Raw genomic sequence first — 72,089 nt, 5'->3', positions numbered from 1 at the left:
CGCAAAGATGGCTGCCTCCGCACCCCTTACATCTAGGTAAGAGAACTGCCTTGTAATCATTCTCTTTTTGCTGGCTTCTATGGTTTTGCATGCTCAGTTGTTGTTGGAGCTTGTTGACTTCGGGTTCTTCATCTCCTGATGATTCTTCAGCATGTTTGGCGACCTCGGAATGAACTGAATCTTCAACCCTTGGGTTTTTGGTTGGCTGTACGGTCTGCACAGCTCCTCTAGCAGCTTCAGCGGCCATGATCTCATCCTGAGCTTCTGAGAAAGTGAGGTTGGGTCTTGCAAACAATCTTTGCTGTAATGTTCTGTCTCTGAGACCGCAGACAAGCCGGTCTCTCAGGTGTTCCTATAAGTTCGAAAACCTGCAGAGGCGTGCAGCCTGCCTTAGGCCCGCAATAAATTCTGATGCTGTCTTTCTGGGTAGCTGTACTCTCTGATCAAACTTAAAACACCATGCCATCTCCGACGTTTGTGGCTGAAAATGTCCGGTCAACTTCCTTTTGAGATCTGCAAATGATACAGCTTCGATGGGCATTTGCGCGAAGAGATTTTCAGCTAGGTCGAACGTTGCTGGTCCGCAAATGCACAGCAACGTGGCAGCTTTGAGGCCTTCCTCTGCAATCTGGTTAGTGCGTAAATAGTTTTCTACCTGCGAGAGGTAAGACGGCCAATCTTCTGGGTACTTGATGTCGAACTCTCTGAGGTTGCCGACCTTCGGCATCTTTCTTGATTCCGGTGCTCACAGATCCTGCTTTGAGGGCTCAGGAATGCTTTCACTGAGCATGCGGCCGCTAGTGTAGCATTACTAGCTGACCTGGAGGGGGGGAAATGCCTCTTCCCACCAGCGGGTCTTGCCGACCTCTCGCTGACTTAAGCTCTTTACAGGCAGTGAAGCAGGAACCCACCTTCGTCGCCACTGTTATGTCGTGAGCTCTGGTGAGCTGGAATTAGTACACACAGTTGTTCAGAAAGTAACACATCCTTTATTAGTTATGACAGAGCTTAACCCGGGCTGTGCCCAGCCACTATATATATATATATATATACGGTATATATATATATAGGTATATATATATATATATATATATATATATATATATACAGTCCAACCCTCTAGCAGCAGCCAATAGAATGTAACCCATGCTTCCCACCAAGGTAGACCAATTGCAAGGCTGGAGATGGTCTGTCTAGGTTTCAAAGAAGCCGTTGGCTCAGGTAGTGTGGTACCACAAGCTCAGTACATAACACCAGGGATAAACAACATGGCAACTGCTTTAGAAAGAAGGTTGCAGTTTATTGAAGAGGAGAGCCAGACAGAAAGATGGCTCTGGAAGAAAGAGATAGAGCACATGTAGGGAATGGGTTTTTATACCCTTTGGAGCCTTTTGTTTGGAGTTGTTTCCTGTTCCTGTTTGAGGCTTTGTATTTCCTGTGTCAAGTATTCTGACCTGAGTCTGGGTGTGCCCTTTGGTATCTGTGAGTTAACCCTATTATGTCCTGACTTAGACTTTGGGTGAAGTATGTAGATTTTAGGTGTCTTTGTCTTCTTAATCTTCTAGCTTCAACTTTCCTGAATAGTTTACATCTGCATTTCTATAGAGCTGGTTTCTGCTTGGGGGAGGGAGAGTTGAGGCTATTAAGAAAACTGGGCATGCTTTTCTGCCTCTTTAAGATCCTTTGAGAAATATATTTTCCTGCCCTTTTAATATTTCCTTCTCTGGGGAACTGACTTCCCACAATGAAATATATATGTGTGTGAATGTGTGTAATTGAGAATACTCTTAAGCAGCTTCAAAAATTAAGTCACATTCCACTGTGGGCCCATTGCCATTATGGAGATGAAGAAGTGGCAGTATGAACAGAAATTTAGCCTTGGCTTTCAAGTGTAACTGGATCCCAAAACAGCAACAAATTCCAAGCTAGTGGAATTCATAAATTATTAAGTAGCAGTGACTGCTTTATTTCTGAATCTAACCATATTTATAAATTCTGGAATCTCAACATCTCAAATATAGGGATAAACAAGCAATTACAGCACTGAAGGGGAAAAATGCCTATTGTTTTTGTTTTTTTGGTACTTACACAATACTGTATACCTTTCATTTAGGAGCCAGACAATATAATTTTTCCCCCCTCAGGATTGATATTATTTCTGTTGTGCACTTTGATGGAAACACAACCATTTTCTCAGTCTTATCTATGTGAGCAGAGAGTCTGGTAAGCAATCTATAACCTCTGTAGTTATGACTCTTAAGAATAATATTCTCAAGCGGGATCTTGAAACCTACTAGCAGTAAAATGTGTCAACTTTACTGTCTTGTATATTATGTGATCATGTTCTTTATAGTACATGAAAGAATTCTGCAACATATTCTGTGCATTACATAAAGTAAAATTGTTCAAATATTGGGGTACTGTTGATATTCAATAAAGATAATGTCATGTTATCTCCATTGTTAGCATGAAACTTACATTCATTTTATGTTATCTTTATAAAAAGATTGAGGTTCTCAATGAAATTTGATAGCCCAGTACCATTATTCTGTTGAGTAGAATGTTTACTGCAGCCATAATACTGTTTTATTTGCAGTGACTTGCAAATGAGTATGAAACAACAATCTCTGCTGTCAAGTGGACAATTTAAAAATCAATAATAACATAATAGAAAAAAAATCAGAAGGGAAAAGGAAATACCACTGACATTCTACCTGCATGTTAACTTGAAAATAAACAATAAAAATGTTTCAGTAAAATGTAACTGTCCCTATGTTAATTTTTAGAATATATTAACTTCTGTTTGGTTTTGGGGGAGGAGTACCTTCAGTTTTCATTTCCCTAATGTGATATATACAGAAACAATCCATATGCTTTTCACTTGGTTTAGTTCCAGTAATTTTATTCTGTATTTCTGTATGCGCCTGACAAAATAAAGTGTGTGTGTGTTTACACACACACACATACTGTATAGGCACACTGAAACACAATGCAGTAACCAGCAAAATTAAGCAAGCAAAGTATTAAACAGAGAATAATGTGGCCAGTAAATTTAAAGAAGCAATTCAAGATAGTATAGTTAACAATTAAGATAAATTTACCTTGAAAATAGATCAGACTCTTTCTTTTCTTTGTGAGATTTGAGACTGCAGGAAATCTATTACACTGGGTAAATTACTCTTTAGTTAATTTTGGGTGGTTTATATAGAATAGACAAGTTAAAACAATCCACCCCAGGTGACTGATGGATTTTTAGTTGCTTCTAGAATAGGGTATTTTTCTGCCTTTTTTGTTAACCAAAGCCCATCACAGTCATGGTCAATCTAAATTACTGAAACAGAACCAGATCCTATTTAAATCTACATTCTTGAGCATAAACTGTGATGAAGTATCCTGAATCTGAATTGTAATGTAAGATGCAGCAAATCTGTTTTATGTTTTATTGCATTTTTTTTTCCTTTCAGTGAAGAGAAAACTATCTTTACTAGTACTATTGTTTTGATCTCCCTTTCTCTTATTTGTAGCATTTTATCAAGTGCTGAAATATATATATATATATATATATATATATATATATATATATATATATATATGTGTGTGTGTGTGTGTGTGTGTGTGTGTGTGTGTGTGTGTGTGTGTGTGTGTGTGTGTGTGTGTGTGTGTGTGTTTAGTTAAAGACCATATGTGCTGTTACTATTCTATTGCTTTTCAGCTAAGGATTCTTTCACATGCCGGGGAAATAATAGTTTATATTAATCTGGAATGTTTCAGTTTCACCATGTTTCAGTTGTGAAGCCAGTCTTTCAATTTCTCTGTACTCTGTCATGGGTTTGTATGTGTACTGTACAACATCTCCCTCTCTCCCTCTCTCCCTCCCTCTCTCTCTCTCTCTCTCTCTCTCTTTCTCATCAAAAAAATTGGTGAAATGGAAAACTGGAATAGAATACAGCTATGTTCTAATACACATGTTATTCCAGGAATCAAGAATTGGGTCAACTTACTAAAAAAACAAGATTTTTTTTTAAAAAATGCCCCCTTTCCTAACTTCTTTTGAACAAACAGCTTATATCCTATTCTCGTGTCATACAAAAATGTATTCCTATAGTCCGGTGTGTCAGACTCCTTGCAATCTGTCATGCTGCAGATTGAGGTTAAACAAGAAAAGTAATTTTGGAGCTGTAACACACTAAAGGGAGAAATTGCTCCATTCAAACCATGTAGTTGCTTGCTTTAATAATTTAGAGTCTGTAGGTTCTTAGTGAATATCATGTGTCAGGCAATATATTAAGAATAGCAAGTATTATGATTGCTTTCTGAAAGTAAACTATTAGCTATATTATTTATTTCCTCCCTCCCTCCCTCCCTCCCTCCCTCCCTCCCTTCCTTCTTCCATCAAGTCACTCTTGACTCCTGGTGATTGTCTGAACAAGCCTCTGCAGTTTTCTTGGCATATTTTTAGAAGTGGTTTGCTTTTGCCTGCTTCCCAGCACTGAGATAGACTGGCCCCAAATCACCCAGCTGGCTATGTGCCTAAAGAAGCAGTAGAGCTCACAGTTTCCTGTTTTCTAGACTAGCGTCTTAACCACTATACCAAACTAGTTTTCCAAGCATACTTTAGACTAAATGGCATGGCAGGTGGATCTTTCGTAATGAAAAAGAAACAAAGCAGCAGAAACAATTTACATACATGTGGGAAAGAGAGACAGTGTGTGTGTGAGAGAGAGAGACTGAGATTCAACTGGTGTTTACTGAAATATTGAGGTTAAAAAAATAGCTATAGCACTCAGACCAGGGGTGTCAAACTTGTAATGTCACATGACTTGTCACGACGTATTGTGACTTTTTTTTACCATAGCCGGCAATGGGGTGGACACAGTTTTGCTATGATGCACCTGGCCCGTGGGCCGGCAGTTTGACATCCCTGACTTAGACTTACATATCACTTCATAGTTCTTTACAGCCCTCTCTAAATGGTTTACAGAGTCAGCAGGTTACCCCCAACAATCTGGACCTCAGTTTACCAACTTTGGAAGGATGGAAGGCTGAGTCAACCTTGAGCCGATCAGGACTAAACTCCAGGCAGTGAAATGCAGATACTACAATACTGCATTCTAACTACTGCACCACCATGGCTCTTGTATTCAATGGTATTCAAGTGTTAAAAATATTTATAAATGTGCACACTTTGTACTGATTTTCTAGTAAGCAGTAAAAAATAAAGATAAAAAGATTATCTCTGAATCAAGTCTAATAGTTATTTTGTAACTTAGTCTTCTTGTTGCTAGCCTGTCATCTTCCAAGTGCAAGGGCATCATCAGAGGGGGCATAGGGGAGCAACTGACAAAACATGTCCCATGATGTCATCACACAAATGCCACACTTTATGCCCTTGCATTAGCCATTGGGATACATCTTGGCTTTTTCATAATGCTATCATTGCATGGGGTCATCTTTGGGGCATCACCTCAGTTGGCTGCAGATGATGATGTTTCCAAGAAAGCTATATTGACTACTATTATTACTGATTACTATTGTATTAATAAAGAAGTAATTGTGATTTTAGCAGACTTGTCAGTGGAAAAAGTTTAAATACTTGTTTTTCAAAAATCAGCATGGGAAAAGTTTTAGTTACTTGCAATTTTATAAATGTTGATCAGTAGATTGTCAAGTAAGAGCATGTGAGAGGTCATTGATAAGGCAGTCATCATGTCTAATATCAGCTCAATAATTTTAGATAATTCACTTCAGGGAATTATGAGTATCAAGTCACTGACATTTGGAATATATTTTTCAAACCTGTGTCCATAGCAGAAGACCAGGAAGTTCAAATTACATGTGAGTGTTCTAGCTGACTAGGGCACTTTGGGAAAAGGTCCCTGACAAATTGATTTTAATAGGACAGTTAAATGGAATAAAGGAATATTCAGACATTAGGAATAATATTTAATTGTCATAATGTATAAATAATTATTAATATAATATCTTTAAATAAGTCCCTTGTCTGTTTAATTCATACAAATAGATTAGAACAGGGTTGTCAAACTTGCAACCTCACATGACGTGTCATGACATATCGTAACTTTTTTTCCATTGCCAGCAATGGTTTTGGCATGATCTGTCCGGCCTGCCAGCCTGCAGTTTCAAACCTCTGGACTAGAACCACACTTAAATTATTGACTGTAGCAAAATAATAAGACTTCAGTGTGGTTAAAAGTGAGAAATACATGTAATCCTTGAGTTACAACCATTTGTTTAATGACAGTTGAAAGTTACAACAGCCTTGGAAAAAGCAACTTAGGATCTGTACTTGCAACTGTAACACCACCCAGCAGTCATGTGGGATGTTCTGTTCAAATGCTTGGCAACTGGCTTGTATTTAGAAGCAGGTGCAGCATCCTGCAGTCATATAATTGTGATTTGCAACTTTTTTTGCTGAGTTCTGTTAAAAAAAAATGCCTATTGGGGAAAGCTGAATTTGTTGAACAATTGCATGATTCACCTGAGGAACATGTGATTTGATTAAGGGCCATCATAAAAGTTGTCATAAAATTGGGTCAGACCTGTTTTGTAATTGCGACAACCTATGATGGAAATTGTGATCCCAGTTATGGTTGTAAGTTGAGAATTGCATGTAAGAATATCATATTTACATAGCCATTCTCAAAAACAAAATCTTTATTTTTCTTTCCGTATAATGATGTCTTTGTGACAGCCCAAATGATTCTAGAAAACCAGCCATTTATTTTTTTCCCTTTTTTCCTGATCAGTCATCATGTGAATGGGACTGATCTTGATGCAGTCTAAAGGAGTACTGGAATGGTGAAAGGGATTAAGTCTGCCAAGATTGTTTTCTTCCTTGCCAGCAGATATAGAGAAACAGAAATCAAGGACATAATAATAGCAGAAGGAAACATACAAATCCTGTATCTGCACAAGGTATGTGGCATATGAATGAATAAATAATTCTTGACTTGAACAGATACAGTATACAGTGTGAATTTTGATTTGTGTGCTTTCAAACTGATTTAGATTAAGAAGGGTTTAGTCCCATGCTTATACAAGATCCAAAGTATTTCTTTTAAACAATTTCCAAAGCATCCACAGCTTCACTATACTGATACTGAATTATACATTATGCCTTCGTTATGGATGTATTAATTGTATTCTGTATTTGTATATTTGTATTTGTAACTATTTCAGTCTGATGAATGCAACTGACAAATATTTGTCACTTTATGGTAATCTTAAACACTGAGTATAATGGAAGCTAAATAAATATTACAATAAAGTCTAAGTCTATAATATCTATAGTTATTAGCTCTCAAACATCATAGTGTATGTGTACAATTTAAAAGGTAGGGGGTGGAATAAAGATTTGATGTTGAATGCATTATAAGGAATTATTAATATCAACACAAAAATATAAGGAGTTGCTTTAATTGTAGACTACTATATTTTACTAAAGAAAAAAAGCATAATCACCATCATTTTAGAACAAAATTGTTCTTGTTGTAGCAGCCAGAATATTGCTCCTAGTTCATAGTAAAACTAAAAATTCAAGAAATGTTATTATATTTATCCCAAACAATAGTTGATAGGAGAGATTTCTCAGACCAGGACAAAAATGACTGGTGAGGGTGGGTTATAACCCTTCTTTTGTCATTAAAGAAGAACAAAAATTGATTTTGTATAAATTTATACATTGGCAAAAGACCTATCAATTTGTTATTGCTTGTTGCTTACTTTCCCAACTGAAAAGCCAAAAAGTAATGGCTTTAAAAAGAATTTTATAAATTCTGGAGATATACTTAAGCATACCAACACATACAGTAGCTACACATTTTTTCTGCCTCTGACAAATATCTGTTGATACATATCAAACTGACTGTGTAGCAGCTATTTTGGGTTCTAGATAAAAATCATTGCCATCACCTGCTTTGAGATCCTTTTGAGTAAATATGCCTCAAACATGAAACCTTTTGCATTCAAAGTATTGATCTATATTCAAATGATAATCCTTCTACCTTTAAGATCAATACTGAATACAAATAGCAAGTCTTGTTTCAGGTTTGAGTGAGACATTTTAGTCATATTCACTTTAAAAATTAACATGGAACTCACCTGACCTTGATTTAATTCAAGATTTTTCTTATATTCTCTAAGTGTTCTCTCTTCTACTGTCAAAGGCAGACAGTGTATCTGTCTTTCTATTATAAAAAATGGCACAGCTGTCCAGTTCCATAGCAAGCACAGAAATAAAAGCAACATCATTCCAAACACACATCCAAGGGACCACCTCCTAGCCAGGGGTCTTCAAACGTGGCCCTTTTATCACTTGTAGACTTCAACTCCCAGAATTGTTCATCCAGGCCTAACCTAACCTGAGGCCCAGGTTTTAGGGACTTGTTTAAACAGGCTAGCTACAAGCAATACAGATTTCAGGGAATATGTTGTGGCAGAGGGTCCCATGAGATGATGCTGTTTAATCTATGGGCTCTGGAGAAAGACAAACTTCCTTCCTTCCTTCCTTCCTTCCTTCCTTCCTTCCTTCCTTCCTTCCTTCCTTCCTTCCTTCCTTCCTTCCTTCCTTCCTCTTTCTTCCTTCCTTCCTTCCTTCCTTCCTTCCTTCCTTCCTTCCTTCCTTTCTTTCTTTCTTTCTTTCTTTCTTTCTTCTCTCTCTCTCTCCTTCCTTCATTTCAGCTTCTAAGTTGAATTAAAAAAATGAAATAAAATTATTTCAGACTGAACAGGCAGGGCAGATAGCAATGCTGGGACCCTATAACCAGATCATTACTTTGCAGCTTTGCATACAGAAGTATATATTGTAGCAGCAATACATATTGACACACACACACACACACACACGTACAATGAAATAAATTAAATAATTAAAAATAAATACTGGGATGGCAATATAATGAGTGGAAAAATGTAGCATATTAGTCAGGGTAACTACAAATTGTATAGAAGCTACAATGTATTTCAAGTTGAAATGATTTAAATAAACAACCAAATAAATATAAGCAATAGTGAATATTTTTACAAACCACATACTTGTGAAGTGATGAGTGGAATGGAAGGGAAGGGGAAAATCTAGTATCAAAGTTCCTTCTTATAATGTTGTTTGTATTTTAATTTTTTTTAAAAAAAAACCCTCATAATTCTTTGCATCCTTAATTTATATTCTTTATTAAGTTGAAGAATGTAAAATGAGTATATGTTTGTAACGGTATCATATTTTTTAAAAAAAGGAAAATATATCCATCTTATTGTGGAAAAGCTCTACATTGAAGCTTTCTTAATCTTTAATTTAGTACTTTTAGATTCTCTTGAAAACTTGGTACCAGCTTCTTCAACACAGTCTTCAATGTTACATTTTATTCATGTAAGCATTAAATATTTTGCAAAAAAATCTATTTTTTTTAACACAGTGCATAATAACATGATGATTTTAAGGAATTCTGGCATTCAACATCAGTCATTTTAAGACACTTTAATAATTCTTTTTGTGAGTGAGAAAATTTGCCAGCTTATTAATATCTTGGAGATCTGACATTTTATGTCAAATAATTCTTCCAAAATGCCTATTCTTCTGTTTCACTTTCAAAGTCAGTTACAGATAAAACCATAAGGCGATTTTTTTTATGTGGTAGCTGCTTTGCAGAGAACTATTCTTTTAAGGTTTTAAAAACTGTTTTAGAAATTATTTGATAAGAACTCTTCTTGTTATATTCTTATGCTGTCATCCACACATTCAGGATAAACATAAAACTCGTAGCACAGTAGGAAAAAAGAACAAAACATTTTTATCTAAGAGTGAAAGGTAACATTAGAACGTGAATTACCTTTTGTAATATGGATGTGGTCTAAGGAAAACCTGATGCTCAATAAATCTGGTAGTATTTGTCATTCAGGCCACCTAATTTTGTGAAAATGTGTTATCTATTGAAATAATTTTAGTAGATATACCTATTTTGAATGCAGTTCGCAATATCAGAGAATACAGAATGAAATCAAAATCTTGTAAGATTTTGAGTCTAGAATATAGTTGAATGAGTCGATGAGGTAAAACTAAAATGGGTTTTCATGGATAAATGGCTGTTTAGTCTGGAATTCCACCAAATGCTGATGGGATGCCTATAATCAGGACACCAGATCATAAGTATTCGCAGCAACTGGCAAGGTGAGGCATCTTTTTATTCAGGAGGTAATCATGCATATCCATATCTTCCATTTATCAAATCACCTTTTAAATAAGGAAGGGTCAAAGACTATAGTCACTTTCATAATTTAGGAATTGCTTCTTTTTGTGTGTACTTTCCAAACTCTAACAATACTCCAGGTATGGTTGCTCTCTAGATTTATTTTTAAAAGTTGCGGTATTAAAATATCATTTTCTCTATATTACATAATGGATGTACAATATATGTATCTAACATTCAATCTATTTATAGCATCTATTCAAGGGTTAATATTTTTAGTGAGTCTGTCATGCCTCCATATCCCATTTCCTAATCAATTATTGCTATCCAAAACTCCACAAATCTATATAAGAAATTAGGATTTATCTTCACCCAATATGCATCAGTTTATAAATCCAGTGAAACTATTAGTCTCTGTCTATCTATCTATCTATCATCTATCTATCTATCTATCTATCTATCTATCTATCTATCTATCTATCTATCTATCTATCTATCTATCTATCTATCTATCTGGCTCAGAAAATATGCAATCTTATTCTCAATAGTACAGTAATATTCATTCACTTGTCACCTTTCTTAGTCTACAGAAAATGTAGTATTGGCCAGGTATGGATCTTTTTTTTTTAAATAGCATTCAGCATTAGGTAACATTTAAGAAACCTTTGCTTCCTGAAACGAATAGCTTTTAGCCTACTTAGCAACAGCTAGTGGTATACTGTAAATCCTCTAGGATGATCTCCAAAAACAGTTGGAGCTTAGCCTTAGATTTGCTATGGGGTGCACTGGAGGCACAGCATTTATCATGCCACAGGCTGTAGTTAGACTTTCAATAGTGGATTGGATCCCCACTCAGAGGGAGATGGACCTATGATGTATGCTACATAAGATTTCAATTTAATTAAAATAAATTAATCAAATTAGATAGAATTATTTAATCAGTTAATATTACACTGGGGGTGGGGGGCAAATATAGCTTTGGAGTTTAAGGTGATATGCCATTGGAATAATATGCCATTAGTGTTCTAAAGATTGACTTTAGGGACCATTTCTTGGAGAATGTATCTTCTAGATTAATCCCATTAAAATATAGCTTGTTACATCTAACTAGAAATTACTTGCATTTCTGAAACCCATTTTGACAGAAACATATGAATTGGGCAGAAAGAATAACCCTGGAAAACATGAGGAAGAGCTACAACCAGTGGCGGGATTCAGCCAGTTCTCACCACTTCAGCAGAACTGGTAGCTAATTTTTTGTTGCCCATGCCCAGAATGGACTTCCGGAAGTGGCATCCACACAGAAAACCTGTTGTTCACATATTTGAATCCCACCACTGGCTACAATCAAGACAATGGTCAGATAAAAGAAGTCTGAGTCTGGGGCAGAACTGTAACCCAAGTATCTCAGTCAAGACCCTATTTAGTTCTCATGAAAATAAAGAGAGGGAGGGATCTCATTTGGGACACTGAGTTATTCAGACCTGCAAGATTCACTTCTTGTAGCGTTGTAATGAAAGTTGCATTCAAATGCAAAGCTTTTGTTTTCTAGTCCTGTCTACCTGGAAGGGTTTACAATCTGACATTGTTAGAAATTATATGATATATGCATATTTATAGGAATAAGCTATGGAAAAATATGAATTTCTGAGCACTTTCCTTCCTCCACAATTTAAGTAAAATGCTATCAAATTTATCAAAATCTATTCCACATTTTATACAAAGATGTATCCAATAGGGAAAAGGGAGATCTTGGAGAAATGCTTATGGAGACTGTTTATATTGTACTGATTCCTATGCTTCAACAGAACCTAATCGTAATTTAAGTCTTTTGATCTGATCACAGTTTATTAAGCTGTGGAACTATTAGTTGTGCCTGAAGAATTACACTCTATATTATAAATGGATAAGTTTCCAGGCGCATCAAAATAATCTTAACCTGGGAATTAACTACATAATATATTAACCCCAATGATGTAGCTTTAGCTTGTTTTCCCTGGAGATATATATATATATATATATATATATATATATATATATATATATATATATATATATATATATATATGTATATGTATATGTATATGTATATGTATATGTATATGTATATGTATATGTATATGTATATGTATATGTATATGTATATGTATATGTGTATATATGTGTATATATGTGTATGTATGTGTATATATATGTATATGTATGTGTATATATATATATATATATATATATATATATATATATATATATATATATATACTATATTTAATAGTTATAATTATAAAAGAAGACTATCATAAAATAAGCAGTAGTCACACTTTTCTGTTTAACTAGACATTTTGATGAATCGTAAATTGATTTTATGGATTTTAATTATTATTTTATTACTGTATTCTGATTAGGATGATTAGTTATACATAGAAAGAGAGTAAGACAAAGATGTAGGGGGGGAAAACACTTTCAGGCAGAATTATATGAACTGCTCAGTAAATGGTAATCTGAGCCAGGCTGCTTTCCCCATTTTAGAATGTAATTATTATAAGCATTTATAAAATTTGCATTCCAGATCTCTAGAATGTACATATTAGGGCAATTTTATTTTACCTTCCTCGTAATAAACCTTCAACGGAACAATAATAATTTGCTGAAGACTTCCCAAAGAACTCAGCAATTTAATAAGGATCTGAATCTAATTCCACTTTGCAATTTCACCACCACACTTGTGTTGGTCACTTGTTGTTCTTTTTAAAAAAAAATATAAAAAAAATTCTGTCATCTACAGTTGCTATAAGAAAAATAGAATTTGGCTTTATTTGTATGGGGCTGAGACACAGAGTCCATAAAATACTTAATCAAGTGAACAACAACAGCAAAAGCATTAAAAGTGATGCTGAAAGTTAATTGAGTTCTGTAACTGGATAGGCATATCTCCCGTTAATATGAATCAAAAGCCTATAATTATCCACTAAAAGGTCAACCCAAGCAACACGCAGTCCACCAACTGAAAATATCAAATTTTAAGAGATACAGGTCAATAAGCCTGTATGGCAGAATGTGGAATATCACAGTCATTTATTTACTTCCCATACTCTTGTGAAGAAGGTTAGTAACTATGTTCCTGGAAACCTTGGAAAACTTATTAAGCTGATCTCAGCAATGGTGTAGGAGAATTGAAGACTGACGTCCTGAGAGGTTATAATGTATATGCTATAATCCATTTAATGGGATCAGCCAGGAATTTCAAGATTACTGTGGTAGCCTTGGGGCTTCTATAAATTATAATTGTCCTGATATATGTGACAGGTCCCCAACTGGGCTCCAGTCGCAAGTGCTGAAATACATAAGCTTAATAAATAGCTAAAGCCTGGAAAAAGCTCCAGGCAATAGCTTTATTATGCCGAAAATATTATAAAATAATATGGATTAGTGGATCCCTGCTCTTGTTTCCCTGTTCACCTTTATTGATTCCACTATGCAAATTCCAGAGGACTGGGACTTAACTACTATAACTGTTATGTACTGGGCTCTTGTGAAACACCACGTGGGTTGCTGGAGCAGCTAACGGCTCTTCAGCAACCCAGACTACAAGTCTCCTGTGCTGCAATTGGCTATCTCCAGGTGGCAATGGTTGATTCAAACCTATTGGCTGCTGCCTAGGGGCTAGACTATATATTGTGGCTAGTTGCAGACATTTCCCCAGTACAGTTCCAGCACGAAATAAACAATAAGTTATCCTGTACTCTGTTCCGTGTCTTCATTCCTGCACCAAAGAACCCACTATTTAACAGTGGCAATGAAGGTGGGATCCTGCTTCACCGAATAAAGAACTGAAGTCTATGAGGGAAAGGCAGCACCCGCCGGAGGGAAGAGGCATTTCCCCCACCTCAAGGTTGGCTAGCAAGCTATGCTAGCGACCTTGTGTTCAGTGGACTCATTCCCTGAGCCTGAAGCAGGATCCAGACAACACAGGAACCAGCAAGAAGAATGCCGAAGGTTGGCAAATTGTGAGAATTCAACGTGAAACACCTGGAGGAATGGACATCATATTTATCACAAGTAGAAAACTACTTCAGAGCCAACCAGATTGCAGAAGAAGGACTGAAGGCTGCAACGCTACTCTGCATGTGTGGCCCAGCTACCTTTGATTTAGCCAAGAACCTTTTCATGCCGACACCAATCGGTCTCCTACACAGATCTCAAAAAGAAGCTAACCGGGCACTTCCAGCCCAAGATGTCTGAAATGGCTTGGCGGTTCAAGTTTGACCAAAGAGTACAGCTTCCCAGGGAGTCAGCATCAGAGTTCATAGCGGGCCTAAGGCAGGCCGCACGCCTATGCAAGTTTTTAAATTCAGAAGAGCGACTACGACACCAGCTCGTCTGCGGCCTACAGGACAGAATGCTTCAGCAGAGACTATTTGCTAGGCCAAATTTAACATTTTATGAAGCACAAGATGAGGTGATGGCCGACGAAGCTGCTGGGAGCGCTGTTCAAACTGTACAACCCACCAAACTGACAAAGTTCGAAGAAACGGTCCACTGTGAGGACGCCAAACACACTGAAGAACTCTCTGAGGAAGAAGAAACTGAAATCAACCTACTCCAAAAGCAACCCAATGCACAATGGCCAGCCCTTGGAACATACACAGGCCCACCTATCTCATTTAAGCTTGATCCCAACGTAGTTCCACTCAGGGTTAAGCCTCGTAGGGTCCTGTTGTGGCCCTGACTCCTGAGCTTGTCCTACCCAAGGAGAAGGACTCTGAGGATGATGGGAAGGAACTGGCAAGGCCTCCCTCTCCGGGACCCTCCCCTTTGGCAAGGCTTCCGTCTCCATCTGAAGGCCGACAGGAGCAGCCTGTGATTAGCCAGGCTGGGAGTGAGCCAGAGCAGCTGCAGCAGATGAAGTGTAGCGGACATGAATCATGGCTAGATCCCCAAGAATGGCGCAGAGCCAAGAGTTTACAGCAGCATAGGAAGAGTAGGAGGGTCAGGGATTAGTTGAGTCGCTGAGCCATACACCACAAGGTACAAAAGGGGGTGTGGCTGCTCTCAGGACTTTGTGACGAACAATAATTTAATCCACTTCTGGTCACATCTTCAGAATTCTGTCGGATTTACTACCTGTTTGAAACCCTGGCCTGAATTCTTGACAACGCTTCCGGACTTTTGTTTCTGGACTGTTTGCTTGTTTGCTTGGACTCATTTTGAGTAATTGTTTGGAAGTTATCTCATTCCAGCGGACGCTTGAGGTAACAAGCCTATTTTGGCTGACTGTTTGTATTTTGCTGCCAAGGCCTTATCAGAAGGCAATTACTAAAGCCTGAGGAATTAACCCTTGCTAGTCATGCCTGCTTGTCTGTCTGTTTGTGCCCTGGGAGGGGGGGGAACAGAACAGGTCCCCTTTGCCTTAAAACATAAAATTGATTCCAAAATTGATAAGCTGGTAGAACAGGGCATGTTATAGCCTGTTGATGGTGGGGAGTGGGAAACTCCTATAGTCACCCCACTTAAAGCCAACGGGGAAGTTCACATTTGTGCTGACTATAAATGCACACTAAATAAAGCTCTCAAGCAACACGCTTACCCGGTCCCAGTGGTCAACCATATTTTAGCCTCCTTGCAAAGAGGTACTATTTTTGCTAAACTTGATTTAGCACAGGCCTATCAGCAATTGCCAGTTGATGAGGCCACAGCCATGGCTCAAACGATCGTGACTCACAGGGGCGCTTTCAAAGTTAAATGTTTACAGTTTGGAGTCAGTGTTGCACCGGCTATTTTTCAGGGAATCATTCCTGCACCAAAGAACCCAGTATTTCACAATAATCATTTGTAAAATGGATATTGGAAATCTGTCTTTTAAGCATGTTAAGCAACCTCTACTCCATATACCATACAGTAGTGGCCAAAATTGTGGAAACCTTTTGGGAAAAGGGTATTTTTGAGGATTGATGGGTAATAACTCCGCTTTTTTTGGAGTAATACCATAAATTATCAATGGAAAGATAATTTAATCAAGAATGTAATGCAACAAAGTTTGTTCAATTATCTGTTCTGTATTCTATGAAAAGTTATAGCCAAATAACCAGAAAAAGGAAGCACAACTTGCTTAGGTTGATATCAGGTAGCTTTCCTTCATCTGATTAAAGCCAATGAGCATGAGTGTTTAGAGAGCAAATCAGGTGTCATCTTGTTTTGGCAATGAGCCAATCAGATCACAGTAGGATTCAGTTATTGATGTCATGTATTGAAGCTGAGAGGAGGACATTTGTCAGTGTATTATGTGATAGCAATCAGGTTGGTTGGGGTTATTTGTGTTCTTTCATTTAGTGAGCTTGTAAAACATAATAAAATTAAATAAATGGTGCAAAGAGTTGACTGGTTGCCCAGAAAGCAATGTAAAATAGTATTATTAAGTGAACAAGGCTACAGTTATGAAGAAATTAGAAGAAAAATTGGTGGAAACTTAACCAAAGGTGGCATTTCTACTGTACACTTTTTCCAAAAGATTTCCACAATTTTGGCCACTACTTTATAATAAATTAGTTGACTGGATTGATTCAGAGCAATGTTGGCTTGTAGGTAAGTGGTTTTTCAATCTGGACATTCTACCTATGAGCATGCCCTTATATTCCAACATCTGATTGAAAAAATATATATACATCTAAATCAAGCTCCAGATTATAGACCACATTATAGACCAAATGTATCAATTTTAGGTCTCTATTTGATCTACTTCCCAGAGCAAGGCTTTGGACTAAGCTTCTCCACACTCTGTTGATAGATGGTTACTACTGCTGATGCATAAGCTTTAAAAGAACAATAGATTCAAATTTTGCTGCAGTATGCAAGGCCACCATACAACAAGATTCCAATTTACAGAGGAGTGAGGCAGGGATATATTTTAGCACTTCTGTTGCTTAATTTGTAAAGAAACCACTTGTGGCCAAAATGAATCAATAAGAATATCACCCTTCAAAATTAGCAAACAGACATGTTGCAACTTTGTTGGATACATACAACACAATACTTTCATCACAAACTTTTTTTGTCTTTTAACAATCCTGTAATCCCTTGCATCGGGATGGAGTCAAGGTGACTGGAGCTGAGTGCTTACTGGCTGGATGCCCTTCCTGACACCTATGCAGCACTCACAGTAGAGATTTTCTCTTTGCGCCCAGAGAGAGAAATATCTGCCCGCTACCTGGTATCAGACTCACAGCATCCTGATTGTGAGGCAAGAGCTCTACCTTTAGGCCACTCTACTTTTGTCACTAGCATTAATCAGAGTCAAATGAGCCCTTAATGCCCTGGCCAGCTAAACATCATGCCTAAAGGATAACTCGGCAGAATATTGAACAAGTAAAATCTTTAAATATTTAGGCAAAATTGTCCACAGTTTCACCAAATGCAGTCCATATCAAAATTACACAAAATACTCCAAAATCAGTGGCTGCAATCCAATCCTTCTATTTCTCAAGAGGAGCACAGTATCCTCTGGATATCTTAAAGCTTATGTCAAGCAATAACATTCGGGATGGGGCCCTGCAGGGGAAGCTGTTGGCTGGAAGTGGCTAAAATAATAACAAAGAAGCCACCACTTCGTAGCTCCGAATCCATGTTTTTTTAGTTTGTTTTAATCTATGTAATTTTAATGTTTTTATATTTATAATTGTTTTTATATCTATATGTTTTATTACATTGTAAGCTGCTCAGACTCACGTCAAGCAATGAACTGAGCAGCATATAAATATCACCATCATCATCACCATCATCATCCCCCAGTGAGGCACTACTACTGAATAATAATAATAATAATAATAATAATAATAATAATAATAATAATAATAATAATAATAACAACAACAACAACAACAACAACAACAACAACAATAACAATAATAATAATATAAGGGCTCAATCCATGGGAATGACTCAATATGTATACAAAAATCCAGTCAGGATATCTGGCTGACTGTGCAAGAAACAGTTCAACAGGTTTAACCTAAATTTCTAAAGCTTTCTTTCAGGTTGTCCCCTGCATTCCAAAAATTGTACTGTGGAGAGATTCAAGTCTGTCTAAGGTCAAAACAGGTACATGGACTTGTATTATAGTATACTGGCTGAACTTACTTTCTTTTCCACAGGTCTGAGCCATCCCCTTATAAAGGATAATTAAAAAAAAACAACATGGGACTATTTCAGAAAAACTCCAACATCTTGGCCTCTCCAAGGAGACGTTTCTAATGGTGGGCTTGGAGCATGCACTTAGTTTATTTAAACAACAAATTAAAGATCAGGCAGTGCAACAGGATCTGTCTGCTTTACCTAAGAATGCTTTCTTGAGCAATTAGGCTCCCTTTCACAAGCCAGCAAGATACTTAAATAACTGTCTCTAAATTTAGGAAGACATTAACTCTAGCAAGCTGTAGTGTTTTCCCTGCAATTCTATAAGGCTGATAGAAAAAAGTCCCATATGAGCTGTGATTGTGCCCCCATGGACAAGGGACCATTGAAACCACAGCTCATGCCATGTTATATTGCACCCTCTATGAAGATTCATGGGTTCATTTTGTATTTATTTATTTATTTATTTATTATTTATTTAAATTTATATACCGCCCTATTCCTGTAGGACTCAGGGCAGTTTACAGGGAAAATTAAAATACATAGCATACAAAATTACCTGATGAAATATCTGGGAAATTCTGATCTCTCTTTTGTACAACTGTTACTATCAGATCAGTATGATATAGTTTCTTCAAATGTGCCTAAATTCTACTATACTGTCTGTAAAATTAAGCCCATCAATGATTTCACCACTTAGTGTAATATACTATTTTGTCTTGTTCTGTTCTATTTTATTTGTTTTGCTATTATTTTATTTATGTTTTAATTTTTGATTATGGTCTGTGACCATAATAATTCAACTGAATATGTGAGCAGGAGGCCCTGCTCACCATTCCCCATACCTTTGTAAACTTGTGTAATAAATAGTGGGTAATAAATAGTGCCACCTATGTGGCATATGTAGCAACACTACTACGTGAGCTAAAAGGGCTGGTGGATCGGTGGCTTAATGATGCTGGAGATGATCTCTGTTCCAGCGGTTTGAGCCCTAGCACTGCATGGCAGGGTGAGCTCCCATTACTCAGCTCAGCTTCTATTTACCTAGCAGTTCAAAAGCATGTTCTATGCAAGGAGATAAATAGGTACCACTTTGATAGGAAGACAACCCAGTGATTGGTGCAGATGGTTAGAATCCTGCTGGCTCTGAACCTTCCTGGTTGCAGCGCCTGTTTGTGAGACCACTCTAGGGAAAAGAGAGGGTCTTGGATGATGCTGCAGGAAGAGCCACTGGTCTTTCTTTCTGGTGTGAAGCCAGATCGCCCTCCTGTAGCACACCTTGGGAAGTGCACAAGCATGTCCCACAACAGAGCTGGTAAATTGGCAGACATACTACTACTCTGCAATTACATTGTGATCTCCTGGTTAATGTAACAATGCCATACAAATAACAACAACAACAACAAAAACAACAACAACTGTGCTGTTTGCCAGTGTGTTTCCAGTGCAATTTAAAATACTGGTTGTCACCTTTAAAGCCCTACGTGGTCTTGTCCTTGATTACCTGAGAGATCATCTTTTCCTTAGAGTTTCTACCCTTTTGATCAAATCCAACAGATTGGGCATGCTGCAGATCTCATCAGTGAAAGAGTGTCAACTGGCAGCAACTAGAAGACAGGTTTTCTCTGCTGTAGCCCTGGCCTTATGGAATATTCTCCCATCAGAAATTAAAATGGCCCCAACCCTGTTGGCCTTTCACAAGGCTTTAAAAACTTGGCTATGCACCTGGGCCTGGGGCTCGGAACATGTTAAGGGCTTTATTCTTATGTTACTTGACTTTATTCTTAGTTGAATAATCAAGCTGTCCAGAGTCACTTGGTTGAGTTGGGTGGCTATAGAAATTGAATTGAATTGAATAAAGTCTCTGAAACCTGAGGATATAAGTCACTTGTACTCATTTGACCTCCCTTGGAAGAAGGGAATTGAAGAAATTGGTTAAAGATATGGTAATACTTCATTTATATGTGTGTGCCTATCATTTAGTCCTTCTTAAAGAATCTGGAGCTATTTAAAAATTGTTTTTTTAAAAGATACCTCTTTAGGGCAAGTGCAAGGGCATTTGGTTTATTAAACAGACTGATAGAATTATTTGATTAGAATTATTGAAGAAAATATGAAAATTGAAATTAATAGCTATTGATTATCAGCTCAAGAACCTTAATCAATATGAACACAGTCAATCAGTAATTTGGATAACATTCATTCTTGGTGAAATCAGATTAGAAGATCTTGTAGTGAAAGGTGACAATACTTTATCCGTTTTTATATCTACTTACAATATATCTGAAATTATAATGCATTTTTTTTTCATCCAGCCAAAGTCTAGGAAGTTTAATAAGACTGAAAAAAATAGTGAGTAGGAGAAAAAATAATAGAAGATGAGAAACTAATAAAACAATTCAGAGGTAAATTATATATGATAATACCTCTTCAAATAACCTCTTTTGAGATTGATTATATTTCCAAGGTTCACATAACAATAGGATTCTACCAAACCAGCCATTTAATCTAAAAAGGAATTAAATTCTACAGTAACATTTTATATACCAACTGGCAATAGCAACAGGAGCTGAAATATATATTTTAAAAATGCATTAAACTTTGTGTAGGCAATGTAGTGAGGTGAAAAGAAGAACTTTTATTATTTGCACTTAAAACTTTGATGTGTATTTTATGTTAGGTTTAGAAAGTCACTGAAATAAAGAGAAGAATGAGGCCTGAAGATGTCATCTATATGTACCAATATTATCCACACAGTAGCCTATTTAGTAAACTATTACAATCTATAGTTTGCTGCTAATACTGATCTTCCATTTATTTGAACAGCTTAAATCAATGAGCAATATATGTTGACAGAAAAAGGGGAAATACTGCTTTCAGTTCTTTCTCCCTATTTGAATCCTTTATGTTTTCTGAAAATGTGGTGGTGGCTCAGTGGCTAGAATGTAGTATTGCAGGATAACTATGCCCACAATCAGGAGTGCAATCCTAATCGTCTTAAGGTTGACTCAGCCTTCCATCCTTCCAAGGTCAGTAAAATGAGAGTAGGGCGCAATATGTTGACATTGTAAGCCACTCAGAAGAGAGTGCTGCAAAGAACTCTGGAGTGGTATAATAAATCTAAGGGCTATTGGTATTGCTATTTACTCACAACAGTTCAAAGACACATGGAACTTCATGAGGTACTGGAGTACCATACTATGACTATTGGAATTGTGCTGTTGATATAGAGTGGTTTATACTTCCCTACTTTGAATCAGAGGCAGCTCAGAAGATCATGGTCACTAGAATAATCATGAGCTCATGACAATTTCACTGATCCAACCTGCCTTGCTGATCATACATTAAGGTTAGATTTTTACTTCAAAGGCCATGAAATATGATCTGGTGGTGAGGGGGCAACTCCAACAGTTCTTTGCAAAGGACAGATCACTTTGTTATGACAATGGGATTAACTGGAATTTGCAGCGTGGTGTATGTTTCTGTTGGGATCTTGTAATCACTGGAAAAGGGCTTCATTTCATAGGGGAATAAAATGGATGAAGAGACTCATACTGCTCTGAGAGAATAATCCTGGGAAACAAGAGAAGGCATAGCCTAAGCCCGTGGTGGCGAACCTATGGCACGCGTGCCACAGGTGGCACGCAAAGCCCTCTCTGTGGGCACGCACACCATTGCCCCAGTCCTAGGCCTACAGCAGGGTTTTATAAAAGCTTTTCACTTTAGGCTTCCGCCGCCGTGTGCAAAAAAAAAAAGTTCAATCAATTTCAACTTCTCGCAGGAAAAAAAGATCTCGAAAATTTGGAATTGATTGATTGGACTTTTTAGTCCCACCCAGTCTGCCGTTACTACTGCAGCCATGCCCACCCAATTGGCCACACCCACCCAATGGGCCATGCCCACCCAGCACCCGATGATACATAAGTGGATTTTGGGTTGCAGTTTGGGCACTCGGTCTCTAAAAGGTTCACCATCACTGGCCTAAGCAGTGGTCAAACAAGAGATATTTCAGCTCATGAAAGAAATGAAAATGTGCTGAATGATTCAGAAAGCCCAACATCTTCCAGTTCTCTGGAATGTTAAGGTAAGGAATGGAAGAAGTGCTTTCAAATTTGCAAGATTCTGTTAGTGTAACCTTATAATAAAGGTCATGTTAGTACTCATGGTTTTGGTTTATTGTCTGGACTGCTACCTTACCGAATTTACATCTGCTGCCCCTAGAGGTGAGAGCTCTATGGGGCAGGCCATACCCAGTGTGGTTGCTCCAGACTTCCATCCCCCCCTAGAACTGGCTCTGTGGCCGTAGTGAGAGGACGGTGGCAGGCCTGCCCGGGGGGTTTATCCAGCTGAGTGGCAGCGGCTGGACGGAGGCCTGGGACTCCCTCTCTGAATAGATCCTCCTTATGGACTATTATCTATGGACTGCCTGCGATCCGGACTGCTATTTATGCCTTCCTTTAAATATTCTTCCACGGACTTATGCGCCCTCAGGGGTGCTCCCCTCTCCTGGGTGCGACCCGCCTTGCCAGCCGATTATAACCTCGAGGAAGGGCCCATTTATTGGGACCCTGAGAGTTGGCTGGGCACGGGTAGGGGCCTTCGACGTAGACCTAATAAGAGGCCCCTGATTATTTTTCTTTCAAAATTTTTTAGGGGGTTAGGGAGGCGGGAGGGTTCTTTTGGTTGTTTGGATAAGGGGGGCTATCCAACTACCGCTGTTCTGGCTAGGGCCGATGGAGATCGCAGGGGGGAGGAGCGGGGGTCGGTCACCTCCGGGGCTCCAGGGCTGGTCGTGGGGCTACCTATTCCCACGACATCAGGGAATGGCAGCAGATGTAGGAGCAGAGGGCCGTATCGATCTCAGGGAAGGCCTCTCCGCTGCTTACAAGCGGTGAGGCACTCCGACCCTCTGGCTCTACCCCAAGGTCCCGGGAGTGAGGGTGTGCAGCCCCCTGAGCTCCGGCTGGTGTATTTGAATGCCAGGTCCGTCTCTAATAAGGCTCCTCTCGTTCGTGATCTGGTCGAGGGTGAGCAGGCGGACCTGGCTTGCATCACGGAGACTTGGTTGGGCCCAGAGGGCGGGATTCCTCTGGTTGACCTTTGCCCACCAGATTTCCGGGTGCTGCACTGGCCTCGGGCTCAGGGTAGGGGTGGGGGTGTGGCTGTTGTTATGAGGGAGACCTTGTGTCCGCGGGAGGCCACTGTTCCTCAGATAGTCGGGTGTGAGTCTCTCTTTTTGAGATGCGGCCCTGGTGCGCAGTTGGGCTTGCTGCTGGTGTACCTTTCGCCTAGTCACGCAGCAGCAGCCCTGCCTGAGCTGCTCGATGTCCTCTCTGGGTTGGTGGTTGAGTTCCCGAAACTTATAGTTTTGGGGGACTTCAATCTACCATCGCTGGGAGGATCATCTGAGTTGGCTCGGGAGTTCATGGCTTCCATGATGGCCATGGACCTGACGCAAGTAATTTCGGGACCGACTCATGAGGGAGGCCACACCCTTGACCTAGTTTTTTTATCTGGACGGTGGTTAGATGATCTTGGTGGGGGCTCCCCAATTATTATGCCCCTGTCATGGACCGATCATCATCTCCTGCGGCTGGTCTTCCGTTTTGCCACCCCCCGCCGTGGGTGCTTGGAACCAATTAAATGGTACCGCCCCAGACGCTTAATGGATCCCCAGAGGTTCCAGGCAGCGCTGGGGTCCCCACCTGCCTCCCTTGCTCACAGCTCGGCAGATGCCTTAGTGGAAGCCTGGGAAAGGATGGCCACTGAGGCTCTTGACCGAGTTGTACCCCTGCGGCCCCTGACCCAGTGCAGATCCCGTCGAGCTCCATGGTTCTCTGCGGAGCTTCGGGAGATGAAGCGTCGGAGACGGGGCCTAGAGAGCGGTTGGAGGTCCAGCCGATCCGAATCCGACCGATTGCGACTAAGAGCCTACATTAGGTCTTATCTCGCTGCGATAAGGGAGGCGAGGTCTAACCACTTCGCCACCCTTATCGCGTCCGCAGATAATCGCCCGGCCGCCCTGTTTAGGGTGACTCGCTCCCTCCTAAATCAGGAGGTGAGGGAGGATCCCTTGCAGGGTCGTGCCGAGGAGTTTAACCAACATCTGTCGGACAAAATCGCTCGGATTCGGACCGGTCTGGACTCTGACTGGGCAGAGTCTGACGATCAGGACACTGGCGGTCTTGTCGATATCATCTGGGAGGAGTTTGATTCTGTGACTCCGGAGGAAGTGGACAGGATCATGGGGAGGCTGAGCACCACCACGTGTTTATTGGACCCGTGCCCTTCCTGGCTGGTCTATGCAGCCCGGGAGAGGACACGCAGCTGGTTCCAGGCAGTTATATCGGCTTCTCTGAGTGAGGATTGCTTCCCCGCCGTCTTGAAAGAGGCGGTGGTGAGGCCTCTCCTCAAGAAGCCTGCCTTGGACCCAGCTGTATTAAACAACTTTCGTCCTGTCTCCAACCTTCGCTTTCTTGCGAAGGTTGTTGAGAGTGTGGTGGCGCATCAGCTCCCTCTGGTCCTGGATGAAGCGGATTATCTAGACCCGTACCAATCGGGTTTCAGGCCCGGGCACAGCACGGAGACGGCATTGGTCGCGCTGGTGAATGATCTCTGGAGGGCTCGGGACAGGGGATATTCCTCTGTTCTAGTCCTATTAGACCTCTCGGCGGCTTTCGATACCATCGACCATGGTATCTTGCTGCGGCGTCTCAGGGGATTGGGAGTGGGAGGCACAGTTTTACAGTGGTTCTCCTCCTATCTCCGGGGACGTTCGCAGTCGGTGTTGGCAGGAGGGCAGAGGTCGACCGCGAGGTCTCTCATTTGTGGAGTTCCTCAGGGGTCGGTCCTCTCACCTCTCCTGTTCAACATCTACATGAAACCGCTGGGTGAGATCATTTGTGGCTTTGGAGTTGGGTATCATCAGTACGCTGATGATACCCAACTTTTCCTTTCGACCCCAAACCACCCCAGTGATGCCCTCAACGTGATGTCCCGGTGCCTGGAGGCGGTTCGGGTCTGGATGGGGAGGAACAGACTCCAGCTCAACCCCGACAAGACTGAGTGGCTCTGCATACCTTCATCCCGGGTTTATTCGGATGTTCCACCTCTGGCTATGGGGGGTGAACTATTACCCCCCGTAGATAGGGCTCGCAACTTGGGAGTCCTCCTAGATTCACGGCTCACCCTGGAAGACCATATAGGAGCTGTGACTAGGGGGGCCTTCGCCCAGGTTCGCCTGGTGCACCAGTTGCGGCCCTATCTTAGCCGGGATGATTTGTGCACGGTCACTCATGCGCTCGTGTCCTCTCGTCTAGACTACTGCAACGCTCTCTACATGGGGCTGCCCTTGAGGACCACCCGGAAGCTCCAACTGGTACAGAATGCAGCCGCGAGAGTTGTGTTGGGAGTCTCCCGATACTCCCACGTTACACCGCTGCTCCGTGAGCTGCATTGGTTGCCAGTTGTCTTCCGGGTGAGATTCAAGGTACTGGTAACAGTGTTTAAAGCCCTTCATGGCATGGGGCCGGAGTACCTTAGGGAACATCTGCTGCCGGCATCAAGCTCCCTGCGCCCTGTGCGTTCCCACAGAGAGGGCCTCCTCAGGGTGCCACCGATCAGAGAATGTCGATTGGTGGTCCCCAGGGGGAGATCCTTCTCTGTGGGCGCTCCGGAGCTGTGGAATCAGCTACCGGTAGAGCTCCGGATGGCGCCCGATCTTCGCTCCTTTCGTCGCGATCTCAAGACGTTTCTGTTTGTTCAAGCCGGCCTAGCCTGATGGGGATTGGTGGGGTTTTTAGTCTTGTGTTTTAATTTTAACTTGGTGTTTTAGAACTTGATTCCAACTGTTTTAATATGGGCAATTATTTAATCTTGTTTTAACGTTTGTATTTAGTATTTTATTCTGCCCTGTGAACCGCCCTGAGTCCTCAGGGAGAAGGGCGGTATATAAATATTATTAAATTAAATTAAATTAAAATTAAAGGACTGACATCAATGGATCAATACTCAAGTAAAAATAAGTTTTCAACTATCTGTTCAGGGTGAGGTACTATCAATGTGCTGATCATACCCAATTGTACTTCACCACCCCAGATCCAACTTAGATGCACTAGAAATCTGAAGTTATCAGAGACTGGGTGGGGAAAAACAATCTCAAATTCAAACCAAGAATTTATTCAGAAATTATTCAGATTTCAGCATTGTAGCTTTGCTAAATTTCAATGGGGTTATGTGAAACTGTCTTATGCAACTACAGGCTGGTTTAAGGTGGGACTGATTTCAAACTGTGGGAACTGATGAAATTCCTGGAAGGTGCCCAATAAAATAAGGAGCAGGTGTAAGCAATTGCTTTCATGTTTCAAAGGAATAATCATCAACACCTGTCCACCATCCAACTCCTGTAAGGCTGTATGTTTGTATCATTACTCAGTAAAATGGGAGAGGGGAAAAAACAAAGACTAACTTTGCTTCTGCAAAAGGATAAAGTAAATCTCCCTCATCTTACAAATTGCAGCCAAAATAAACAGGGCAATGGCCATACATTCATTATGTTAATAGCTTATTTCTAGTTCAGAAATGCTGACAGTCATAATAGCATACAAGTAGTACAGAAGTACAGAATAACAGAGTTGGAAGGGACCTTGTAGATCTAGTCCAACCCACTGCTCAACCAGGAGACCCTATACCATTTCTGAGAAGTGGCTGTCCAGTCTCTTCTTGAAAGCTTCTAGTGATGAAGCATCCACAACTTCTGAAGGCAAGGTGTTCCATTGGTTGATTGTTCTCACTGTCAGAACATTTCTCCTTATTTCTAGGTTGAACCTTTCCTTGATCAGTTTACATCCATTGTTTCTTGTCTGGCCTTCAGGTGCTTTGGAAAATAAGTTGACCCCCTCTTTTCTGTGTTGTTGTTGTTGTTGTTATCTGCGAAGTCGTGTCCAACCCATCGCGACCCTATGGACAACATTCCTCCAGGCCTTCCTGTCCTCTACCATCTTCTGGACTCCATTTAAGCTCACACCTACTGCTTCAGTGATTCCATCCAGCCACCTCATTCTCTGTCGTCCCCTTCTTCTATTGCCCTCGATCTTTCCCAGCATTAGGCTCTTCTCCAGTGAGTCCTTCCTTCTCATTAGGTGGCCAAAGTATTTGAGTTTTAGCTTCAGGATCTGGCCTTCTAAAGAGCATTCAGTGTTGATCTCCTCTAGGACTGACCGGTTTGATCGCCTTGCAGTCCAAGGGACTCGCAGGAGTCTTCTCCAGTCTTCTCTGTGACAGCCTCTCAAATATTGGAACACTGCTATCATGTGACTCCTGGTCCTTCTCTTACTAGACTAGCCATGCCCAATTCTTGCAACCGTTTTTCATATGTTTTAGCCTGCAGCCCCCTAAACATCTTTGTTGCTCTTCTCTGCCCTCTTTTAGAGCAGGGGTGTCAAACTCACAACATCACATGACGTGTCACAATGTATCACAACTTTTTTTCCATTGCCCGCAATGAGTGTAGTTTCAGCATGATATATCCAGCCTGCGGACCGGCAGTTTGACACCCCTGTTCTAGAGTTTCAACATCTTTTTATAGTGTGGTTATCAAAACGGGATGCAGTATTCTAAGGCTTTATAGAGTGGTATTAGTACCTCATGTGATCTTGATTCAATCCCTCTGTTAATGCAATTTAGGATTGCATTGGCTTTTTTGGCTAGTATTAAGCCAAATTCCAGCCAGTATTAAGGCTGAAATTTGCACATCTTTTCTAATGAAAATGTAATAATTTTGAGTGCCAACAATTAAATGCCAGATGAACAACACACTTGAATTGATGAGCTATCTGCTACTTTGATAAATGAAATAATGACAATAATCCCTCTTCTTTGCATACCTCCTTATGAGGGAGGGAATTATGATTGATTCTCTGATGAGCTTGAGAGCTATGCTGGCAGTAGTATATTCTATCAGAAGGAGCACACATACTAGACAGGTCTCAGCACAAATGTATCCAGCAAGCTGTTTAATATGGCCAGAAAACAGAAAAAGAATCCTATGCCTGATAAGTTGTCACCGAGGTCAACAAGGGCTATGTCAGATATTAGAATTCCTGGACATCTGTCAACAAGAGAGCAACAGGGCTCAGGAGCTATGGCTGGGCAACAACAATCACAAACAAGACAAAAGTATATTGTATTTTAAAATCACACTATTATGGCCATTATTTGAAACTGAACTGACATAGTGAGGATAATTAAAGCAAATGTTAGAAAAATATTCAGACTCAAATATCACTGAACAATGATTAGTAGATAAAATGATATTCATTATCAGATATAAAATATTCAAGGAAAAAGAATTGGAAGAGATTCAGAGAAATTGTAAAAATGGAAGACCCTCCCCCCAAATAAAACAATAATAGAATAATAGAAGAAACTCAGATAACAATTGCAAATACAAAGGAACCAACTGATATGAACTACATACAAAACTTAATTAATAACAACAGAGCCAGTATAGGTCACAACTAATGAACTGATCCACATACCCCCACCTGGCAAGAAGAATTAAAAGACAAAAGTATGGCATACAGACAATTACCAGTAGAAAGACAATAACTGTCTTGAATTTAATGTAGTACCCAAAAAAGATCTGGCACCTATAATAAAGGATGCAAATAAGGCACCTGCAAGGATTAAAATATTATCTATGAAACAGACCAATTAGCTATCCTTTAGTACACAGTGGTGATTACAAAACACCTGGATATCAAAATTAGAAAATCCAAATTCAAATCATATTCAATCTCAAAGTGTAAAATTAGATTGGAGACCAAAATAAAGAAATTAAGTTCAGATGCAAGTAATGTAAAGAACAAGAAAGAGCAAGCTTAATAAAAAAAATAGGCTTAGCATCAGAAAAATAGAAGAAGCTTTGGAAAGCGTAAAAAACAGTGATAGGGAGAAAATTGAACTCTGTGAGGCAGAAATCCTCCAGTTTAGGCAAAATCAGCTATTGCAATTAGAACAGAGATGAATCCACCAAATATAAATAGCAGTAGAAATTCTGAAACTGGAAAACCAAACAAAAAGGAAACAAGAATGAAACAAGCCAGTTTTGGAAATATATGTAGAAAAGTTAAAAAGACTAATAAAAATGTTGGATGGATAAAAAAAATCTGAAGTCAAATTTGGTGAAAATAAAATGGAAGACTAATAAGAATTACCTAAATGGTTAAAAATTGAGTAAAACATTTAAAAACTTTATATTTGCAGAAATGATCAACTGCATGGCTTTTGGCTCAAATATCTGACTAGCTTACAACCCAATGACCCAATGAATGGGGCAAACCAGGAAATTATACACTGATAACATGCTTGTCTATAATGTTTAAATTGTTCTCAGGCATTATAGCAGATAATGTCCAAGGATGTTTAGATGAAAATGATATCCATCCAATAGAACAGAAAGGAAATAAAAGAGAAAGCAGAAATATAAAAACAACTTCTGATTGATAAAATGGTTTTGGAGAGTTTGAAAAGCCAAAAACCCAAATTACAGGTGGTCCAGATTGATTATAAAAAGGCATTTGGTTCATTACCATACATTATCAAATGTCTCAAAACAATTGTTCTCAATATAAACATTGGAATGTTTATGGGGGGAAAAAACAATGAAGCTGTGGAAGAATTGGTGGTTGAAAATGAAAAGATGGGCTTATCAACATTAGGAGAAGCATCTTCCAGAATAGTTCATTATCATACTTATTATTTGCTGTTACTATGATCCCATTTTTATTGATTTTGAAAAAAACCCCACAATTTTTGCTTATCAAGCAGCAAAAAAAATGCTAGTACATTCTTGTGTTTGCTTTACAGAAAATCAGAAATTGAAATCCAGTCATTAGCAAATACTGTTAGCATTTTTAGCACAGATATAGCAATGGAATTTGTCCTAGAGAAATGTGCTACAGTAGCAATGGCAAGGGGTAAAATCACGGAGTCTTTGAATTGAGGTTCCAGGGTTATGGAAAATGAAGTTTTCTCACTTTTTTTCTTTAATGGATCACAGTTTAAACTTGTTAAATGTTCAATCCTGTAACGGGGTGGGTTCTGATTGCCCATCCATACCTCATATCATTTATTTATTTACCTATATTTCATATTTCTGAATTGTCCATTTCTCTCACAGAGGAACTCTGGGCAGTGTACCACATAGTACAAATATGAAAGTATATAAAGATGAAAATTTAAAAGTTAAAAATTTAAAAAGTATAAAACTATAACAATTTTCAAAGAGACAATTTTAACCCTGTTGTTGGTTGACAAGGCAAAGAGAGGGTTCTCATGGCACCAACCCACCCGCATGATTATGTGCTCCTTTGGCCTCCCTGTGTCTGTATCTACTTATGTATATGTATGTACACACACACACACACACACACACAGAGAGAGAGAGAGAGAGAGAGAGAGAGAGAGAGAGAGAGAGAGAGAGAGAGAGTACTTATACAATCTCATTTGTAATCTGAAGTTCAACAAACCTATATAGTACCATCAGATGTTACATTCAGTTTCCTCTTTGTTCTTCAAAATCCAAGAACAAAATGATATTGAACAAATGGGACATTTTTTGAAAAAAGAAAGTCTATCAACACAAGGGAAATAGTCCTTTTCTATGACTGACAATTGAATTGTTGGGGATGACACACTCATTTTGTGCTAAAGTCAGTTAAGAATTAACACAGATGACTGGACCATCAAAACTACTATTCATGGCAAGATGTTATTTTAAATATGAGATAAAAGATAGGAAGTGTGTTGAAAGAGCATGAATACCATTCCTAAAAATATTTAATTGTGCCCCTCTTTTATCTCTGAAAATTCAGAGAAAAAGCTGGACTAAATATTTGAATTTCAGAATTTGAAATGGTTCCTTTCACTTTAGAAAATGGGTATCCTTTTTGCCCTTAGTATTGCATCCCTCCTGTATGCATGCTGTGCAAGGGAAAATGAATGTTCAGTTTAAAATTGAATATTTTAAAAAAGAACTGTATTGTTAATAAGATAAATGAACTTACTTGGAAGGCAAGAAAAAATATATTAAAGTTTCTTCTTCCTTTTAAAGTTTATGTATTTATCAATTTTATATAGCCGACCAGCTCACAAATGTGACTCTAGGGACCATACAATAAAATAAAACAATTAAAATCTTAAATAATCTTTAATAATAATTTAAAAACTTAAAACTTAAACACAAATAGCACTATGGGAGAATACGTTAAAGCCTTATATACAATATACCCAGTGGTGGGACTCAAATATGTGAACAACTGGTTCTCTCTGTGGATGCCACTTCCAGAAGACCGTTTTGGGCCTGGGCAACAAAAAATTAGCTACTGGTTTTGCTGAACTGGTGTGAACCAACTAAATCCCACCACTGAATATACATACCCATCCTGTAAGCTCCCCATTTCCACTGAATCACCAGGCCCACTAGCAAAGCCAAGTTTTAAGAGATTTCTAGATTTTAAGAGATAGAATTGGGGCTAAGCTTGCCTTAGGGACATCTGCTTAATACTAAAATTCTCATTATCATGACCTTTAACTGGTTGAAAAGGTGCATCATAAAACAACAATTTTTGAACCAAGGTATCTCAAATCGCCAGCTTTCAGAATGCATCAAAGTCTAGAAACCATGATTCCCAAGGGATTAAAATTTGGGAAAGTTATAGCTGTTATTGACTGCTGCTGGGCTGCTGTGTTGCTACTGCAGTTATATAATCTTCATTTTCAATGTTCTGTGACAGTTTCCCAGCCAATTGAATGGGGATGCTGGCAGGATGTAGGAAGATGCTCCCTATTCCAAATGCTTTTTTGCCACCTTTGGTCATTCTGTTTCTCTATTTAGTTAAGAAAATATGTCTGAAATGATGACTTAGCAAGGCATGGATTGTCTACTTATCCTCTAAAGGGCAGGTGCCATGGAAGAAAAAGGCTTGTCACTAGTTCCCATAAGGTAGAAATATTTAGCAAACAGGACCTATAACATGCCTCTCCTACTGGTCTGCACAGGGCAAGCTGGACAAAGGCCAACCTTCATATAACCTGCCCTCATTTGACTTTAAAGGTCAAAACCAGCATTTTGAAGCAAACTGTCAACCAATGGAGCTCCCAGAGTAGAGGTGTGATCTGTGTCCTTCTAGGGACACATATAGCCTGCACAGCTCCATTTTGCACAATTGGAAACTTCAGGATATTCTTTTTTTTATTTAAAAAGTTTTACAATACATTTTGACTTTAATCCCCCCCTCCCCCCCCCTATCTAACCCTCCCTATCCCTCTCCCCCATTCCCTCCTCCCCCCCCCGACTTCCCAGAGCTAAATACAGGGTATAAAATCGAAAAACAAACATAAGCACCCCTATGTTATCAACAATAAACTATTAATTCTATCTCCCTCTAGCTCATATAAAGTGAATACAAACAATATTAATATTACAAATAAAGTAAAAAAGAAAAAGAGGAAAACAGAAAAAGAGCTTTACTCAGAATAGATTTTCTTAATCCCAGTCCTTATTCATATTAATTTCAAAAAAAAAGAAAAAAAACTTTCACCTACTATTTACATTCTCCCACCTTTCTCTAATTTCTAAACAAATTCTCAGTTACGCGCCAAAAGCGCCTATCTCTATTAACCTTAATAATCTCCAACCAAACTAAACTATGATCAAAAATAGTTCTTGCATGTATCACGCCAAATGTCTCACAGTTCCAAATCATCCTTGAGTTCAAATAAAAAGAGTAAAAAAAAGGTAGGCAATCTGTAAGACAACTTATTGTTAATTAGGAGCTTGCGTACCCATTCTTAGTTCAACACATACTTTTAGTTCATAACCCTAATATACTTTTCTAACAAGCAAATAACATCAATCTTAAATTGTGTTAAATATTAAAAAAAACCTTTCTTTCTCCTCTATGATAAATTTAATCCATTGACATTCTAATTTAAAAATTTAATCTCCAATCTTGACACCCCAAAGCTTTTGGAGCACGTCTGTCATGACCCCCATAACTTCTTTGGACTGCGCCCCTCCCACAGCTTCACTGTAAGTACGCTTTGGAGATTCCATAACTTTCTGCTGGTCTTGCTCTTGCTCTCGTCTCGCTCTTCTTAGCGCGGCACGCGTCATCCTCTGGCCTCCTGCAATAACCGATGAGACTGTATCTTGATCCCCTCCAACACCATTGTCCTCTATCTGTCTATCTGCAACATCTTGAAGCTTTCCCTCGCCGTATCCCTTTACAGCTTCCAAAAATAATAGGGGGGTTGCTTTTAACACATTGCTATAAAAATCACGTGCCTGGGCCACAGTAACCAGACGATGTCTTTTACCTTCGTGCGTCACCACCAGTCCAACTGGAATCTCCCATCTAAACTTAATATCACATTTCTTAAGTTCCTGTACTAGAAATGCAAAATCTTTCCTTCTCCTTAAAATCTTCGGAGGAATCTCTTTTAGAACCAAGACTTCTTGCTCAGCCACTACCAATTTAGTATCATAAGCAGCTTGAATGACTTCATCTCTAATTACTCTCTTTGTAAAATAGACCACCACATCTCTGGGTAACTTCCTCTGTCTTGCAATCCATGAATTTACACGAAAAATTTTGTCCATATTTCCCTCAATTTCAGATGCTGGCTGGCCCAATACCCCTTCCAGAGCCTCAGAAATCAGCTGTTTTAAATCTTCTTTACAATTCTCCTTTAAACCCCTGATTCTAATAGCATACTGCATCTGATGATACTGAACAAGGCTCAATTCTCCGTCCATTTTATCCCTTATATTTTCATTTTCTAATACCTTTGCTTCTAATATAGAGTTCTTTTGACTGAGATCCTTCACTTTTACATCCAGCTGTTGCACACATTCAGCTACAGATTCAATCATAGACAACATGTCCACCCTCATTGCTCTAAACTTCTCTTCATCTTCTTCTCCAATTTCTCCATTTTCTCCTCCAGCTTTTTCAACTTTTCATCCATCATGTCAGACATCAATTGTGAATGCTTTCCAAGAGCATCTTGTAAATCCTTAAGCGTCAATGCCGGAGGAGGTACAGGAGGAAGCAAAGCTTGCAATGAGGTCTGTTGCACCAGGGAAGACCCCGCACTCCGAAGAGCTTTAGAAGTTTTAGCCGCCATCTTCCCCCACTTTCACTTATTGCGCACTTTCACTTTAGAGCTATAAAATCCATTGAGCTAGAGAGTAAAGATAAGAGTCCACATCACCTTGACCTCCTGTACCGCTCTGCCTGCATCTTGATAATCAAAAGTATTTCCTTTTGGCAGGGGTGGTTGCTAACGCCTGGCTCTGCTCCAAAAATCCCGGAGCAGGGGCGCTGCGCAGCTCGGAGCAACCCAGGCTTCGGGGGTGCTCAATACTTCAGCCGCCCAAACTCTCAGCTCAGGTGGCCCCGGAGAGCTCAACCCCTACCTGGGGCCTCACCCCCTCCTCTTCTCCCGAGGAGGGGGCTTCAAATCCATCTAAACAGCTGATCGGCGCTGTTTAGATGGAAAAACACAGCTGCAGAGCGGGCAGCCCGAAAACGGCTGTCTTCGGCGTCGCGTCGCCACCGGAAGTCCGGAAACTTCTGGATATTCTTGAGTGGCAACCCGATATTCTTGCCAGAGTGGTGTGATATGAGATACATAGGTTGAATATATGATAGATGTGTGTGTGTATACATCTATACACACACACATCTATGTATGTATGTATGTATGTATGTATGTATGTATTTATCTATCTATCTGTCTATCTGTCTGTCTATCTATCTATCTATCTATCTATCTATCTATCTATATTTTAGCAGATTAATATAGTAAGAAAATTCTGCTGTACAGAATGAATATGAATATATTGCTTTGTTGAGACATTTCATTTTGAGAAATGTGAGAAATCTTGGGAGGGAGAGAACATAAATAATTTTTATTCCCCTCTCAGCTCTTTGTTTCTGATTGGCACAATCAGCACAGAATGCAACAGCACAACAACTGGACTCATTTATTGAATGAAAGCTTGACTGAGATACCCTAGGGGTTAAGGCACAAGGCTAGAAACCGGAGTTCTAATTTCACTTTAGGCATGAGAGCTGGCTGAGTGACTTTGGGCCAGCCATTCTTCTCTCATCCCAACTCACCTCAAAGGGGGGTTGTGGGAAAAATAGGAGGAAACAGTATTAGGTATGTTTTTCATCTTGTTCTAGACAGACAGACAGACAGACAGACAGACAGACAGACAGATAGATAGCTATCATGGACATCTCAACCAAAAATGTAAGACAAATAATATGGGAATTAGTACAGAAAAAACAGAAGTAACAGTAATCAGAAGAGGAAAGTACACCCTTAACACAGTAATAGAGGGAACAAGCATAAAACAAGTATCAAAATTCAAATATTTAGGAGCAATATTTAGTGAAGATGGGGAAAATGGATAAAAATAGTAACATATGATGCAGTAAGACAAATCAAGAATTCAGATAGCTGGCTTCACCCCCACAACATGGCAATGCCACTTACTACAAAGAAGCATCTCAAACAAACCATATTCATCCCCACCTTAGGTTACTAGTGCCAAACATGGATACTTACAATAAAACATAAATAAAAGTTAGTTGCTATGGAAATGAGATAATTGAGGAAAGTTCCTGGAGTGATTAGAAGGGATAAAATCAGGAATGAGATTATAAGGGAACAAATTGGATTACAACCAATATTAAACTACATACAAAGACAGCAAATGAAATAGTTTGCCCATCTGGAGATAATATCTGGAGATTCTATACCATATAAGGCATAAATAAAAAGAGAAGGTCAAAGAGCACAAGGCAGACCCAGAAGAAGATGTCAATTGCAAGATGTAACTTGAAATTCGCTGAGATATTTAAAGTTGATTTTTTTTAAAAAATATGATTTTTGAACATGACAAAACTACTTTTGAAATGGGACTATGCACAAATAATGAACACCTTGTTGCCAAAATATATAGACTTCTGTTAACATTACAAAGGGAAACTGAATGAGTTCAAAATTGTATGATATTGTACGAGTTGTGGCAAAAAAAAAATCAATATAACATAAAAATTGATCAACATGAAAACTTGTGGATAAAGAGATTGAAATTTACACTATGCTATCTTCTCAAAAAGAACTTTTATAAAACAATGTGCTTATCTCCAGACAAATTGGCTAAAATGTACAAAGGCTCTTCCAATCTTCCACTTGCTGGAAGTGTAAAATTCAAGTAGCAACCTTTTAACACCTTTGGTAGACTTGCAAAACAGCTAAGCAATATGGGATTGAAATAATAAGAAATTGGAAATACACGATTCATACCACAAAAAACCACAATTCAGGGTTAATGGATAAAGCACTGGAAAAATCACATTTATATATATAAAAAAAATACAACAGCAGTAGAACTTTCATTTGTTCAGCGCTGAAAAGTCCTTGCAATGCCTCCAAGAGAAGAATTGTTAGTGAAAGTGATAGAACTGGCAACAATGGCTTATAAGAGAAAAGTCATTGAAGAAATTTATCTACAGTTGGAAGCCTTTTGTGGACATTTTGCAGAAAATGGATAAAGCAAAATCAAATTATGGCATGTGGATTTGATTTTGATTTAAAATTTAAAAAGTAAAAAAAATGGAGTGAAGATGAATACTATATTATAGTGCTAAAGTAAGAATTGAATGCATTTTTTAGATCCTTTTTCTTTGAAGGTGTTTCGCTTTTCATCCAAGAAGTTTCTTCAGCTCTGACTGGATGGTCCAAGAAGGCTCTACACCTGTTTGCACTACTCAGGTGACTTTGCTGACACAGATAAGCCTCCAGGGGCTTCAATGACTCCCTAAAACAATGCAAATGACCAGCTGTCTGCAAGGAGTATAAATCCTGCCATTCCCCACCATCCAGTCAAAGCTGAAGAAACTTTCTTTCTTTCTTTCTTTCTTTCTTTCTTTCTTTCTTTCTTTCTTTCTTTCTTTCTTTATTTATTTATTTATTTAAATTTTTATACCGCCCTATTCCCGAAGGACTCAGGGTGGTTTACAGGGCAGCATAAAATACAACAAAGATAGTATAAAATTAAAATAGATTAAATTAATTAAGCCCAACAATTAAAACAATATTAAAAGCTAAAACCCCTTCAGTCCAGGCCTGATGGATCTAAAAACAAGGTTTTCAGGTCCCAGCGAAATGAACGCAGATCGGGGGCGGTCCAAAGTTCCACCGGCAAATCTTTCCAAAGGGCAGGCGCGCCCACAGAGAATGCCCTTCTTGGATGAGAAGTGAAATGTCTTCAAAGAAAAACAAGAAAGTCCAGTTGCCTCGTTAAAAAAAAGCACCTTTGGGACATTATCAATAGAGTGAGTAATCTGAAGTCCAGAAATTCATATGGCCTCTAATACCGTTTTCCAACATTTCTGAGTTTCCCCTGCCAAAAAAAATAATAAATACATACATAATAATCTGCTTGCTGAATGCTAAAAAAAAGCAGATTAGGAAAACAATATAAACATAATGTGTAAATTCACTAACTCACACTCAATAACAATTGAGAATTTCTCATCCATTCTGAAAATGAAAATTTTGCATTGAAAATTGAATCTTACAGAAATTTGAGAGGGTTTCTACCAATTTGCTTCTGAGGTCCACTTCCAAAAGCTGCTAGTGTTTAGCTAGGCAACCTGCATATTAAAATTCAGTTCACATAAGAAAAACTGAATGGTCATGTGGCTTTTGGAAGCATATTAATTCACGATGAGTGCCAAGTTTAATAAAACATGGATCTGTAGAAATGAAGACTATCTATTAAAAGACAATACTGTAAAAATAAGTCTGGGTTGACAGAAATTTAACAGACTTGTTTTTTTCTTGAACAAAGGCTTCAGTTTTCAAGCCTTTTGGGAAATACAGTGTAATTAATTCTCAAGAAATGCAATTCCTGTTTGAGCAGGTTAATGGGTGAAAGCTGTCCTCCCCTTTCCTCATCAACTCATACTTTATATTGCAAATTATTATTATTATTTTGTTAACTACTTGTTGCTTGGAGATTTGACTGGTCCCACCGTGCAACTTTTTAAGAAGGTTAAGGGGAATAATTAATTCATTGGAGCGGTTATATTTTCTACAGAGGAAAAAGAAATAACTAAGCTTCATGCAGGTCGATGGGATCAAAGTACTCAAACAGCACAACATCAAAGCAGATCTTCCAGCGTTTGAATTAGTAAGTGAGATAGATGTGTAGGACAAGTGTATGTCACAGATATTTCAGGAGCAGCAGCTATGTTAGATAGTTGTAACAATAAGTGATAAAGTAAGACTGATTTCACAGAGACTTGCTTGGATACAAATAAACCTTCAGTGGAAAGTTTAAATACTGTACCTGTGAGTTGAACTCTCACTTGCTGTTACTGTATATTGTCGCAGAAAGCCATCTGATTAACTCAAGGGTCCAACTAGTATATAGGTAGATGTAAACAACAAGTGCTTAACTGTCATGGGCTTTTAGAGCTGAAATTGATGGAGGAATGATTCATAATAGGACACATCAAGCACATGTATTTCCCTATGTTAGGGAAAAGGAGGACAAAGCTGAATGAACCAACACAACAATAATTACTGTAAAAGAACAGGGAGGAAATGTAAATTTGCATCATCTGGACAAGTAAAATCAAGTTTTTTCTCTTTGAATCACAGAGGCAGAACTGAATAAAGTTCTATCATCTACAAACCAGATGATGACAGGAATGAAGGTGAAGCCCTCCACTTATATCCTCTAGCTATCCCTTCTTGCATTTAAAAGATACACAAAATTAGAAGCACATATAAGGATTTCTTTTTATCTAAAACCCCAAAGGGACCTGATAAAATAGACTCTGGTTGATTGGGGGATAAGACAGGCTCAGGATTCTGGAGACCTTTACATCTTGAGATATGTAGTCATCCTTGTCAGGTATATAAACTGGATAATATTACACGAGCTCTCTACATGATGAAAAACTATGTTGCCAGTTTTTATTTTGCCATGTAGTACCATTATGTAACATATCATTGGTGGCAGGCAATGAGGGCTTGTTGGAGAAAGAACCAGCGATAGCAGAAAATTTTGTTTGGTCTGCATTTTTAAAACGAGACAACCTGATTCTTATTTCCTAGACTACTTTAAAAATTGAAACAGTATATTTGGAGTCCTGGTGGATAGTCACTTGACTATGAACCAGCAATGTGCAGCAGCAGCCAAAAAAGCTAATACAATCCTGGGTTGTATAATCAGAGGCATAGAATCAAGATCACATGAAGTATTAGTACTGCTTTATAAAACCTTAGTAAGACCACACTTGGAATACTGCAGCCTATTCTGGTCACCATATCACAAAAAAGATGTTGAGAGTTTGAAGAAAATTCAGAGAAGAGCAACAAAGATGATTAAAGGCTTGGAGACTAAAATATACAAAGGATAGCTGCAGGATTTGGGTTTGGCTAGTCTAAAGAAAAGAAGAAATAGGGGAGACATGATACCAGTATTTCAGTATTTGAGGGGCTGCCACCAAGAAGAGGGGGTCATGTTATTCACTAAAGCACCAGAGGGCAGGACAAGAAACAATAGTTGGAAATTGATCAAAGAGAAAAACAACCTGGAATTAAAGAGAAACTTCTTGACAGTGAGGACAATTAACCAGTGGAACAGCTTGCCACCAGAAATCATGGGCACTCCATCACTGGAGATTTTTAAGAAGAGGCTGGGCAGTCACTTGTCTAAGATAGCATAGGTCCTTCCTGCTTGAGCAAGGGGCTGGACTAGAAAACCCCAAGGTCCCTTCCAGCTCTATTCTATTCTATTTCTGACTGCAAGCAACTCTGAATTTTGCAATGTACTTTTTGGCTCAACCTTGCCAACAAAATATGCATTAGAAAAAAACCTATGTACAGAAAGTGTACATTAGAAACAATTCAAATGTAAATTAATATGGATTTTGGCATAGGGCTGGTATTTTTTTTGTTTTCAAAAATAAATTCACAGAAAGAAGCAGAAATTGGGTGGAATGGTTTTAGGAATGAATAAGTGTGTGAAACTGGCATAAATCCGGTGCACCAGATTTATGGAACCATCTTCCGGTTGAGCTCCGGATGGCGCCCGATCTCCGCTCCTTCCAGCGCGATCTTAAAACTTATCTCTTTAAACAAGCTGGCCTGGCCTGATGGGACGGGGTGGGATTTTTATAAACGACTTTAATTTTAAATTTGTATTAATTTATGGGCATTGTTTAATCATGTTTTAATAATTTTAATTTTTGTATCTAGTTTTTATGTATTGCCCTGTTCACCGCCCTGAGTCCCTAGGGAGAAGGGCGGTATACAAATTAAATTAATAAATAATAAATAATAAATAAATAAATTGAGTGATCTATCTGAGAAAGGAATCTGTCCCAGTTGTTCATAACAGACACAGAGATGTCAATGAAGGTCTTCTGACCCAAGACTGGATCAGAAAGTAATCTGTTGACTGTTGATCCATCTCAAAGGATAGGTGAGTTTTTAAGTCCTTAGATTCTTCTCCAACAGAAATTGAAATGAAAGAAAAAGCGGAAGATTTTTTTTTTTTTAAAAAGCATTGAAACAATGTGCAGCTCAAAATAGCACTTAGCACTTACACTTATATATCACTTCATAGTGCTTTACAATCCTCTCTAAGCAGTTTACAGAGTCAGCATATTGCCCCCCAAAATCTGGGTCCTCAATTTACTGACCTCAGAAGGATGGAAGGCTGAGTCAACACCTAGCTGTTCAGAATCAAATTCCTGGAGTGAGCAGTGAGTTAGCCTGCAGTACTGCATTCTAAACACTGCACTCATCTTTAAAGCACTGCGTGGTTTAGGGCCTGTGTATCTATGGGACTACCTACTCCCGTGGTGGCGAACCTATGGCATGCGTGCCACAGGTGGCAGGCAGAGCCCTCTCTGTGGGCACGTGCGCTATTTTCCCAGTCCTAGGCCTTCAGCTGGGTTTTATAAAACCTTTTCACTTTAGGCCTCCACTGACATGTGCAAAAAAAAGAAAAAAAGGTTCAATCAATCAATCAATTTCAACTTCTCATGGGAAAAAAATGATCTCGCAAAGTTGGAATTGATTGATTGAACTTTTTAGTCCCACCCAGTTTGCTGTTACCACCACAGCCACGCCCACCCAATCGGCCACACCCACCCAATCGGCCACACCCACCCGGCACATAAGTGGGGTTTGGGTTGCAGTTTGGGCACTCGGTCTCTAAAAGGTTCGCCATCACTGACCTACTCCCATAGCAGATTGTCTGCCAGGTGTCTCCCAGGTTATTAGGATCTGGACAAGAAGATTTTGTCTTAATTTTTTGGAAGTATAATCTTGAGGAATCCCCATCACTACCTCTTTGAATGGAATAGCATTTCCCAGACAACATATAAGTTCCAGCTATTCTGACAAAGCTATTAAGATCTGACTATAAAATGATCTACCGTTGGTATCTCCCCCCTGTTAGAATCGCTAAAATGTTTTCAGGATCTTCTGATAGATGCTGGAAATGTTGCTCGGCCAAGGGTACCTTCTTTCACCAATGGTGGAACTGTTTATATGCCAGACGATATTGGAGACAAATTCAACAGTGGCTATTGGAAATAACAGGTGTGAGTTTCCCTATGCAGCCAGACCTCTACTTATTGGGTATAAGACTGGACAATATCGACAAAAGAGATTGGTATATATTTGTTCATGCCTCAACAGCGGCGAGGATGGCCTTTGCCCAATTGTGGAAGGACCCAGACATACCCCGTGACCATTTGATAATAAACAAGATTCTCCGTTGTGCCGAGATGGACAGGTTAATGTACATTTTAAAAGATAAATGTGAATCACTATATAATATAAGTTGGAACAAATGTTTTGTATGGCTTAAAAGAAGGTTCAACTCAGGAGACGAGTGATGAGATCACCCACTTAATTGATCTGTATAATTTATTAGGCTTACAAGGTTGACAAGATATGACCAATGGTAGTTTTGTTTTTCTTTTAATGATAAGGATATTCTATGCATTGGAAAGTTTAGCTGGGATGATATAGTTTTTGTTAATAGGAGAGTAGATATAACTCTCGGTCTGTTTTGTTTGTTTGTTTGTTTTCCACGGTTTGTGTTACGTGATTATATGGTTTGTGTCTTTAAACCCCCTTGTCCCTTTCCCTATGTATTATTCTGTTGTCATTCTTATTGTAAATAATTAATAAAGTTTATATATATATATAAAAATGATCTGACTTTTTCATCAGGCCTGTGAAATCTGAGGGGTTATATATGTCTTGTTTCTCTTGAGAGTGATTTTTTTTTAAGTGAGAGTTATTCTTCAGGTTTGGGAAAACTTGTTATCGCCATTATAGATCTTGTAGTATATTGCTTTAATCTTATTAGAGGGTGGTAGGTCTGTAAGCTGCTTAAGAGTCAGCATACAAGCCAAATAAATGAATTAATCAGAGAAGCAAGCAAAGGACCAGTAAAAGATAAATGTTGTTTCTGTTATCAGAAGGAGGAAAGCAGAAAAAAAGAAGAGTTAGGAAAATAAAATCACCTTGACATCAGTACAGGAAAAGAATGTACTGCTTGCAAGAGCCACCTTGGGTTCATCTCTCTTCTTACCAAACTAGATTTTTTTTTGGGGGGGGGAAGTGACTAGCTTATTTGGCATGTGAATGGGATTGATGTAGTGTACCTTTTTAGGAAAGCATCAGACAAAGTCTGTCATGAGTTTTTGGTAGAGAAGAGAGCTAAATGTGAGCTGGATTAAGCTAATATTAGGTAAAGGTAAAGGTTCCCCTGCACATGCGTGCTAGTCGTTTCTGACTCTAGGGGCTGGTGCTCATCTCCGTTTCAAAGCCGAAGAGCCAGCGCTTGTCCGAGGACGTCTCCGTGGTCATGTGGCTGGCATGACTAGATGCCAAAGGCGCACAGAACGCTGTTACCTTCCCACCGTAGTGGTCCCTATTTTTCTACTTGCATTTTTACGTGCTTTTGAACTGCTAGGTTGGCAGAAGCTAGGACGAGTAACAGGTGCTCACTCTGCTATGCGGCACTCAGGATTCGACCTGCCAAACTGCCGACCTTCTGATCGACAAGCTCAGCAATCTAACCCAATGAGCCACCGCATCCCTTAAGCTAATATTAGGTAGTTACAAATCTGTTTTTTTAAAAATTATTTATATTTTGTATTTCTTAATCACCCATCACCATCAGAGAAGGGCTCTGATACAGTATGTTGATGGCTCCATATCAAGCCAAAAATGTGTGGCATTGTGTGCTGTACTATTCACCATATTTATAACTGACTTGAGAGAGAAGTTAAAAAATATGGTTACAAATATGGTTAAAGGACAAAATGAGGATTTAGGAACACATTGGAAAACTATAACCTTGGGAAAATTTCCAAAGATGAATCTGGACATATGTAGTGTCCTATATTTGGGGAGAAAAATAAATAAAAGGAATTAATGTAGGGTAGCAGGGCTCTGAATAGGATATAAGACAGCAGTACATGCAAAAAAGACCAGATTTCCTTGGTGGCTCATAAACTGAACATGAGCTGACAGTCTGATGTAACTACAAAAAAAGAAAAGGAAAATAAAATTCTTAAGCAGCAACAACAGAAGTACAGTATTAGGTTCTAAAGAATATTGTGTTCTGTTTTGACCCAAAATTTTTAGGAAAAAAGAGTGATCAACTGAAGAATGTACACAATCAAGATGAGGGGCCTGGAAATAAATTTTAGGAATGCTTGTTTGATAAGGTCAGTTTTAAAGAAACAAATTTGCAGGGAGATACGAGTATATGAGGGGCTGTTGTGTCAAAGGTGGGGCAGAATTTTTCAAAATTGCTCCAAAAAATAGGACAAGAAACAGTGGACTTAACACAAAAATAGATTTCAGTAGGGTACCAGGACAAAAATCCTAACAGTAAGAGCTGTCCAGGAGTAGAAAAGACTGTTTCAAGAGGAAGCTGAAGTCTTTTCTGGACAAGTTTTCAGCAGATACTAGATGGCTGAGAATTAGGAATGCTGAAGTAGAGGCTTTCTCCACAGTGTACAGATTAGATGATCTCCAAGGAGCTTCTCCCTTTAACATTTTTTTTTATTCTGGAAGTCAGGGAACAATTATATGGTCCTCAAAGTTCCATTCCTTGTACATCAATTGTGATGGTGACAGCTTGCAGGGCCATCCTCTGAAGTTATCATTGCTCTGGCTGTAAGGGAGACAGGAACTGGAGTGCAGTTTCTTTATTTGCTATATATTTTTAGCAATAGATATTCATAGATATATGAATCTATATGACCAGCAACAAATCCAGCAATTACTGTGTAACAGTCAAGAAAGCTAACCTATTTGCTAATATTTAGCATCATTAGGTTGATAGGTTGGCAGTCTTTAGGAGGGAAATGAAATGAATGGAGTTTCTGAACCATCAACATTCCATACACAAACACCCATAAACAGACCAGCCCTGTTTGGTGATTGTTGGCAACTTTTCTCATGGTTGATGACATTCAATTTTCATTCAAGAGTGTGGTACAGCACAACATTGCAGACAGCAGCACAGAAGCTGCTTCACTTTTGGATTTTTGGAATGGCATTATTGAGTTGTTCTTTTTTCCTTTCCCTCAACTGTACTGCCTTCTCTACCCTCTTTCTCCATTCTCCTTGCACCCTGTCTCTTTTTCTTAATGTGGGCCCTTTCCAGTGGTGGGATTCAGCTGGTTCACACCACTTCGGCAGAACCAGTAGCTAATTTTTTGTTGCCCAGGCCCAGAATGGACTTCTGGAAGTGGCATCCACAAAGAGAACTGGTTGTTCACATATTTGAATCCCACCACTGCCCCACTCCCAGAATGCACACTGACTAGAAGAATTACGTTCTACTTAGATTACTTCTGCAAACTATTGGTTGCAATTTTTGAGCTGAGAAATTATTTGAACTATATGGTCATGGATTTTACAAAGGAGCTTTGACTTGGTTTAGAAAGTTGCACTATGTGGCAAGGGTGACACACAATAGGGGTTGAAAACTCTTAACTAATATCTTTGCTTTAATTTGGCAGAAGAGCAGAGGATAATAAATTCATAGTATTTTTTTACTATACCAGGATAACCTGAAAAAATTGGGAGTTCATCAACTTTAATAACAATATTAATATTAACAATAATTAAGAAACCTAGAGTTGTGCTTGATTTTTCTTTCACTAATGTAATAATTTCAGTGGAAAGCAATGGGGGGTAGCCTTTGATCTCAAATTGTACAAAGAGTAGCAGTAATCTCACAGGATTCCACTTCTGTTGGGGGAGTGTTTTAACTGCTCATCTTTTTCCTTCCCCCTTACAATAGCGAAGAATTTATATTCAAAGTGATGCAGGAGATCCATTTTTATTTGGAAATATTTCAAAGGAGCTTGGTCTTCAGCTTGAAGTTTATATTAAATAAAAAGGATCTAATTACAATCCTTTATCACAGAATTAATCTTGTTACATTCATGTAGAGTTTTTCTATCTAGCAAATTAACTCATACTTAGCCAGCAAAGATACCCCAATAAAAATCATTCCCTTGCATAAAGCTTCAAGGACAGTGTAATGTATTGGGGGTTTTACTTGTACTGATTCACGTGTCTGTTTAAATGCTGCTTAAAGGTTCCTCAGTGGTGTGTCTGTGTAACGGTCACTGACTAAGCCAGACTTCTTGTCTCCAAGAAGATCATTGGTAGATTTGGGGTGGGAATGGGTTCCTTTAAACCTATTGGCCGCCGCCTAGTGGCCAACCGTATAAGTAGCTGTGCAGCAGCCACTGTGTCAGTTCTGTTCTGCTTGAACTGACACAGCATGTTACTGTTTGGAACCTTCTGTCTCACGTATTGCCTGCAAAGAACAGGCTACACAACAGACAGGGTCATTTTTTTTCTTCCCTTCATTTTAGAAACAATCATGTTAAATTCCAATGGCTTCATATTTCTTTCAGAAAGACAATGTGTGCATTTTACAGTTCAGGATTTTTAGTTTCAAAATGAAGCTTCCTAGCCACTCTGTTCAGAGATGTTTCCAGTCCATAAAGCATCAAATTAGCAAGATTCTGTGTAATTCTAAAAATTCTAAAATGCAACTCATATTTTTAATAGGAACTTTTGTTTCTATCAAAGTATGGTTTTAAGTGTACTTTTTTCAAGTGTACTTTTTGGAACTTGTTCATAAATTAAGCTTCATCTCAAAGATTTGCAGTTGCTACCAAAACACACACACACATCTATCAACACATGTAATGGTTAGATACCTGCTCCAAGCTTCACATCTGTGTTTCCTATTTTACATGATTGTTGTGAAGAAATAGACAGAGCTTCATTTGGGTGATGAATTTTGTCTCAGTTTGTCTTAGGTGAGCTCAAATGAATTACAAGGAGGATATCTAAGGAAATTATTTCAGCAATTGGAAGGTAGTCTTCACAGGGAAAGGGTATTTAATAAATTGGATATTTGAAGTCCTCTTTTAGTGGGAAGGATTATTTTAATGATTGTTTCTATCTCTTTAATGAAAACTCTGTAAATGCTTATCAGGAGATGAGATAAAATATAACAACCAGGCTGGAAGGCTGATTCTTTACTAATCTTTCAATTAAGCAATAATGGATAAGAATCAGGTCATTTCTTGAGGGATTTTTTTTAAGCTCTGGGAGGTACTGATGGCTGTTAATTAAATCCCGCTGATTATTAATCCTCAGAAATAGACCTGCTTTGACATTTTTATTGATACTAATTAAATACTGTTTTTGGGGAAAAAACATATAAGCACACACCCAGGTTCAGAGAGTTTCTCTGAAATGGGGTTGGCAAACTTTTGCATTTTAGGAAGCAATACTACTTTCCACTCAATATTTGGGGGATAAAAAACAAAAAAAACCTATACTTTCCTTATTCTCTCCTCAGATCTTTAAGATGAAAATAACTGCTTTCTTTTCTTTGGTATCAGCAGTGATAGGAGTGTTCCAATATCAAAGGGGCTGCCCCAAAGAAGGGGTCAACCTGTTCTCCAAAGCACCTGAAGGCTGGACAAGGCAATGAATGAGAACTAATCCATTGAGAGAATCAACCTAGAACTAACGAGAAATTTCTTGATAGTTAGAACAATTAATTAGTGCAATGACTTATAACCAGAAATTGTGGATGCTCCAACACCAGAGGCTTTTAAGAGGAGATTGGGCAACCATTTGTCTGAAGAGGTATAAGGTTTCCTGCCTGAGCAGGGAGTTGGACTAGAAGACCTCCAAGGTCCCTTTCAGTTCTGCTATTCTATTCTCTTCTATTCTGCTCTCAGATTGAACATCAATAGAGAGCTTTTTTGAAAGGGGTGGGAGAGAGAAAACAGGAAAAAAGGAGTTCTGTAAAAGAAATGATCAACTCTGACTTTTTTTCTTTAGCTGATTATGAATTTAGGCAGGATGTCTCAATCTGGTTTTTGAGTGTATCAGCTTTTAAAATATATTTTTTAATCTCTTGGCTTTACTTTATATTACTTGTTTGGTTACCTGTGACTGCTCTGACATGGAAGATTGCATGTTTTAATAACTGGTCCTATGGTTTGATGCTGCAGTTTCTAAGACCATTATTACTCTGCTCTGAAAGTATGAAGAAAACCTTCAAATTGCAGTCTTTAAAGTTATTTCAAAGTTTTGCCCAAACATTACCTACAGTGTTCTTTTTAAGAACAAAACTGGAAAAGACAGTTTGTTTTCAGAGTGCATTACATGTGCATTAAATAATTTAGTTATAAATTAAAAACTTAAATTAAAAACTCACCAAACTTCAGAGTTATTTGTTCATTTGGACTCTCCTTATATATCAGCAAGAATGACAGGAAACTCTGTTTAGATAGATAGATAGATAGATAGATAGATAGATAGATAGATAGATAGATAGATAGATAGATAGATAGATAGATGTAATATATATATATATATATATAAATATATATATATGTTTTCTGAGGTTTTCGCGGGTGTTTGTATATGGATCTTTGGTCATTCGGGTTTTTCCCCACGTAGAACTGAAGGTGTAAGAGCAATGTTTCGACGGAATCCCATCCGTCATCCTCAGGCTGGTGGCTTCAGCTTCCTTCTTCTGGGAGAAGCATGTGGTAGTGGCTGTTTGTTCCTCTTTTTTAAACTGACAGAGGGGGTGTGTTCTGTGGGTGGAGGTGTGCTCTGATTGGGTGGGGGATTAGGTGTGTTCTGATTGGGTGGGAGTGTGTTTTGAATGGTGGGTGTGTTCTGATTGGGTGGGGGTGTGTTTTGAGTGGATGGGCTGGTCTCAGCTGCCAGCCTTAGACCTGAGCTGGTGAGTTGTGCTGCTTTTGTTCGGCCTCGTGTTTGTGGTGGTGCCATGTTTTTATAGTGGGTGTCAGTTTGCTTATTGTGTGGTTTGGAGGGGTTTAAAGTGGCTGATGTTGCAGCTGTAGTTAGGTTTCTGTTTTGTGGTTGTGCGTCGTTATCATTGTGGGTTCGGATTTGCTTTTTGAATGGTTGTGTGGTGGTGATGTCATGTGATGTTATCATGAGTTTGGGTCTGGTGTCATTCTTGGTGGTTGGGACTCGTCTGTCAATCAAGGCGGGTTTCCAAATGGCTGGTAGGCGAGAGGTATCATCTCGTTTGTTCATGCTGTGGGGGTGTTTTTCTATCTCAATGGCTTCTCTGATTATTCTGTTGTTAAAATGTTCGATTTTGGCGATAGTTTTGTTTTTTTTAAAATCAATTTCATGTCCCGTGGCTTCAAAGTGTTGGACCAGGGATGAAGTTTGTTCTCCCTTTCTGAGTGAGTTTTTGTGCTCTTCAATGCGTGCACTTATTCTTCTGTTGGTCTGTCCGATGTATGTGGTGGGGCAGGTGGTGCATGGGATTTCGTATACTCCTTGGTTTTCTAACCCAATTATGTCTTTGGGGTTTCTTAGGATGGTGAATATTTTTCTGTCTGTGTAGAATGCTGTTTTGATGTTGTGTTTTTGGAGGATCTAGCTGATTCTGTCTGTGGTCCCTTTTAAGTATGGGAGGAGGACTTTGCCATTTTCTTGTTCTCTGTCTTGGGTTTTTGTGGGTGTCTCTCTTTGGATTAAGTTGGTAATCATGTTTCTTTGGAATCCATTGGCTGTTAGTACATTAGTGAGAGTGTGTAGTTCGGTTTTTAGGTGTTGTTCGTCAGCTAGGTGTTTTGTTCTGGAGATGAGTGTCTTGGCTACGGAGTTGATCTGTGCTGGGTGGTGGTGTGAGAGTGCGTTCAGATAGCGGTTTGTGTGTGTTTTTTATGGTAGATAGTGTGTCCTAGGGAGCCGTTGGATTTCTTGTAGACTAAGACATCAAGGAAGGGAAGTTGATTGTTAGCTTCTGTTTCCATGGTGAATTGTATTTTGGGGTGTAGGCTATTGAGGTGTGTGAGGAAGTCATCCAGTTTTTCTTTGCCGTGTGGCCAGATTACGAAGGTGTCATCTACGTATCTGAGCCAGAGTTTGGGTTTGTGGTTGGATTTTTCTAGAGCGAGGGCTTCAAAGTGTTCCATGTAGAGGTTTGCGATGACGGGTGAAAGGGGTGATCCCATGGGTGCTCCTTCCAAAGGGCTGGTAGGCGAGAGGTATCATCTCGTTTGTTCATGCTGTGGGGGCGTTTTTCTATCTCAATGGCTTCTCTGATTATTCTGTTGTTAAAATGTTCAATTTTGGCAATAGTTTTGGTTTTTTTTAAAATCAATTTCCACGGGACATGCTTCTCCCAGAAGAAGGAAGCTGAAGCCACCAGCCTGAGGATGACGGATGGGATTCCGTCGAAACGTTGCTCTTATACCTTCAATTCTACGTGGGGAAAAACCCGAATGTCCAAAGATCCATATATATATATATATATATATATATATATATATATATATATATATATATATATATATATATATATATATATATGTTAAATGCTTGTTAACTATTTAGATTACCTTGCTAGGCCCCAAACATCGGACAAATCTTTATTTCCTGTTTCAGCCTAACCGAAAGCCATCGAATATATATATATATACAGTCATGCTCGAAATTGTTGGCACCCCAGAAATTTTTCCAGAAAATCAAGTATTTCTCACAGAAAAGTATTGCAGGAACACATGTTTTGCTATACACAGGTTTATTCCCTTTGTGTGTATTGGAACACAACAAAAAAGGGAGGGAAAAAAAGCAAATTGGACTTAATGTCAAACAAAACTCCAAAAATGGGCCGGACAAAATTATTGGCACCCTTAACTTAATATTTGGTTGCACACCCTTTGGAAAAAATAACTGAAATCAGTTGCTTCCTATAACCATCAATAAGCTTCTTACACCTCTCACCCGGAATTTTGGACCACTCTTCCTTTGCAAACTGCTCCAGGTCTCTCTTATTGGAAGGACGCCTTTTCCCAACAGCAATTTTAAGATCTCTCCACAGGTGTTCAATGGGATTCAGATCTGGACTCATTGCTGGCCACTTCAGAACTCTCCAGCGCTTTCTTGCCATCCATTTCTGGGTGCTTTTTGACGTATGTTTGGGGTCATTGTCCTGCTGGAAGACCCAAGATCTCGGACGCAAACCCAGCTTTCTGACACTGGGCTCTACAGTGCGACCCAAAATCCTTTGGTAATCCTTAGATTTCATGATCCCTTGCACACATTCAAGGCACCTAGTGCCAGAGGCAGCAAAACAACCCCAAAACATCATTGAACCTCCACCACATTTCACTGTAGGTACTGTGTTCTTTTCTTTGTAGGCCTCATTTCATTTTCGGTAAACAGTAGAATGATGTGCTTTACCAAAAAGCTCTATCTTGGTCTCATCTGTCCACAAGACGTTTTCCCAGAAGGATTTTGGCTTACTCAAGTACATTTTAGCAAACTCTAATCTTGCTTTTTTATGTCTCTGTGTCAGCAGTGGGGTCCTCCTGGGTCTCCTGCCATAGCGTTTCATTTCATTTAAATGTCGACGGATAGTTTGTGCTGACACTGATGCTCCCTGAGCCTGCAGGACAGGTTGCATTCCTTTGGAACTTGTTTGGGGCTGCTTATCCACCATCCGGACTATCCTGCGTTGCAACCTTTCATCAATTTTTCTCTTCTGTCCATGACCAGGGAGATTCGCTACAGTGCCGTGGGTTGCAAACTTCTTGATAATGTTACGCACTGTGGACAAAGGCAAATCTAGATCTCTGGAGATGGACTTGTAACCTTGAGATTGTTGATATTTGTCCACAATTTTGGTTCTCAAGTCCTCAGACAGTTCTCTTCTCCTCTTTCTGTTGTCCATGCTTAGTGTGGCACACACAGACACACAATGCAAAGACTAAGTGAACTTCTCTCCTTTTTATCTGCTTTCAGGTGTGATTTTTATATTGCCCACACCTATTACTTGCCCCAGGTGAGTTTAAAGGAGCATCACATGCTTGAAACAATTTTATTTACCCACAATTTTGAAAGGGTGCCAATAATTTTGTCCGGCCCATTTTTGGAGTTTTGTTTGACATTATGTCCAATTTGCTTTTTTTCCTCCCTTTTTTGTTGTGTTCCAATACACACAAAGGGAATAAACCTGTGTATAGCAAAACATGTGTTCCTGCAATACTAAGGTTCCCCTGCACATGCGTGCTAGTCGTTTCTGACTCTGTTTCAAAGCCGAAGAGCCAGCGCTTGTCTGAGGACGTCTCCATGGTCATGTGGCCGGCATAACTACACACCAAAGGCGCACGGAATGCTGCTAACTTCCCACTGTAGTGGTCCCTATTTTTCTAGTTGCCTTTTTACGTGCTTTCGAACTGCTAGGTTGGCAGAAGCTGGGACGAGTAACAGGTGCTCACTCTGCTACGCAGCACTCGGGATTCAACCTGCCAAACTGCCGACCTTCTGATCAACAAGCTCCGCATCCTAACCCACTGAGCCACTGCATACCATATATGCAGTGAGAGAGAGAGAGAGAGAGAGAGAGAGAGAGAGAGAGAGACAGACAGACAGACAGACAGACAGACAGACAGAGACAGAGACACAGAGAGAGAGAGACAGAGAGACAGAGAGACAGAGAGAGAGAGACAGAGAGAGACAGAGAGACAGAGAGAGAGAGAGAGAGAGAGAGAGAGACAGAGAGAGACAGAGAGAGACAGAGAGAGACAGAGAGACAGAGAAAGAGACAGAGAGAGACATAGAGACAGAGACAGAGACAGAGAGAGAGACAGAGAGACAGAGATGGAGAGACACAGAGACACAAAGAGACACAGAGAGACACAGAGAGAGACACAGAGACACAGAGACAGAGAGAGACAGACAGAGAGACAGAGACAGAGAGACACAGAGAGAGAGAGACAGACAGAGACAGAGAAAGAGAGAGAGAGAGACACAGAGAGAGACAGAGAGACAGAGACAGAGAGAGTTTTATATGGCTCGGACCCAAATCACAACGAGGGATCTGCAAAAAATCAGAAAAATTGAAAGGGGCAAAAATTTTATAGAAGTGTGTGCAGCCAGTGTGACAAATGTTCATGAAATAATATGAATATGATATAAACCCTAATCTTGTTTTTCCTTAGTTTTCAACTCTGGAACATGAGGAGTACTAATAGTTATGACAGTGGCTCAGCCTGTTCACAGATATTCCCTTATCTACACCTGTGATTAAGGGGAAAAACCCTAAAATTAAACAACTAAAGATTCATAATAAAACTGTCAGGTTTCACAAAACCCACCATCACTGAGTATGGTTAAAATCCCTATAGGGTTTGATTTATTCACACGCATTTTTTTAAAAAAAAAATTATTTGTATACCGCCCTTCTCCCGAAGGACTCAGGGTGGTGAACAGGGCAAACATATAAAAGTACAAAATTACAAAAGTTGAAAAGAATTAAACAAAATGCCCAAGCTAAAACAGTAGGTAAATATATTTACAACAACAATAAAATTCCAACCCATCCCCCATCAGGCCAGGCCGGCTTGTTCGAACAAATAAGTCTTCAGATCGCGCCGGAAGGAGCGAAGGTCGGGCGTCATTTAACACACACACACACACACACACACACACACACACACACACAGAGTGTGTGTTAATTGAGAGAGTATGTGTGCTTTCAACAATCAAACCTCACACCTTCCCTGACTACCCAAAAATCATAATGTAAATTGTTTGCCAAGAAGGAAAAAAAATCAAGATATATTTGAAAGGTATTAAATTGGCAGAACTCTATATATTTATCTCCAGATACTGAGGTAGCATGTTTGTGCCCTAAGTAGCATAATTAATTTAATACTTCTGTGCAGGGAATGTATTTACGATGTTTGCAAAATCACTGTTAGCGCCCATAGCTGAAAACTGCACATATTCTCGGATTATTCCCACATTCATCCATCTCTAGTTTATTAAGAATGAATGACTGGCGATAATTAACATGGGAGCATGAGAGCTTGTGAGAGACTGCTTTGAAGATGTTTTGGACTGGGAAGGCAATATAGGAGTTCTGCTTTATTTAGCAATTTATATTCTCTTATATATCATTTAATAAGTAATGGTTGTAATTTTTGGTGTAGGTGGCCAGAGTTTAGTTTGGTAGGACTTAAATAACTGTTCCGTATCTAAGAGAATAATTTTAATTGCTTGCAATAAAGCACGCATAATGTTGAACACAGGTATAACTGTTGCTTTATCCATTCATCATCTTGTGTTAAAGCCAGTGCTGAAACAGAAAAGCAATGTGAAACATTGGTTAGGAGTCAGGATACTAGGCAAGTACTTGTAGGGACAATTGGGGACAGTCTTAATTTCTCCATTTATTTGACAGGTCTGTTTTAAAGATAAAACATGTGGGAGAGAGAACTACATATGCTTCCCTGAACTCCAGAACAAAGGTTGATATGTTAATGTAATAAATAATACAATAAAGACTGGTAAATGGTTAAACTAAGGAAAGGTTATAATCATAACAAAAGAAAATTTTGAACATAGGTTTTCTGATCTAAGAAGTTTCAGTATACAAGGATATGTGCACTATGTATATGTTGGATTGTCAAATTATTAGTCCTGTAAAAAAACAACACCTCTTTCCTTTTTCTTCCACATGGTTTCCTCCCAACACCTTACACTGAAAGATGATAAATGCCAGTTATTTCTCATGTGACTCACATCAGATACTTAAAATACCAGTGTAAAACTAGATAAATGAAGAAGACAGTTATAACGAAAATGGCCACGTGTCAGATGTTAAAATGGGAGAGAAAACGGAGGTTAGAAAAAAGCTGGTTTCTGTGTCATTCATCAATGACTACAATGTACATTTTCAAAAATTACAGAAACACGAAATGTTGCAGGTACAGTCATTATACACACACATTAGTCATACACAAATCAAATGGAATCTGAGGCCTCATCAGAAATATAGTGTTAAGATTAAGAGATATCCTTCTTCATCTCTGTTTTCGGCTAATCAGATTACTCTAAGAATATTATAATCTATTCTGAGCATGGTATTTAAAAGAAGGATGATGGAATCTTTGAGAGAATCTAGAAGAGCAGAATCAAAATGTTAATGTGTGTAGAGGGGAAGGGACTATTGAAGAACTGTTGGAATTGGTGAATAGTTCATTTTCAGGTCCTGGCAATGGATGGAGTAACACCTACGCAAACTGGCAGACAAGATAGCAGTAGCATTTAGGCTTATATATTGCCCCATAGTGCTTTGCAATACTCTGTGGGCAATTTATAATATTGAAGCATTATTTGCATATTGCCCCCAATAACCTGGGTCCTCATTTTCTATCCTCAGAAGGATGGAAGGCTGAGTCAACCTTGAGTCCAATCAGGATCAAACTCCAGGCTGTGGACAGAGTTTGCCTGCAATGTTGCACTTTAACTAAGGCTCTTATGTAGGTACAATTTGGGCAGTTGGGTGCAAGACTTTCCAGGGTGAGAACGCACACTGTGAGAGAGGCTTAGTAAAAAATGTAGCAAGGGTGGGGAGAGGAGGGGAACCACATGGAGAGTGCTGATATGGATGATTAGAGCAGTGTGTTTCATCAAGGTTTGTGAAGGCATCACAAAGACTTGGCTGAGAAATGGCAGCAGATGGGTGAGAAATGAGATAGAAGTGCATGTGGAAGCAAAACAAAAATGTGCATGTGCCTGCTATCTAACTGAGTAAACTGGGTCAGTCAGTCTGGAATCAGAAAACATACAGTGTCTTGAAAAGCATGAGCAAAGAGCTAGAGAGTTAGGAACATGCTGAGGTTAATAACAGCAGGAGTTGGGAGCATGAATATGTTAACTACAAAGCCAAATGCTGAGGTTGCTTCCAGCAATGAAAGGCAGTCTTGTACAGTTTAAACACTCTTCTTGCTGAGAATATATAGCTGAATCTTTGCTTGCTCAGCATTTGACAATAATGTTTTCCCACTTGTTTTTCCACTTGTTTGCCCAGCACTTATTTTGATGGGATGCTGGATTTGCAATGTGTGTTTGTGTAGGGGTGTGTGTGTGTGTGTGTGTGTGTGTGTGTGTGCTCTACTTTTTGGCACCTATGTGGGCTAAAGAGGGATCAGTGGTACTTGAAAAAGGATCTGAGAGTGTGTCAATGTTTGATTCAGTTGCTGCTGGATTTGCAAGAGCAATAACATATGGGACCTCGTGTGTCTTGGACCTTGACTCTAAGACTATGCCATTGTTCCTCCCTTTTGACTCTCGTCCTGTGGTTGCTGAACCAGATTTTCTGGGTAATATCAATGGAATTGGCTGAACAAATGGACAGTAGTGGCATTTCCCCAGAAACATTCCTGTGGACTATACCCCTTCCAGTCAATAAAGTGTAACAGCCATTTTCTGTACCACTAAAAACCCAGAATTTAACTTAGATCACATTCTGCATGGTCTTTTATACTACCATGGATAGAGGTGCTGCAGGAGTGTTAAGAGCAAGCTGCAGCACGGTATCCAGGAGCAGAAATGAGAGATGGAAAATAGAGTGCATTGGGTAAGAAGGCCAAAGCTGAAGCATGTAAATGATAGAGTTGATGTATGCTGTGATGAAGAATCCTATGAAACTATGACTAGTTTCCTAGTGCAGCTATGTAATGCAGCTGTAGTCACAACTTTTAAATGTGGTTCTGCTTGATGATGGTGGTCAGCAAAATGTCTGTAGTAGTCTTTAGCTAATAGTGTCTTGAATGGTTTAACCTGCAGCTCAGGAAGGATACACCACTGGTGGGAAGTGAGGAAGAAGATACAGGCACAGGAAAGAACTGGGTGTGATAACCATAGCTGAAAAAAAAATGGAATCTGCTGTTAGCCCTGCAAAATAATCCAAACAATAAGCACAACAAGAAGTACCAATTCTATCTCTGTAAATTTATATTAACAAAATCTTGCAAGAGTAAAATAATTTCTTCTTCCTTCCTTTTACTCTCCCTAGACCCACACTTTGAAAGCCTTGAGGGAGCATCAGGCCAATTTTTGCATAGTGACAGCTAAGATACCACAAAGTTAAATCATGCAAAGAAATGAGACCAGCTTACCAATTGTTAATTGAGTTGTATTTAGTGTGCAAGTCTTCAAGGTTCCTGTGGTTCATCTGTACCTGATTCAGATTCCTTGCCTCTTCCATGAGGTGCTGCTAAGTCTCAAAAGCATCCTTAACAGTGAATAGCTCCTTCTTTCAGATTCTGTAATTAATTTACAGCCAATTTATAGGAGTGAAATGTACATGGCAAGGCAGGCTGATTAGGAATTGTGGGCTAAAGGAGAATAGCAGCAACAGGAATATTTCAGGCATCCAATTCCATGATAAAGGGATTTGCAGGGTCAGGATGTTGTAGAGCATAGGTGTTGGTGAACAATTCTTTAAGGTGCCTGAAGATCTGTGGTGCCTCAGGGCTGCCACTATAGGAAACCTTGTTCTGAGGCAGTCCTGGTGGAATAATCTGTGGGAAAACCAGAATGAATTTACAATATAGGTTTGCAAACCGCAGGAACCATTGTGCATCTTATTTGTTCTGAGGGGAATGCCAGTTGTGCAACAAGTAAACTTTCATTGGATCCATGGCTAGACCTTGAGCAGATATGCAGTATCCCAGACCTTTGTTAGGCGAAATGCACATATTTCTAACTTGGCATACAAATGCTACTCCTGGAGTCATTGTAGGACAATCTTAATATGGGTTGTATGTTCTTGAACAAGTAAATCAGGACCTTATCAATGACATGGCAAGTATCATGAGATACTGGAAGATGTAATTCAGCAGAAGCTGTGTAGACGGAAGGGCATTATCTAATATTCAAAATGGCTGAACTTAGTTTGGAAGGTGGTGTTCCACTCATTCCCTTCCTTGAGCTAAACCAGATTGTATGCTTCATGGATTACTAATTTAGTAAAGATGGTGGCAGAGTGTAGCCATTCCAATGGATCCAAGATAAATGGAAAGGGATGCCAGTTGCATACTGCGACCTAGTTCAGACTTCTATAATCACAGCAAAGATGGAATTCCCTAGATTTTTTTTTCCAAATGACATTGAGGTGCCTGCAGAGGTTGAATGCAGGGTGAACCCCTTTACATTTTTTTTCCAAATAATTCCCAAACTGCCTCTGTTTCTGATTCAGAAACAGGAGAGAAGTGATCTCTGGAGATGTTTGATCCTGGTACCAAATCTATAGCAAATCACAGGATCAAAACAATCAGATTCTTGAGCACTGAAAGCATCACTAAATGTTTATTGTACTTGGCTGGAAGCTGTTGAATTTACTGTCACATCTTGGAGGCCATTTTTGTGACCTTCAGAATTTACACATGAGCATGACATAATTGTGTTTGGAAGGCCAGAATGATCTTGGGCCAGGATATCAGAGGGTCATGTAGGAAGGAAGTTCCAATGTGTCCTGTAACTCAAGGATTGGCATGACCATGAACTAGAGTTGTTCTCAGTAAATATATTGTCTTATATTTTCCCATATGTACAATCACTGGTGCAGTGGTCAGAGTAACCTCTCACTCTATGGGATATCCCTTGATAGTTTCCACTACCACAGGCATTTTAATTGAGCACACTGAAATACAACATTGAGCAGCATTTTTAGAATTGCAGGAAGCCCCAGAGTCAGTAATGGCAAGTGCTTAAACAGTGCTATGACCTGGTATGAGCAGCTATATTAGAATCTGAAAATGGGGTGGCACATCACTGAATGGTGCAGGCTCTTGCTATTCATATCTAACCACTGGTTGGATTCAGCTGGTTTGTACCACTTTGGCAGAACCGGTAACTAATTTTTTGTTGCCCAGGCCCAGAATGGACTTCCAGAAGTGGCATCCACACAGAGAACCAGTTGTTCACATATTTGAATCCCACCACTGTACCTAAGTTCAGTGTCTGGAGTTGGCTGAGAGTTCTGTGTTTTCTGACTGTTCTCCCTTGCCTCTGTTTCTGTGTGCATTATTGGCCATACTGATTTGGCTGGCTGCAGTACAAACAGATATTTTATTTGTGACAACAGGGTTCATTGTTTTTTTTTTGTGCTATATCTGTTAAGCAACTTCAACTGCTGCCCAGCTGTATGGGTCCCTCTGGAAGTAGACTGACAAGGGAGCCAGTGTTGGATGACAGGGGTTGATTAGGCCTGTTTGAATGTTCACTTTGAGCCTTACATGTTTCCAAATGTGTATCTATTTGCCTACAAAGTTGAAGTAATCCTTGCAATGTAGCAGGACATTCAACTCTAGCAGCTCAAATCATCAGGAGAGCTGCATCATCATTCCTCCCCAAATCCTGGGCAATTAATTTAAATTCAGCAGAATAGTGCATCACAGAGTGCCCGCTTTGGTGAAAGCATCATATATTGTGATTAGCCTTGGAAACCTCGAAGGCTGACAGAGTTCCCCTATGAAGTCTCCCAAATCCTACAGGATGGGGCTCTTAGCCACAAGACACAAGGACAGTCAACAGGCTTGAAACAAACCTCATGGGCTTCTGAAGGGAAAGCCTTTGGGTGCAGACAAATATATAAGCTGGATTGTCTGAGGGAAGCAGGCAACAAATCAGCCCATCAAACTTCTCAGGCCCAGAGACAAGACATTTTGGCTGGTGCAGAGTAGCAGCACTGAGTTCATCCAAAGGTGTCTGAACATTGCCCACAGCTATAGCTCAATGCCACAGCTGATCACAAAGTACCTGGTTTTCTTGATGGAATGCCTCCATCTCTTGTGACCAGTTGTATGCTGCTTGTGTAAAGGAATGGAGCTGCAATACTCCAGATTCAGTGAAGTGGGTAAACTAGCAGGCAAGAAGAGGGCAGTTTGGGCACAGTCTACTGAGATGGTGGGGAGAGAACACCCATGGGAGAGGCTTAGTAAAAAATCAAAGATAAGATGCTTGAACAATATGGGTAAAATCTGGGATAAGAACCTGCCATTAGATGCAAAGAGGAAAATGTACGAATTCTTAAAAGTTAAGAAGGAAATATCCTTCTTGAGATTTTTGTCTCTGACTTTTATTCTCTTCCATAGTTTGCTCTGGTATCTGGTTGTTTTCTTCTGTTTCTTCATCTTTGACAGTCTCTTTTTACATTCCTCCTTAATATATCCCTTAAGTTTATATCATAGTTCTCTGGTTCTGTATCAATGAGGTACAGGACTTCAAAATGATTACTGATGTTCTCCTTGAAAATGGGGATGAGAATTATGCTGGAGATCAGACTGAGGAAACCAGTCTTTAGTTTAACCTGAAACTTGTCCATGAACAGTTCATGACCTGTTCCATAGTCAGCAACAGGATTTTATGCTGTAACCAAGCTCCTCCACTTGTTTTTAACAAACAGAGATGAGCACCGGCCCCTAGAGTTGGAAACGACTAGCACACATGTGCGCGGGGACCTTTACCTTTACCTTTATAGTCAGTTTGATTTCTTGATACAGAGGTGGGCTTTGGTTGTTTGAATACAGCATTAGTAATGAAAACCTCACTGGACTAGCAGAAACTGATGTCATTCTTTTGCTTCTTTTCTGTTCCCTAGGTCATATAATTCAACAATATTCTCCTCTTTACTGTTTCCAACTTAGGCATTGAAGACTGCAATCACAAGCAGCACTTCTTATTTGGATGTTCTATTGAATTCACATTGAACCTGATCATAAAAATAATCAACCTTATCTTCTTTTGTGCTAGTGGTTGGATCATAAACTAAGGTAATTGTCATATTGAAGGATTGTTCACAAAGTCTAATTGATATTATTTGTTCAGTGATTGCATCGTCCCAAGTACTGTCCTCGCTATATCCTTCCTGGTTATGAAAGAATTGTTTCTTCTTTGTTTTTCAGGTCCTGAATAGAAAACTGTATGAACTTCTGACTGACAATGTCCAGTTTCAATTCATTTCAATTTGCTGAAGTTTGTGTGGTCCATTCATTTCATATTTCACTGTGTTGAACTTTCTCCTGCTCATGCTTTATATATGCCGTGCTCTGGTAGTAATTTGCTCTTTGCACCTTTGATTTTCTTTTCTGCATGGCAGCATCAGCCATGTGATGTCTTGAAGGTTTTATTCCAGCCAGGTAACAAATACCATCAGTATTACAAAAGATTCTCAGTTCTTCCTCAGTAATGTATTGTGTACCATCCCATCACAGCTGCCCATCATCAATCACTTTATATTCTTCATCCAAGTAGATGGTAAAATGCGAGAATGGTTTACCATTGCTTTTTCCTGAGGAGTATAAAATAATGCCTTTGCCATTGCCACTAAAGTGATCTTCCACCTACAGCATCCTTCTTTATTGTTGCTGCCAATTATAGGTGTCTGATTGCTTTAGCTGGGCAGCTGAGATGAATTTTATGCTTTGGGTGATCCTGCAGGATTTATGTATTCTTCGCATAAACTCTAGGATTCTTCCCTCATTTCTCCTAGAATCACTACGTGCACTGATGAGGCAACATAGTAATACTTGAGTGTGACTTCCAATCTTCTAAAATTTAGTATAGAGAATGAGCCAAAAAAATCAGATAAGCAAATTATTTGTCATATAGTTTTCTATTTACAACAATTTCTACCAAACATTGCTAATTATTACTGTTATATATATATATTGTTGTATTTTGTATATTCTTCTATATTCTTGTATATTCTATATTCTTTGTATATTCTTCTATTCTTCAATATATCTGTACTTTTGAGGTTCCTTCATGTATACTTCCTGCATTCATACAATATTTAAGCAGGTAATGAAGGATTTAGTGGCTGTGTGTACACCATATGTTAAATTTAGCTAATGTTAATCTCAAGTTTATTTTTCTGTTGCACAAAGTCAGCCTGTTTGGTTTATTTAGGGTTCATCATATTGCATGTACCCATAAGAATGTGTTAATTCACTAATCCAGTCAAGCATGTCATACAAATAAAACTATAACATGAGTTATAATTATGTTTGAATTTAGATTAAGTCCTCTCTTCCTCAGTACTCCATTGCCCTCAGCTACCCCATATTAAAACAGTTTCATTTTTTTACTTTTTTGTCACAGGTCACATTTGTATTTTTTTAATAAAGATTAATATACCGGTAGCTTCCTTGTGGGAGAGAGGGGTGCCAAGGACTTTCTAAAGGTCCCTGCAGATCCATTTTAAATATCTTCACGGTGATGCTATTTTAACTTTTTTGCCATTATGTGAACATGGACCAGTGGCACTGATTAATTAAATGTCTTGACTAAACCAAAGATACTTATTGGAGTTTTCAGCATCCATATTTTATATGATGGGAATATTAGATTTTTCATTACTCTGAAAAATTACTGAAGAAACTTTAAGTTTCTGCCTAAAGTTAAATTACTGAGGTCAACAAGATTTTATCAGAGTACAACAAACACTGTCTAAAGTCAGGAAATGTTATAAAGCCATTTCCCTCTTGAATTATACACTTAATGAAGTGTGAAAATGATGACATTTAATATCTTCAGTGAAAGCTGCTTCAGGGAACGCTTCACTACTTTAGACTCTGTAGCTGGTAATTTGACTTTACCTGACTAAACCAAGTCTGTTACATCATTGCCAACTTCTAATGCTATTTTTGGACTAGAAACTATCATCATCTATAATTTGAGAAGGTAAAAATCTGAAAAAGGCAACTTCCAAGTTAAAAAAGAACTCATAGATCACCAAAAATCTCTTGTTTATTGGGACTTCCCAAATTATAATCTTGGACAGGAATAAATTCCTCCTGCAGAAGCAGATCCATGATATATGGGTTTTTCTGGATTCAGGATTTGTTTAATCCAAATCTTTGGTGGAGGAGAGGTTTTCCAAGTTCAATTTACGTCCCAATTATAGCCTTTTTTATTATTTATTTTGTGACAGGGAACAACAACTTTCTGCTGGGGTAATTCACACCTTCATCACCTCAATATTGAACTCTGAAGACTACACAAAAACTTCAGCTACCCAGAAGGTGGCCTTCTGCCTGCTGGTTGGTGAGAGCCATTTCAGCATTGCAACATTAATTTAGTGTGAACTTTATCTAGAAATAGTTCCCAAGTACAATTCAAGTGCGAGTTTATCTTTAGGACCATTAACCTGGAATCATATGTGCTCATCCTGTGTGTTCATACTAGAGAGAATGCTTCATATACATTATCTCTCTGAGAGGTGCAGGGAGAGAAAACCTTCTCAATAATTGCTCCATTCTTACAAAATGGACTCATTGCAGAATTACAGACAATTGTTACTTTTCTCAGCTTTTATGAGGACAGTGAAAACTCTGCTGGTTTCTCAGAGATTTTGGATCTGTTTGTTTTAATTGCTCACGGTATCCTTAAAAGGAGGTTGATAAAATTTGTTTTAGATTTTAATCCACTTGTATTCTTACATTACATGTTTGATTGAATTGCTTTTTGATATGTTTATGTTTTATTGCCTGCTTTATTATTTTATTGTGTGTAAACCTCCTATAATAATATAGATATGGTGTTATACAAATGCTGTCCAAAAAGATCCAAATACAAGTAAATGACTGTCACTAAGCCAATTCTCAAGAACTGGAAAACAAGAGGGACTTCCAGATGAGGAAAAATGGCAAACTAGATGTCTCTAAACCGGCAATTATAACACCATGTCAATGACTGATGGATCAATAACAGCTTCAGGTGGAACTATTGCAGATAGGAAGAGGATGAAAGATCTCCCATTGTGCTCTGTCAGAAGAAAAAAATCAGGTCTTGTTCCAAGTCAGGAGGATGCTGTAGCATTTTGGAAAGGAGGTCTCTCTAGTTGCCAGAAACTTCAGTGACAGCAGCATGTTTCTGGGGTGACTGACAAAATGGAGTTGAGAGTGGGGGGGGGGAGTTATACCTTCTTTGGGTTTTATAATTTATTTATTTAATTTATTTATTTAATTTAATTTGTATACCGCCCTTCTCCCAAAGGACTCAGGGCGGTGAACAGGGCAATAAAAACCAAAATACCAAAATACAAAAATTAAAAACAGATTAAACCATAGTGCCCAAATACAATAAATAAATTACTTAGAAACAATAATTAAAACCCAAACCCATCAGACCAGGCCGGCTTGTTCAAACAAATAGGTTTTTAGATCATGTCGGAAGGAGCGAAGGTCGGGAGCCATCTGGAGCTCAACCGGTAAACGGTTCCACAGGTCAAGCGCACCCACAGAGAACGCCCTCCCCCTGGGGGCCACCAGTCAGCATTCTCCAACCGATGGCACCCTGAGGAGGCCCTCTCTGTGGGAGCACACTGGGCGGAGGGAAGTTGATGCCGGCCACAGGTGCTCCCTAAGGTACTCCAGACCCATGCCATGTAGGGCTTTGTAGGTCATTACCAGTACCTAGAATCTCACCTGGAAGGCAACTGGAAGCCAATACAGCTCACGGAACAGAGTTGTAACATGGGAGTATTGGGAGACCCCCAACAAAACTCGCGCGGCTGCATTCTGCACCAGTTGGAGCCTCCGAGTGGTCCTCGAGGGCAGCCCCATGTAGAGAGCGTTGCAGTAGTCTAACCGAGAGGTCACGAGTGCATGAGTGACTGTACGCAAGGCATCCCGGTCTAGATAGGTTTGAATTGAGGTTCCTATGCAATGTATTTTGACCTGAGCTTGAGTGTGCCCTTTTGGTATTCTAATTATTGTTGCCTGACTCCCATTGTGGCTTGGAGGTCATGTCCTGTCCGTGGAGCTGGGTGAGATATGTAGCTTTTAGGAGTTTTAAATGCTTGTTAACTATTTAGATTACCTTGCTAGGCCCCAAACATGGGACAAATCTTTATTTCCTGTTTCAGCCTAACCGAAGGCCATCAACATTTAACACATATCTCCCTTGCTTCTCAGCTAACAAAGTGAGATAGAGCTTGTGGCCTAGAGATAAAAACAACTGCCTAATGTGCAATCAGCCCAGGTTCGAATCTCAGAAGGGTATGGCTGACTGATGAAAACAAATAAGTTTGAAATGCATATCAGTCTCCCTTTAATACTTTGTTAGCAATCTAAAAAATTTACACAAATATGAGCTATCACTGTTGTGACTACTGCCTGTCGATGGCCTTCGGTATATATATATATATATATACTTTCAATCTCTAGCTCTCTTCTTTTTGCACTTTGCATTTCTTTTTTATTATTTTTTTCTGATTTCAGTTTATATTATCATTGAACATTGTATAACTCGTTAACAAAAATTATATTTAAAAAAAAGTAGGAAACAATAAACTGAATTTAGAAGCCATCTTTTTTTCTTTGTTTTGTATGTTTATACAAAATTAACAGGCCTGAAATCTTTAGCCAAAGAGTATTCAAGCACAAAGTTTATTAAAAAAACAACCCATAATCTTTACTGGATTATGACTGTGTATTTCAGTTTCATTTAAAGTCTTTTTCACCAAGTGCATGTTCTGATTACTTCTGTTTCTATATGACTTTATACATCTCTTCTGTACCTATTTGTGTTCAAAGTTTGAATTGAGATTTTAAATTGCATATTCTGAAAAATGAAGTTGTTGTTGCTACATACATGAACACCAGCTCTATAAATACAGGAGATTGAAATGCAGTGAGCTGATGTAAAAAATAAAATAAGTGGAACAAATATCTTATCCTCCCTTAAATATACTGAGAAGACCAATTTGTTATGAACAGGTACCAAAACTCCCATCCAGAGCACTCGATTTTGGTAACAACTCATCTTTAAAGGAGCTAAAGTAAGACTATATTTAGATCTTTAGTTCTCTGAATAGCTCACATACTTTTTAGCTTCATCTTTAGCAGCTGGATGAGGGAGAAAAATCACATTCACAGTACCTGTTTTTACATGTAGCTCATTTAGTTATGAATAGGCATTCTTAGATTCAAGAATGTAGGAGGTGATATTAATGGATATTGAAATGCAATCAACGTTCATACATTGCCATCTTCACTAAATGTGATACTCATGAAGTCACAAAAGGGCTCCTATTCAAATATTTTTTTAAGAAGAACATACCTTCATATTAAATTATGTAATTGAGAGCATATTTCGAATACATGTACAAATGCACAATGAAATGCGTTTTAAAGTACTTTTTTAAGTAGCATTAAAAATATTGTTTTGAGAGAATTAAAATAAATCCTATACTTACCCTACCATGGAGCGACAGCACTAGTGTGGGTATCAAATATGAATTTTTCAGACACCCTAAACATCTGCACTATGTTTAGGAAAAATATTGTACATAAGTGTAAATAAGAAAGCCATTGACAGCTAACTACCTCTGACAACAGTTTGATTTTGATTTTACATTTCCCTTGGCAAATGATTATATCTCATGATAAGCTACCCATTTGTGTATAGCACACCTAACATAATGATTTTTAAAATCTACATTAACCTTGACTTTGTTGTGTATACAAATATTAATGCCACCCAAATTTCGTGTTGTGTTTTTCTAATTCCAAAACCCTTCTATTTCTCAGCAACACATACCCTTTCATCCAAACCAAACAACAAACTGCAAACACAATTTCAAATCAGGTAAACCCAATCCTTCCCTTTCTTTTGCATATTGTAACACCTTATATTTAACTCAAGTTTTTTTTTCCCCTGCCACACAAATTTAGACACATCCTTCTGCCACTGTTTAAATGCAGCATCTGTTGTCTGAAACAAAAACATTGTACTAGGCAACATAATCATTTTTATCACAAACCTTCTCCTGAGCAGTGGGGAGAGTTGTAATTTTAACATGTTGCCTATCTTAACATGTCTTTTTAATGTAACATAGTTATTTTGAAGTATAATACATTTCAGATTTATCAAAGTGGTATCCGGGTATTTTACCTATTTCTCAATCTTATAATCTACATTATTCATAAATTCTGTTTGATCTTCTACTTTCACGTTTTTGTTAACAACTTTATCTTCTGTTTACAACTTTATCTTCTGTTTATTAAACTTGGAACCTGTTAATGCACCAAATTATATTTATAAATATTTAAGCTTCCTTTAAAGGATTTTCAAGAACCAAACATAAATTCATCTGCAAAAGCCCTTAACTTATAAATTGTTTTTTTTAAAAAAAAATCTGTACTCCCACAACTATCTCATCTTGTCCTATATCTCTATTCAGTAGTTCAAGAACTAAAATAAACAAGAGAGGAGAGTTGGGCATCCCTGTTTCGTTCCTTTTTGTACCTCAGAGGAGTCTGTTAGATTTCCATTAGCAATTGTGCTTTCTGTGAAATCTAAACCCATCTTATTCAATTTATAAAATTGTCTCCAAATATCACATTCTAAAACAGGGGTGTCAAACTGCCAGCCTGTGGGCCGGATGTGTCATCGGGAAACCACGGCAACCCCATTGCCGGCAATGGCAAAAAAGCTCTGATACGTTGTGCAACATCATGTGACATTGCGAGTTTGACATGTCTGTTCTAAAACCTTGTATAATTAAGCCCAGTTCAAACTGTCAAAGGCCTTCTCTGTATTTAAAGTCAGCATGGCTTATTATTCATGATGTTCTTCAAATGTTCCAAAATGACCAATATATTTCTAACATTATCCTTTAACTCTTTTAATTAAAAAAATATCTACATTGATTCACATGGGAAAAAAATGCTTGCAATATTATTTTTAATTTATCAGCTAGAATTTTTGTGAACAATTTGTAGGTCATTGTTCAAATGATATCAGCTTATAGTTTCTTGTTAAAGTCACATCTCGTCTCTCTTAGGTATTGTACTAGACCACCTGCTACCCATTGGGTTATTCTTTCAGAAATATTTCTTTACCTAAACAGAGGTATGAGCATGGGCAGACAAAATATTGTGGGAACAGAAGTGACTTAGAATTTCTTGATGGCTTCCCCTTTGACTTTCCTTGTAGGAAATTGGTAAGAGGATTGGAAAGGTTGATCACATGATCACAGCAGCACTTCACTGGCACACCTGCAAAGTTTCAATCCCATGGGAATCATGGGTTCTGGACTTTGGACTCATTCTGTAAGAAAGTCAATTTGAGGTCTGTTGATTCAAAACATGTTGCCCTATGATGCACTGTTTCACCCAAATGAAAGTTAAAATCAAACTGATACAAGTGTTTTATTAGTATATAGTTAAATGCTTTATTGGCCTCTTTTCAATTCTCTGGCATCTTTCCTCACTGTAGGATAGAGTTCACCTTGTTTTGTAAAGATTACAAAAGTTAATCTTCCAAACATTTATAATAAGGACTTAATAATCCATGTCATCCAGGCACCTTTCCTAGTTCAATCTTTCTTTATAGCTTCAGAAACTTCTCTTATTGTTATAGGTCCATTCATAATCTGTCCCTGTTCCTCTGTAATTCTCAATCAATTTTGTTTCTTTAGATATCCATCTATTTTCTCTAGAGAGAGATGTCACTTCCTTTATACAAATTGGAATAATATTGATGAAATGCTTTTATATAGCTGCATGTCCATTTATAGAATTACAATTCCTCTTGTAATTTCAATAATATTGCTTTTCTTTTTGTAATTTATATGCTAATCACTTCCCTGTTTTATTTGCAAACTCTTTTTTTACTTTACATAATTCATTTTTATTTCCATTTCTCTTACTGTTAACACAGATAATTGTCATTGTAAAAGCTTAATTTGTTGAGAAATACTTAACTTTTCTGGATATTTCTTTAATTCTTCTTTTCTTTTTATTTATCCAGAGCAGTTTGTGGGGTTTTTTAAAAAATTCTTTTCATTATTGTGTTAATAACCTGTAATAAAAAGTTTACTTACATTCCAAACCATTCTTAAACCAGTGTTTTCTTCTAAGTTATTTTTTAAAAAAAATATTTTTTTTCACATCCCTTCACTATTCTTCTTTGTGTAGCAACATTTTGTTTAGTCTCCCTGTAAAATAATTAGATTTTTTTCTTATAAAATGTACAGGATTATGATATAAATAAAATTGGTAATATCTTTATTTTAGAAACCTTAGTAGCCAGGTTGTTTGCAATCAAAATGATGCCTATTTTTGAAACAGATTTATGGCTTTCAGAAAAATCAATTTTCTCTCTTGAATTGCTTTTTCTTTTTTCTTTTGTGTCTGTATATCAGCCAACCGTAAATTGTCTATCAAATTAAGAAGACATTTGGTAATTTGCCTTGAGTTTTAATATTTTCTCACAGATTCTATCGAATTGTTGGGATGTCAAATTTGGGACTATAGGTTTACTTTTCCAAGCTTTTGGACTCATGCTGGAGCCCATCTTCAGGGAACTTCTCTCTACTGGAATATATGCTTTGGGCTATTCTGTGAGTCATATTTATGTAGTGCCTTCCTATTGTTTGACTGGTGTGTTGATGGCTAGTGATTGGCTGTTGTTTCCTTGTGTGGCCATGCCCTCAACTCTTACTGTAAGTACCTGATAAGTTTAGTAGCTGCAAAATTGTTTGTCCTTGTTCATTGCAATGTGAGGCTACCAATGAGTTTGGGTCTCCTTATCTGACCACTCACTTGTGTTCTTGCAATCTGGTGGTTAGCTTCCTGCCCGTCTGTACAGGGGATCTGGTAGATTACATTAGTGAATACATCACTCCATTCCAATCCCCCATTAAACATAATTTTTCATAAATTTATTAGTATTGTCAAGCATGGGAATATCAGAAGTCCAGGCAGTTCTAATGAATATAAAGGTTATTGCAAGCTTATGCACTCTACAAGAATCTGAACTACTAATGGTCAAAGCAAATTGGTGGTAGACAAGAGTCAGTGGAAATCAAGGTGGGCTGGACTTAGATCTCTTGTGGGCATGAAGGAACTTGAGACTGATGATGTGTTTGACCCCTCCCTCAGGCTCAGCCTGCTGACCTCCTACAAATATCTCCATAAGTTGTTTATAAAGCAATATTTGTCCTCATTTGGACCATACATCCCTAGGATCATAGAGAACCCTCATTAATCACCTTCAAACCAACTGCTGAGGGGATACTTCTGTAAGGGTATGTGGGAATGACCTGGGGGATAAGGTAAAGAGCCACAGCCAGGAGAATGGTTGGACAATAGCTGTTTAGCCCACAAAAGGTATGTGGGTGTGGCAGTTGTCTTAGAAAGAACGCTCTCCATTTATTTATTTATTTTTATTTTACTGTAAAAACAAGGGCAGGAATGGTGGAAAATGAGCTTTCAGATTTGCAAGATTCTGTTAATGCAACCTTATAATGAAGTAGAATTAGTCTACCTGGACATATGTCCTGTTAAGAGTACCTCACAAGCCTGACAATTTTTACCTTACTGGTACTTGAGGAAAAGGGTGAATTATAAATAGCACTTAACAATAGCACTTAGACTTATATACTGCCCCATAGTGCTTTACAACCCTCTCTAAGTAGTTTACAGAGTCAGCATATTGCTACCAACAATCTGGATCCTCATTTTATTGACCTCAGAAAGATGGAAGGCTGATCAACCTTGAGCCAGTCTGGATCAAATTCCTGGCAGTGAGCATAGTCAGCCTGCAATACTGCATTCTAACCACTGCATCACCACATCTCTTGAGCAAGAACCTGAACCTAAGTGATTCCACTGGGATAAATATTTGTTTCTCCAACCTTACCTCCTTCATGTCTCTTGATAGAGTGGAATGGAATTGCTACATAAATTTCAGAGAGAATATAAATTCCCAAAGTGGGCCTGAATCTAGACTCACTTTTTCCCATTCATTAGAGCATGACAGTTGTACTTTGTTTTATGCTTTATTCTTCATTCAAGAGGCCTATTGTATACTATTCCCTATTCAAAAGCATAGATTATTTTTTTTAAGGCAAGTATTGTCTTTGGACATCTTTAGGCTATTAGTCAAAGGAAAAGGGGGAAACAACAACAAAAGGGATTAATTAGACTAAAATAACTAATTAAGTAACTCTTTATTGCTTCCATTTGACAGGCTAAACCTAGTCAATATTCATGCAAATTATTGGGCCCAGAGACATTTACTGAAATGGGGGCCATAGAAATTGAACAACAACAACAACAACAGCAACAACAACAACAACAAAACCATTTATATACTGCATGTTTAATTGCTCAGTAGTTTGATAGTCAACACTATTTTACTTTTTCATGATGAAATACCATTTTCATTGGTATTCATTGGAAAGCTTATTTATTTCAGTGATTATAAAGTTTTCTGAATACATGGAAAATCACTGATCTTTGCTCTGTCCTTTCAATTTCAGATTAACCCATCTTTTCACCAGATATCTTTTCTGTGATATGCTTTCAGTACCACAAGATGGCACTATGTCAAACAGCACATGCTCCCTCTTTTACTTCTCTGCAAACTCTGCAGTAACTTCTCACATAGGGGAGAACCCAGAGGACAAGGCAGTTTTCAGAGTTAAATTATTGTGTCACAGCAATAACCTCAACACCTGCAGCTTTGATATGCCAGTGCATAAATTCATAATAATGTCAGCCCCAGTCTTTTGCTTCCCAATATAGGTATTGCTATCTGTCAGTCTGTATAAAAGAGTGGCTGCACAGATGCATAAGAAACAGAGTGTGCAAGCAACTTTTAGGAGTGAAACAATGTGTTAAAGTCAAATCTTATCTGTCGATGGGCTCTAAACAGTTTGACAGAATCTACAGAATATAATCTATATTATATTATAAATATAATATAAAGCTGTACAATGAAAATGCTAGAACTGCAAACTGTGTAGAGAAACCCCTTAGAGATAGGTGGATGAGCATAATTCTGGTTCATTACAGTTTTACAAGAGTTTGTTTATGAGGTCTCTGCATCCTATGTTACAAATAACATGGATATTTTTTTAAAAAAAATAATATATATTATTATGATGTTGTCATTTTCCATTCAGTGTTCTGGAAGGGATAGGATATCATTAGTTCTATATTAAACACATTCTGGATATAATTTATTTAAACATTTCCAGCCACCTTTATTATGAAGGACTGCATAGAATGATAAATGTAACAACTTGGATTAGAACCTGGAAGATTTCAGAGAATTGGATCAAGAATTTTGATATAAGCTTCTTGATATACAGATTGTTAAAAATGTGCTTGTCTAAAACAATTATATTTGTTATTTATTCCTTACTTATTTGTTTCCAGCAGTTGTTCTTTCCATGGGGATAAATCCTGCTAAATATCAGACAATATCAGATTGGGG

This window comes from Vipera berus (assembly GCF_964194415.1).
Source record: "Vipera berus genome assembly, chromosome: 3".
Lineage (NCBI taxonomy): Eukaryota > Metazoa > Chordata > Lepidosauria > Squamata > Viperidae > Vipera > Vipera berus.
Note: the sequence above shows the minus strand (reverse complement) of the source record.